The following is a 72,089-nucleotide window of genomic DNA, read 5'->3' as shown; positions in this document are numbered from 1 at the left end:
AGGGCCCTTATTTTTTACGGCACTTAAGGAGGGAGCACTAGTGACCTTGTTAGTGCCCCCCGTTCTGAGGTGAGCCGAGAGAGAGGGTGGGGCTAATCCCTGAGAGAGAGAGAGAGAGAGAGAGAGAGAGAGAGAGAGAGAGAGAGAGAGAGAGAGAGAGAGAGAGAGAGAGAGAGAGAGAGAGAGAGAGAGAGAGAGAGAGAGAGAGAGAGAGAGAGAGAGAGAGAGAGAGAGAAAGAGAGAGAGAGAGAGAGAGAGCGAAAGAGAGAGAGAGAGAGAGAGAGAGAGAGAGAGAGAGAGAGAGTTTTGATAAAGATTCAAGGTGGCAAAGCAAGACTAGGTAAAGTCAACCTCATTGCAATTCCAAGGGCTTCAAAGAGAGCAAATTCAAAGTGATTAGAAGGAACTCAAAGGAGGTCAAGAAGATCAATTCCAAGGTTTGGACAAGTGGAGTTGAAGTGAAGTAAAAGAGCCGGTCAAAGGAGGCAGCTCCAAGGTGGCCAAATGGAGAAAAAGAGAAGAGAGAAAAGTTAATAAAAAATAAAAAATGTTAAGCGCACTAGCGACCTTGCTAGTGCACCCCGCACACAAGCAAAGGGAGATCTTGAAGAGGAGAGAACAAGTGATTGCCCTTCCAAAGTTTCACAAAGAAGATGTCAGATGGTCCAATGAGGATGAAGATGCCCAAATTGAAAGGGGGCCCTCTATGTAAGTCGTTTTTAAAATCTTTTTTATGTTTTTTGTCCATGGATTTGGCTTGGTGTTTGCAGAGAGGCAAGAAGAGGATGAGTGTGTTTTTTTTTTAGGGGCTCCTTGTGCAAAGGTGTGTGCCTATAAATCCCATAAGGTGTGATTTTTCTTGCCAAACAAACGAGTGGGTGTGCCGTTTGTGGTAAGGGTGTTGCATATGTATTTCTATTAGTATGTTGAAACTTCCATAGCCATTTCTTGAGTGTGCCATTATCTCATGCAAGGTGTTAGTTTCATTTGCATGCACATGCTTGACAACATAAGGGCCAAACTATATGTTTGCAAGATTTCTTTTTGTAAAGTATTAACTTTCAAGGCTACTATCATACACCAAAATCCAATCACTTTCTTTAATGGCTTTCTAGTCTGAGTCTATGTCTCTTGTCTATTGATTTTCAACATCGGACCCTTTAATCGGGGCCAAGGCATGTACTAGTCGTACCAAAATGGGGTGTCTTGGATAGTCCTTTGGTAGCACTTTATAAGCCCCATCTTTATGTGTTACATATAAAATAAACTAGAATGTTACATATCATTGGTAATAAAAGTTCATGTAGAATCTAAAACTATAAAGTCCGACAAGTTTTGTTCTTTTTGCAAAAAATATACCCGTCCCCACTTTTTTTAAAGGGTTAAAGGGTACCAACGAAAAGTGTAAAAAGTGGTACCACCTATACATGCTTTCCCCTGTTGATCTTTTGCAAGATCAATGTCTCCAGGACTTCTTTCCAATTGTTGTATGCACAATGCAAGAAGGCCTTCTCTACTCAAGCCAGCACAAGTACTACTACTAGTAGGAGATGATACAAGAATGGTACTGCTAGGGGTAGAAGCAAATGTTCAAAACAAAAGTCTGAAGTGATCAATGCGTCAAGTGTGGCCACTTCATAGCCTAGTGCCCTGATGCTCCCAAGCTAAGGTTACTTGACTAGAAGGCACCTGAACCAATGCTAGATAGGGTGGTGACTAGATTCAAAGGTGTAGTTATTGAAGAGATTTTGAATGATAGTAGGAGAAAAGGGACATCACAACAAAGATCACTAGAAACTTGGGCAAAAGGCTATCAAAATAGACAATATGTTTTGAAGCTTGGACAATTCAAAAACTATCACCCCGGTCTTTAGAAGTCGAGAGGGATATGACAACATCTAGAGTAGGAGAGTCCATGATAATTATAGTGGAAATTTTGATCAATGAGGTACGAAAAATCAAAGAAGCCCTAAATGAAACTGGATCAAATGAACTTGGGGAGGGCCAATTAGAGAATTTGTCTCAATTTCAACGAGCCGCCAGCCAGGTTGCATTATGGAATTGTGCAGATACTAAGGATGGGTCTTCCATTTCATACAACATCTTTCACAATGACTAAGGTGATATGATAAATAGAAGAGAAAGACTAAAGTAAAAAAATAGAGTAGTGGACTTTGCAGCCATTTGAAATGACAAAGTTCCAGTAATTCAAATAGACTACAAGTTGAGGAAGCAATGTGAGCTCTTGTCTTGAGTAATCTTGGATAGAAGAGCTAGAGTGAGTATCCTTGGGGAGCATCTAAGGCAAAATCTAGGGATAACTAAAATGAAGCTCGCCCCATTTAGAGGGAGAATGCCTAACCATACCTAAGTGCACGTTGCTGGTCTCATTGAGAATATGAAAATCATAGTAGAAAAAGAGAAGCTTAAAACCATTTTTCTAGTACTTGATGTGCAAGGAGCCTACTGTATGCTATTAGGAATACCTTGGCTCATAATTGCTGGTGCTATTCATGATTGTGCAAACCAAATCTTGACCATTTAGGGCTCTAGCAAAAGAATTCAAATCAAAGCGAGTAATATCAAAAGAGAAGATCCAACATCAGATAAGCTTGATTTTGGACCATAAGAAGATACTAGTTCAGTGAATGTGACAATGACACCAAAAATTTAGAACGGTCTCCTAAAAAATGGTTATGCCACTCACATTTGAATTGAGAAATAAGCAGAGCTGATGGAAAAAAGGGAAAGGATGAGGGCCAAATTGGTTACTTTGAGATGATCAAAAGGTAGAGGAATGGAATTTTGGCTCAGAGGAAAATTCCAGACTCATCATGAATAATAAGCATCTGAAGCTAAAGATTAAAGAAAAGGCCAAGGTAGTGTTCCAAAAGTACAAGGATGTATTTACATGGGAACATACGGATCTGAAAGATGTAGACCTAGAGTTGTGCCAACATCGGTCCCCACTGAAGCCAGATGCTAGATCATCTAGGTTAAAAAGGCATAGAATGAATCCTAAGTATGTTAAAAAGATCAAGTGAGAAATAGAAAACCTTTTCAAATCAAGGTTCATCACATAGGTGGCAAGTAGTGACTGTTTGTTTCCTATAGTGGTAGTTCCTAAGAAGAATGGAAAAATGAGTGTGTGAAGTACAAAAAGTTGAATTCCAAGACCATCAAGGATTTTTTTCCACTACCATTCATCAATATGATCCTATACAAGATTGAAGACCATAAAATGTACAGATTTATGGATGGCTATAGTGGCTACAATGAGCTAGATATTACACAAAAGGATAGATCCAAAACTACATTTATCATTGAATGGGGAGCATTCAATCTGGTGATGCCATTTGGGCTTTGTAATTCTCCAATGACTTTTAAGAGGTGTATGATGGAAATTTTGAGTGAACTCTTGCTTAAGTTTATGGCCATCTTCATGAATGACGTTACTATCTTCTCCACCAAAGAGATGGACTTATTGCACAAAAATGAAATTGAAATGGCAAGTAATAAAATTAAGTGTATTTAGTAAGCAAGTGCACCGACCAATGTATCTGAAGTGAGTTCATTTTTGGGATACATATAATTCTACAGAAGGTTTGTTCATATTTTTTTAGCTTAGAAATTATATTTATATGAACTAACCAAGAAAGCAAAAAAGTTTATATGAATTGAATAATGCAAGCAAAGTTTCCAATTCTTGAAGGATACGATTAACAGGTTGCCAGTGTTTCACCAAGAAAATTGGGATTATAAATTTTTTTACATGGAAGCTCAAAAAAATGATATCCGTGTTAGCTTGCTGCTAACATTCCCCCCCTCCTTGCCTTTGTCGTCCCTTGACACAACTCTATGGTTTGAATTATTCTTTGGGTTGATGGCTGGGGAGGTGGTATTAAATCGAATTGAGTGCCTTTTGATATCTGATCTTTCTCTCTTTATCTGGCACTTGCAGGTACTACATGGTGACTTTGTTCTTCAGCTCGAGTACCGAGTAGCCTACAAAGCGTGATGTCAGGTTGCTGATCACTGGCCCAAATATTTGCATTTTCTAAGTGAAGAACCCTGTGTAGAATGCTTCCTCAAACGCCAACATATTGTGAGACGTTTAAAACATGCATCTAGCATAGAAGCCATAGAGGACTTGTTTGGAAGGTTTCCCACTAAGATCATAGAACAACCCTTTGTTACCCTTGAGGAATGACATCCACAGGGTTCGTGCCTGCTGTGGCTAATGGAGTACTTTGATGTGAGCAGCGTTCGACAGATTTTGTATAACATTGCACATGATAAATCTAGTAGACTTCTGAAGAAGGACGTGGCTCCCGTTAGGGTTTTCACCATGTACTCCTCCATCGGTGGTCCCTTGTTTAGAGCAAGCAATCTTGGGTAATTCAACCAAGTTGGCGGCTTATTTAGTAGTGCCTTGTGTGCTTGCCAAGTCCTTACTCGTGGTACATGATAGAAAGTTGGATCCTTTTGCAGGGTTGCAAGTGCTCTTGTGAACAAAATCAAGTACCTGGATTCTTGTTAAACCATCTCAGACTCCACTTCGGGTAGCATTGGTTTGTGCCCTCGACTTGCATCTCAGTGTAAAGCCTTTCTTTCACTTGTAGCAGCTCCACTTTAATCAGAGGATAGGGTAGGGATTGTTGGTTCCATTGCACATTGATTTGATTGGGAGTGAGTTGTGTAATGTTGATGGAGTCAAGAACCCTCAACTCCCAATTCATTGCTTCTTTCCAATGCTCATCTACCTCTTGTGTAATTTTTTCCTTCAAGTCATCTTCTTCAGCCGTTGAGAGATGGACCATTGGTACTGTGTCTACTTCAGTTATGTGTATTTTAAACTCTTCCATGCCACTTATCTCTTTGGGTGACTACGTCTCCATCTCAGTGAATGAAATAGAGGGGTTCTCTACATGGGGTTGCTCTGAAGTGCCTGAATCCTCTTGGGTTTCTGTCCATCCCTCTCTCAATAGTTGGTTGGCTCTTTTAAGTTCTTCTATTTCTTTCAGTAGCTCTTCTTCTCTTTGGACCCACATCAAAGCCACGTCTATGCACTGAGATTTCTCCAACTTAAGCTCTAGCTTGAGGTATTTATTTCTCTTCTCTAATGCCTTGTATACCTCATATGTGCCTCTGATTGAGGCCACTACAGGGTTTTCTCTGATTTACCGCAAGAAAATTGCTTGATCATTTATCCTTTTTCCGAGTACTGTAGGAAGGCATTGGCTACATCCAGCTGAACCTGAATTTTTTGAACTATTAGTGTCGTGGTTTTTGTGACTTCTGTCAGTTTTTCATCTTTTGTCCTGCATGCATCTAACAATTCTGTAAGCAAATCTCATACCTCCTCCATCTCTTTCTGTTGCTTATCTCTTGCAAGCTGATGTTGTCAGCTTCCGCTCACAACTCTTGCACTTGATTCTATACATCAGTGATGACGTTGAGTCGGTCGTCTACCTCCCCTTGGAGGCTTCAATCACCATATCTAACTCCTTGGCCCTTGTGCTAGGACTTAATGGTGTTGAGCGAAGTCATTCAGTCATGTCTTGCATTTGCTTAGCATATTCATTCATGTAAGGATCACTTTGTCGTTTGATTGCCAGTCTTCGTTTCATGCCAGGTGACTTGATGTTTTTGCCGCTTCTTGTGTGTCCTTTGGTGGCATCATTGAGGCTTGCTACTGCCCTTGTGTCTGGGGCTGATCTTCTAGTTTGTCATCATGATGCTTCATGGATTCCTCAGCCTTTACTTACTGTGTTGAGGTAGAGGGTGTTTCCTCGTCCTCCTGTTCTGTGGGTTGCTCAAACTTGTTGTCCTCTGCTGGTGAAGGACTGGCTGCCCTTTCTGATTCTTCGTCGTGTTCTTTTTGTTGATCTTCTGTAGACTTAGCTACCTATTTTGTAGTTTCAGCTGCCTCACTCTATTAAGGCTCTATCTCCTTCCTGGGTTTAGGTTCTTTGGCTTCATTTGTTGGTGAAGGTGGTGGACTCGGCATGGGGTGATCATGATCTGAAATGGGTGAAGAATAGCGAGGAGATACATCACCCTGATTGTATTGTGCTGCTCCTTGTGTGGGTGCTTCCTCTGCTTGCTTTTGTTGTTCTTCCACCTCCTTTTCTTTTCTTGCCACTCCATGGGCTTCCCTCATCTTCAATGTTTCTACCTCTTGATACATCTTTTCTAGGGATTTTGTGGGATCTTCAGCTTTCTTCCTGGTATGGTTCTTAGTTCTTGGTCCTTTAAGCTCAATGGGCACCCACTTTGTTGGGCCTTTACCTTGTGCTTGGCAATTGTGTTCATAAGAGTGCTTCTCTCTTTTAAATCTAGATTACTTTTGCTCATGTTCTTTCTTGTGTGATGCCACCACTTTTCTCTTCATTTCTTCAATTCTAGCTCTCCTTTCTTTGTTATCCGAGCTTTCATTGCTGCGCCGTTCGGGCAAGCTCTCAGTAGACTCTTCATCCGGCTTGTATGATCTCTTGGAAGATCATGTAGTTCGATGAGAAGGTTATGCTAAAATTATCCAAGTGTTCTAATCTGGGGCAGGTGGAAATTTGTTAGCCATGCCGATGGCATGGTAGGCAATCCTTGTTAAAACCTATGGTGCACCTAGATAGGTGATTTTCCCTTCTTTCTTTTTCTCTTTCAATGTGGACAAAACATATTGTGCCTGGTCAATTGGTTGCTTGGTGGTTAGTTTGAGAACTTGTGTAGAGGTTGTGGCAATCGCATTATTAGGTGTTGTATACATCGACGGCCTCTTAGCAAGAAAGTGAGAATGTTGATGGTATAGCCTTGTGGGCTCTTCCACCTACTTGTAGATGAGGTCGGCAAATGTTACAGTGATGGTTTCCTTGGAGAAAGTACCTGTCCTCTTTCTATCCCTTGCCCTCATCATCATTCCTTCTGTTGGCAGTTTGAGTGCCTCTACCACTATCTCCTTGGTAATCACCACTTTAACATTGTTCCCTTGTGGGTCCGAGGTCTGAGCGGTCCCATCTTCTTTGAACATGGACAAAAGCTCGTAAGACTTTTGGAAGTCCACCCCACACAGTTCCCTAAGACCAAACCTCATGTTGGCATCTTTGGTCTGGGGCTTTGCAGCGACATCATATACTTCTTTGGGTAGAGTTGCAGCTCTACCTAGTGTCCCACTTCACTCTTGAATCTACCGGTGAACACTGTGGTGTTATTCTCTTCTAGCTGATCTCTTGAAAGATAGGTTGCTTTGGCTATTTTGACTGACTCAGGGTCCAGTTGGTATGCTGGTATCTCTTGCAGCTTTTCTTTTTGGTTGAGCTTCTTCTTGGCCCTCTTTGTTGCCTGCATGGCTCCTGTTTAGTAAGTAGAGTGTCAAAGTTAGCAAATTTGATACATTTCTCTCTAAAAGGTCCTTCAGTCAAAAATATTGATAAATTTGGTCCAATTTGTTTCAAATCGATTTTTGAACATGCATAGATGCATGAAAACATGAAAGGAACAAAATTATCAAGTCCAAACAAAAAATTGCAACAAAAGTAAATAATCACGATTATTTACAATTGAGTAATTTTTTCAACTTTTTGCAAACTTGGCATTACAGGCTTGAAGTATATACCAAATAAATACTCTGAGTGAAATATGGGCTCATCTGGATCCATAGGATGAAAATGGTGCCAGATTTAGGCTTTAGGTCTCTGAAACAATAGGTGTAAAGAGATTTTGATATTTTGAGCTCCAAATTTGTTCAAACTTGGCTAGTGGGCTTAGCACATCATGTACTTTGGATGTATGATGGTAAAATTGTAAATTTCTACCATTTTGGCCAAAAAGTAAATAATCTCGATTATTAACTTTTCTACCAAAATTGACATTTTTTGGTACAAATTGGTTCTAAGCATTGTATATACCTTGTGTATGTGATATGAGGTGATTTGGATCAAAAAATGTGGGCTCATAACTGAGAGTTTGGCTTGCAAAGACTTCTTTGCGTTTTTTTGGCAATTTTCCAAGTTAAATGTGATCCTTTTGGCTCAAACTTGATTTTTGGCATATATTAGGTGTGTAAAAGTGATAGATGATGTGATGAGGCAACTTTCATGCAAAAGTAAATAATCACGATTATTTACACCAGTCACATTTTTCTTGCAAAACTCTAAAAGTTTGACCTAAACACATTGTATAGACCTAAAAAAAGTCCTCAATTGAATTTGGTAAAGTTTGTTCTTGCCGACATCACTTTGTGCTTTCTCTACTCTGAAATCTCTGATTTTTGTGACTACACTGCCTGTTGAGTTGGTTAGTCACTTTTAAGGATATGGACTTGTCCGCAACATAGTCCTGAAGCAACTCGTCCAATTTTGGCCCATTTGGAGTCAGTTTAACCCCGTATGCCAAATTTTAATCTTTCTAGCCTCCGAACCATTTTTTACTTTCCAAGGGCTTTGCTTGATTTATTTCACAAAACCAATCATATACATTGTGTATAGACCTTGTAGGTAAGCTGTCTGTGGAGTCAGAACCCAATTTTGGCATCTACCAAAAACCTAGGTTTTCTACTTGGGCCCCCCTCGACCTTTGCCAAATGGTCAATTGTTGCTATAGAAGTGTTCTAATATGTTGGGGCATGCTACAATTCAAATTTCATCCGATTTGGTTGAGTTGATAGGCTGCTATGGTCGATTTTGGTCGTAGGTCTTCGTGCACTGCTCGGATTCTAGGGTTTTTTCTAGGGGTTTAGACTAGCTAGTAGCCATACAAAATGAATCATTGATAAGTAAAAAACTTACCCCTCATGTCTTGTGTGAGACGGGGCTGAGAAGGACAACTGTAGACTCCAGAAAGTATGCACGAAGAAGTCGAAATGCTCTCTCTCCAAAGGCAACAAGTGGAAATGAGGTGATTTTAGCCTACCTTGGGTATCTATACTCGCACTTCCCGAACCAAATTTTCACAGATTCCCCTGTTAGTCCTACTAGGACGTGAAACTTAAGACTGAAAAATTTCCCCAATTGGATTCCTGTAGCTCATTCTGCAAGAATTCGGCAAGAGTAAGTCTGGCCGCCTAATTTAAGCTTCTCGCTTTCATCTTTCAATTTCATTGAAATTTTTTGTGCTTGTTTGTCTTGTCTTTCTAATTAGTACCATGTCTTGATTTTTTCCATCTGAGCTCTTGTGCTATTTATTATTAATTTTTGACCTATTTATTGAAAAAATCAAAGAAAATAACAAAATGCACTAAAATTGCAAAGTGAAAATCCAATAATTAAGAAAATCCATTGAAAAACACACCTTTATTACTTCTTGTTTGATCTATCCATTTTTTAATTTTCAATATCGAGAAAAATGACCAAAAACAATTAAAAAAAGGACTATTTTTGGTGATTTTATGATAGTATGTACACTATTTACACTCATTGGGGAGATATTATCAATTAAATTTCCCTTGCTGATGATAGATAAGGACATTTTTAGGTAACTTTGCAAAAAACCATGCGTTAACATTAAACTTTTTTCCTCCCTCTTCAAACATTGCCCTTAACTACTTAGTACTCTTCCACCCCTCCTAGATGGTGTACTCCAGGACGACTGCATGCATGGGTTGAAGAATTGTGTCTATGCATGGACTTCGTTGGCTCTGCCATGCTTTGAAGATCAATGTAGTTCAAACCATTATGCTGTGCAAGAGGTGGGTCTTAAGTGATTAACTCAAGGGTTGTTGATGTCGAGGCTTGATGTTGTTGTCTTCCAAAGAGAAAATCTTGCAGCTTCTGTGCTCTTTTCTTGATTGTACCATTAGGATTCTTTAGCATGATGATTTCTTGAGCTGTTGGTAGCACTTTTGACTATTGTCGATCTTTTACTTGCCATTGATGCCTTGGTTTGTCTTGGTCAGAATGGTGTGGTTGAGGTTTTTGAGACTTAAATCTCCATTGCTTGATTGGTTTTCCCGTTTGCGAAGAAGATAAGTGCTCTTTTTTCTTCCAAACCCATTTCATGTTAGGTTCCCTTCTCGGAAAGTCGTCTTTGTGTTTTGTCGCTAATGTTTTGGGCACCCAGATTTTGAATTGGTTTGCCCTTAAGTTGTGCTTTCGGTACCCAAATTTGTCTGACTCCTTGCATGCTTCTTGTAGCATTTGTTTGTCAAGAGGATGAAGAAGATTGATTACTTCGTGGTTTGGTTTGCTGATAGTTTCCTTTCCATTCCTCCTTGATTGGTGCAATTGGAACGATGATTTTCCCACCTTTAGCTGGTAGGCTGAGATGATTTGTATCCCAATCTGGTATTGCTTTGTATGTTCACATCTAGGGAATTCCAAGAATCATCGTCTCATTCATGTGTTCATCTGGTAAGCATACAAACTGATGAGGACATGAACATCCATGTACTATCACGTTCAAGTTGACTACTCCCAATGTTGGTGTTTGGTTCTTGTTGCATCCTTTTATTGTGGCTATTCTTGCTTTCAAAGACTGACTTGTTGCTTTCTTTTCCGTGGAATAACTGACTACATTTACTCGAGCTCTTGTATCAACCAAAGCATTTGTGCTATGATTGTTGAGTTGTACTTTGATGTGAAGGTCCATTCCATCTAGCCATTCATCATCTGTTGACACTATATCTTTTGGCAATTCCCATTGTCGCTCATCTACATCGAGTGTGTCGATGGGAATAGGTATTTGTTGAATCTTAAGAGCAACTCTCCTTTTGAGCACCCGAAAGCCGAGCTTCTTCCTGGGCCTCATCAATAACCTGTTCTCGTTTTATCTTCCTTTGCTTGGCTACATGCATTCTTTCTAGCAATTCTTTGGTTACCGGCAAATTGTACTTCTTTAAACGACATCCACTAATCCAATTAGCGATTGGTTCACCATCTAGGGTGGATAGCTTTAACTCCTCCACTTGTAGATACATCCTCAATGATAAATGCCTTGTTTCCCTTTTTCTTAAACTTGTGAATGTGTTGCTAAAGGGAATAGACTAAAACTAAGTCCCCTCTCTCAAAGATTTTTGTGATGAGATGGGAGACAAAAATCTATTTTTGTTTTCGCTTTTGTGCATAGATGTGAGCTACAGCAGTTAGCCTTTGCTCGTCTAGCTTCTATAAATCTTTAAGTATTTCTGACAATTCATGTCAAGTCCACTCAAGGTTATTTGCTACCCTTAGTGTCAGCAACATAAATTATATTGGTAGTATGGCATCAAGACCATAAACAAGGTTAAAGGGTGTAGCATCTAAAGCTATTTTGAATGCGTTCTCATATTTGTAGTAGAAAGATATTGTAGTTTTAGGATGGAGTGGTTTGGAGATTCTCGATGGATATGGAAGCTAGCAAAATGTGGTTGGAGATGTTGTGATTGTAGAAGATTAAAGAGCTCAAGTTGTGGAGCATGATAGTTTTTCCAGATCATCAATCGGATCTCTAGAGTGATGTAAGCTATGGCCAATTGAAGATTTGTGAAGGGCCGGGTACGTGTGAACTTGACTGCAGTGAAAGGCGTGCCACCAAGTTTTTTTTGGACCTCTCCAAATCTTGAGAAGATAGTGTGTGATGTATGGAGCCACGCAGAACTGACAGGTCACTCGACAATCAAAGATGTGGTTGCAAAGTTACGACGTGGTGAAATTTGGGACGGTTGCCTAAGGAGTGGTGGAATATGTTGTTTCATGTTTTTCATGGCCTTGGTTGGGAGGCTCTGAGTAGTCATCAAAAGGATATAAAGGTCAAGATTCTAGAGGCAACAACAAGAGATTCCAATTGGATGACATTGCGGTTTGTTCATCACGTTTGTGAGCGGCGTTGGGGACCAATAGAAAGATGGTGCAAAAAAGAGTTTTATAAAAAAATATTGAAGACATTTTGTGTAGTTCTAAGGGATGGGGCACCTAGAGGCTGCCACATGTCACCATAAGATCCCACTTGTGTTATGCAATAGATATGCCATGGGCTAACGGCATTATGGGTGCATGGATGCATTAGAAGGGAAATGTCGATGTTTGGCGATGACTAAGAACAATAATGCTAATGTGGCATCCCGGTAGGTGGGTAGTACCACACCCGTTATGGCCCCTATTTTTTATGTCATTTAGGGAAGGAGCACTAGTGACCTTGTGAGTGTCCCCCCCTGGTGAGGTGAGCCGAGAGAGAAGGTGCAGGAGCTAATCCCTGAGAGAGAAAGAGAGAGTGTTCTATGATAGAGAGTGTTCTGTGATAAAGATTCAAGGTAGCAAGGGAAGACCGAGTAAAGTCAACTCCATGGAAATTCCAAGGGCTTCAAAGAGAACAAATTCAATGTGATCAGAGGGAACTCAAAGGCGGTCAAGAAGATCAATTCCAAGGGTCGAACAAGTGGCATTCAAGTGAAGTAAAAGAGCCGATAAAATGATGTAGCTTCCAAGGTGGTCAAATGGAGAAAAAGAGGAGAAAGGAAAATTAATAAAAAATAAAAAATGTTAAGGGCACTAGAATTCTTGCTAGTGCACCCCCCACATAAGAAAAGGGAGATCTTGAAGAGGACAGAACAAGTGATTGCCCTTCGAAAGTTTCACAAAGAAGATGTCAAATGGCCCAATGAGGATGAAGATGCCCAAATTGAGAGGGGTCCTCTATGTAAGTAACTTTTTTAATCACTTTTTATGACTTTTGTCCATGAATTTTGGCTTGGTGTTTGTAGAGAGCCAAGTAGAGGATGAATGTGTTTCTTTTTCAGGGGCTCCTTGTGTAGAGGTGTGTGACCCTATAAATCCCATAAGGTGTGAGTTTTATATGGTTTTTTATTAGTATATTGAAGATTCCATAGCCACTACTTGAGTGGTGTGCTCCTTATCCCCCTTCTCTACGTCTTCTGTATTTGTGTGCGGTGCCAATGTTGATGCGTGTGAAATGAAAGTGGAAGAGTGGTTTTGTGTGCGGTAGCGTTTTGTGGTTTGAAACGAGTCATGATGAGTGTGGGAAGCGGATCTTTGCAAGCGTGTTTGTACATTGGTGTGTGTGTGTAGGAAGTGCGGGGCTTCCCCCCCCATCATTCTGTTTAAGACAAAGTATGGGAGTGCTAGCGCTCCCCCGATGCAAGAGAGTTAAGGTGAGAGGGAAAGGGGGAGATGAAACTGAGACTGATTCCCTTAAAAAACTACCAAATTGGGCATCCCAAGTAGGCCAATGAGGGAAGAGGTTGCTACATATGTCTTGGTACCTCTATAAAAGGGTATTTTTAGACATTTGGGGGGGGCTTCTTTGGCAGAGTGCATGCATTACTCATTCTTGGAACTTAAATAAGACACTTTTTTCACATTACATCCAACATGGGTAATGTTGAGAAGTTGTGTGGGAAGGTGCAAAAACTTTAACTTCAAGAGTTGGTGATGAGAATAAAAAACACTTTGTGAAAATGTATTTATGGAAAGTCACCAACCGTCTTCCCAAAGATGTTTTAACCTCTAAGAGCATTTGTGAGAAAACAATCACAAAACTCTTTCCTATTGTTCTTGGAATCTGCTTGTTTTGGGAGGCGAGTTGGTCATGAAATGATCAATAATTCACATCCAATTTTTCTTAAAAAGAGAAATTAAAAACACTAAACTTTTATCCATGAAACATTGAGGCGGTCCGGGGCGGGCAACAAGAAGAGCAACCTCTAGACACCCTTCAAGGCTCCCGTGCTGCTCAATGGGGCTGGGGCACAACACCACACAAACCAAACCAACAAACCCACAACCAAATCCCAACTACACAAGGGGCACCACCTAGTTTAAGAGCTAACTAGGACGCAAAAGAGGAGAATCCTTAGAGCAACCCACAAACAAGCAAGGAATTTACACTAACCCTAACACCAATGGAACACTCTCACACACTAAAACACGAGAGAGAGAGAGAGAGAGAGAGAGAGAGAGAGAGAGAGAGATGGTGCTCGGGCTGCTTTGAAGTGTATCGTTAATGATCAAGAAAACATAAATATATATATATAAGAAAGGGAGAGAAGGGGGAAGAGGGTGCTTGTTGCACTAATGCCTTCTTACAAATCTGTCATGACCAATCAAAGTGAGATTAGTATTTGTTCAACGTAGCGTGAGTAAATTACACCACAACACATCACAAGAAAAAAGCCACCCCAATCACTGTCTTAAGGCCAGGGGAGTCCTCTCCACCCTGTCGCCCTCTTACCGCATGTGGGATTTATGGCTAAAATTAATAACAATACCCGGAGACAAGCTATCAAGAACTTAAATAAAACACCAAGACACTTACACATCATTATTGTCCATGACTTCACGTTGGAAGGGAGACAAGGTATCCATGCTTAGTCCAAATTCACCCTCCTTGATTCAGCAAATGTTGGGCTTACTCTAGTAGGAGAAATGATAGATTTCCTACTCTCAATTTAATGATCCCTCTCTCTTACAATGGCATAGAGTTCCCTTGCTAATCACCCCTAATACAACACATACATATGCCTAATGCCAATGAGATTCCACTTAAGAGCTCCTTCTCAAGAGGTTGAGCTTGGCTTCTCAAGCTAATATAGCATAGTGCTCTTTCTTCTCCCCTCTTTTTGTGCTAGCTACACCCTCCTTTTATAGCAATTTTGAAGGCTAGGGTTACTCCTCTAACCATGGTTGGGTTAGATTTTCAGCAATTTATCTAATTTCTTTTGCTTGGAATTATCAAGAAGTTGGTGGGGAAAGAGGGAGGAGAGAAATGGAGGTGATAGGACTTTTCATAGTGGGTTAGTGTTAGTAGAGTTAGTATTAATTTACAAATGGAATTGGATATTTACAATGGGAGTATCCATGTAGGATGCAAATAAGGAAGAAAAACTCTTAAGAGGTAAGAAAAGGTGGATTTCTTACAAGGTTGATGCTCCAAATGTCTTGAGTAGGGCCAATTTTGACGCTTGTTGACGGTCCACTAGCTTTGACGGTACATTTTTTCTCCACTCTTGACCTTCCTTGAGAGACAAGGTAATTGAAGCTGAGTAATCAACCACCATGATGCTGTCTTTTAAGAGAAGAGGCTGAATTTTGTGGTTTTTTTTAATAGATATGGGTAATTTGGAGGAGGAAAAATGAGACTAGGTGGTCAATTTTGGAATGGAATTGTGTGTGGGAGATATGAGTTCACCATGGTTTCTCTTATTCTTCAAGGTTGAGGAGAAGGTGAGTAGGGTGCAGAGAGGAGTGGTGAGAGAGGTGGGGATGATGAGTGGAGAAGTGTGTGTGAAAGAGGAAAATGATAAAGTGGAAGAGAGAGTGTGGCTACATAGCATGGGAAAACTCGGGTCCACTAATAAAATCATAGCTCACAGCTCGTAGCTCAAACAAATATTAAAAAATTTGAGGCAAAAGTTCAGCCCACGAGCTACAACTTTTGTTTGTATCACCTTTTCAAATTCGGAGAGCAAGTGAACTTTAAACATTCAGCAAAACCGACTGTTTTTTTCCACTGCACAAGGTTCTTGTGGGGTCCTTCTTTGGATGATTCTTTTGAATACCTCCAAGAGTGAGCCCTCCATAGTGCATGTATGCATGCCACCTACCCTTGACCTTATTTTGTAGGTCTATATTTGAAGATATTATTGAGATCATGATATAATTGAATAGTACAACTAAGAAAATCAAATATTGAGGGGTCTAAAAAATATGTACATGTCAAATATAAATAATATAAGTGAAAAAAATCAAGTGGACATCCACATGCAGACTTGGCCAAACATACCCTGCAAGCAAAATCTTCTTCACAGTTAATTCTTGGGAAAAATGACCACCACATGCCTCTTCATGCAAACCTTTTAGAATGGCTGGAATTTCCGCGATAGTTGGTACTCTTCTGCATACTTTATCCTTCCCTCTTTGATAGAGGGAGCCTTCTAGGAAGAGATACATGCTTGCCTTCTTCATGAGTCTCCTCTTCTGAGCTTTTGTGAAGTCTGGTGGAAACTCACCCTCCAAAATGTAGCCAATAATGGGAGCCAATGACTCCAATCCCTGGTATCTCGGTTGCTTGACTGCTGCTGCCACCATGATGACCTGCACTTTTCTCTCAACACATGTAACTGCTTGTTGTGCAAGTAAATCGGCATCTTCATTTTGTTTCCTCGGAATATGATATAGTTGCACTTCTTCAAAATGATTAAACATCCTACGAATGGCATGAACTTTTGTCCTTAAGCTTTCATTCTTGCATGCCCAAATGCCTAAAATCTGTTTAACAATGAGAAGTGCATCTCCCTTTACCATGAGACATTTTATCCCTTGGCCAATGCACATCTTCAAACCATGAAGTAGTGTGTCGTATTCTGCTACATTGTTGCTAGTTGAACCTGGTAGATTGACCTTCTCTTTCATGACCACCTCTCCACTTGGGTTGAGCAACACTAGCCCTCCCCCTGCTTTCCCTGTGGCTCGTCGAAAAGCTCCATCAAAGAACAAGGTAAAAGCATTGGGAATACTTTTTGGTGGTGGCAATGGTAGGTTCTTTACTTGAGGCACCTTAATTTCCTTCTCATGTACTCTATAAGTGAGAATCCCTGCCAATTGTGCACGCACACTATCTTCTACCTTGAAAGAGTATTGAAACTCTTGCAACTCCATAATCCACTTTGAGATCCTAGTACTAAGATTCATTTGAGATGACACCCAAGGGAACAAATTCTCTGCGGTGAGGATTACAAAAGGTTTTGGGAGCAAGTAGGATCTAAACTTCCTTATCGCAAACATGAGAGGAAGCATCATGAGTTCTGCCTCCGTGTAGCCTCTCTCTAAAGCATTCATGACCCTACTAGCAAAGTAGATGGGCCGCATCCTTGTACTGTGGGGATCTTGTTGTAGCAACACATCACCAATTGTTTCCCTTCCAACACTAGAGCTAACAAAGAATGTGTACTCCCAACAAGGAGGCATGAGTGTTGGTAGCTCTGACAAAATGACTTTAATGTTACAAAAATACTCTTCAAGCTCATCAGACCATGCAAATTCTACTTGTTATGTCAACTTTTGCAAAGGATGAAGCAACTCCGAGGCTAAGTGAATGAAGCGTGACATATACTTCACCTTCTGAATGAAAGAGATGACCTCCTTAAGACTCTTCGGTGATGGGAGCTCAATAAGAGCCTTTGCCTTTGAAGGATCCACCTCAATGCCTTTATAGGAAACCTTGTGACCGAGCAAGATCACTTCATCCTCACCTATGTGGCACTTGTCGGGGTTGAGTTGACCTCCCATGTCGTAGAGCTTCTTTAAACCTTCTTCCACCCTTTGTAGATGCAATGATTTTGAGCTATAAATGCAGAAATCATCAATGAACACCCTAATTGACTTTCCAAAGAATACTTGAAACACCATGTTCATGAAACGTTGGAATGTTGCAGGAGCATTTGTCAGACCAAATGGCATGACTCTAAAAGCATAACAACCCCAAGGAGTGATAAAGGTTGTTTTCAATTGATCTTCCAATGCGATACCTATTTGAAAGTAACCTGAGTAACCATCGCACATAGTGTACTTCTCATGACCAGATACCTCATTTAGTATCTCATCCTGGAATGGGAGGGGAAAGTGATCTGTTTTTGTTGCCTCATTGAGGAGACGGTAATCCACACACACTCTCCACTTGCCATTTTTCTTAGGAGTGACAACAACAGGAGAGACCCACTCTGAATTCTCCAGTGGATAAATGAAACCTTTTGCTAGAAGATTTCTTACCTCCTTGAGTAGAGCCTGTTCCTTTATAACTCCTAGACTTCGTAGCTTCTGAGCTTTAGGTGTGGCCTCAGGCTTTAACTCAATCTTGTGTTGAACAACATCTACCCCACGCACGTCACTGTAGTCTTTAGCAAAAATCCTAGGAAACTTCCTTAGCACACATTTGAACTCCTCTCTTTCATCCTTTGTAAGTGTTCTTGATAGCATACCTTCAAGCATCCCTTCATCTTGAACACCTTCGTTCTCTTGAGGACCTACCTCCTCCAAGCCTTGACAAGAGGTCTCTTGGTTGCTTGGCTTAAACCTTACCCCCATGAATTCGATGGAAGACTCCTCTTCAGTAATGCTGCCGCTACTTTCTTCTTCTGAAGTGCTATCGGTCCAACCTTCTTCCGTCTCACTTTGAGATGATTCTTCATGGAGCTCCTCTCGGCGTTGCTCCTTCATGTCAAAGACAACCTTCTTATGATTGTCATTCCTGCAAATTAATTTCCCACTCTCCAAATCCTGCAAAGCTCGCATTTTCATTAGCCATGGTCTTCCTAGGATAAATGGATAACCACTTCCCTTGGTCGACATAACATAAAAATCCACCGCTTTCTTAATGCCAAAGGCCTCTACAAAGACATTTTTACAAATGCCTACACACCTAGCCTTGCTATTGTTTGCCATCTTGACTTTGATTTCAGGTGTCCCATGGATGTGCATGCCTAGTCTTTGCATGAGTCCCTCTGTCATGATGCAAATTTGTGCACCCCCATCCACTAGACCTTTCCTAACCAATCTTCCTTTGATGTAACAGTCTAGCACCGGTGTAATGTCCTCATTCATTTCAGCTTGTGCAATTTTTACAACAGGCACACTCTCTTTTACCTTTCTCCTAGTGCTAACTGCCCTTGTTAAATCCCTCCTAACTTGTGGACATAATGCAAGAAATTGAGGCCATGAAATATCAGGACCCTTACCTCTCATGTCTTCCAACAAGTTGTACGGAGCCATACCATGTCCAAGAGGGAAGTCTTGGAGGTTGATACGACGTTGAGTCCTCTTGGTTTCCTTGGTCTCCTTTGCCTTTTTGCCTTGTCCATGGTCACTCTGTGATGTGACTCCTTCTTTCTCTTTACCTTTCCCTCGGCCACGCTTAATGCCATTGGCTTCCATGTCAACCTCATTTGAATTTGTCACCTCTACCACATGCACATTTGGATCTGGCAAAGGTGGAACTCCTTTTACCCCTTGTGGAGGTGGTCTTGGTCCATTTGGCCTTTGTAGAAGCCTTGGTTGTTGACCAGATCCTTCTCCTGCATTCATCACTGGGTAATTCAAGTTAGGTCTCCCTGGCTCTCCACGACGCCAAGGACAATTATACATCCCATGTCCAGACTCTCCGCAATTCCAACATTGCAAGACTCTCCTAGTTCGTGGCTCTCTCTCTTCTGACTTCTTTGCTTGTCCCTTTGGACCTATAGCTTGTGCAAGGTGAATTGACAGGCTGCTTAAAGATTCATTTAACTTCTCAATCACTTCCGCCGTTACCTCAGGAATCTCCTTAGATGTTGATGCTTGTGACTTACCTTTGGGTCTAAGACCTTCTATTGGAACCTCTCCCCTTAAGCACTTGAGTTTCCTATACTTCTCAGCAGCCCTAGTTTCAGCTGCATCAAAAGTAGCAGGTGCACCCGCCTCAACTTTTACCTTAAGGTCAGGAAAGAGTCCGGCTATGAACCTCTCCTTCTTTAAAAATTCTGCACCATCACCAGGGTTAGCAACATTTCGTATCCATAGAGCCCAAAAACGTAGAAACTCTTGCTTGTACAAGTAGTAGTCATCTAAGTCTTTTTGCTTATGAGAAACAATGTCTTGCCATAGTTTTTGAGTGTTTTGGGGATCAAAGAAGTATCTCTTAAAACGATTCAAAACTTCTGTGTAATTCCCCTTAACTTCCTCAGGCAAAGAGTCAAACCAAGTACTAGCATCTTTCCTAAGGACCACCTCAAACATTTCTACACGTTCTTGATCAGTTACTATCCTCTTGATACGGCAAGACATCTTGAAATTCTCTAGAAATAATTCTGCATCCTCTCCAGGCTCTCCAAAGAAAAGAGGATATCCAGACATTTGGCGTTGGCTCTCCATTGAATTGATTTGAAAGTGACGCGTTTTTGTTTTTTCTTTCTTTAAACGATTTACACAATAATATTTTCTAAATTGCAATCTATTCTACAACAAAATAAAAATATTCACATCAAATGACCTATGATAATCAATAAGAGGTAGAATGACAGGGTTTGGTGATGCGAGAATTTCTCCTACTCTTTGGGCACCAAACATGAATACCATACGTTGTTGAAAATGGATTTTCCTACTAATTACAATGTTTACTCTAATGTGTGGAGTGAAATGAAAGGGAAAAACCTGTATTCCTGGGCCATTATCCATGGTCTATTTATGACTTAATTCTTAAAACAAAACAAAAATATAGACGTCCAAACTAAGGTCGTACCTAATGAGAGGCAAAATAAAAGGATTTACTGATGCGTTTATCTCTACCAACCTAAGAGGACCTAAAATTCTACGAATTACTCGCTGAAATTGCAACTTAGTACTAACAATTATGTGTACATTTTGCCTTGCAATGGGAATGAAGGGATCATACAAATTCTCGTAATTCATGCAAACTACTTGACTATGCTAAAAGTTGATCCTACACAAAAACATACACGAGTTGTTTTCCTCCGTGGGGGCACCAATTTGAGGCGGTCCGGGGCGGGCAACAAGAAGAGCAACCTCTAGACACCCTTCAAGGCTCCCGTGCTGCTCAATGGGGCTGGGGCACAACACAACACAAACCAAAACAACAAACCCACAGCCAAATCCCAACTACACAAGGGCACCACCTAGTTTAAGAGTGAACTAGGACGCAAAAGAGGAAATCATTAGAGCAAACCACAAACAAGCAAGGAATTTACACTAACCCTAACACCAATGGAACACTCTCACACACTAAAACACGAGAGAGAGAGAGAGAGAGAGAGAGAGAGAGAGAGAGAGAGATGTGCTCGGGCTGCTTTGAAGTGTATCGTTAATGATCAAGCAAACATAAATATATATATGTAAGAAAGAGAGAGAAGGGGGAAGGGGGTGCTTGTTGCACTAATGCCTTCTTACAAATCTGTCATGACCAATCAAAGTGAGATTAGTATTTGTTCAACGTAGCGTGAGTAAATTACACCACAACACATCACAAGAAAAAAGCCACCCCAATGACTGTCTTAAGGCCAGGGGAGTCCTCTCCACCCTGTCGCCCTCTTACAGCATGTGGGATTTATGGCTAAATTGATAACAATACCCGGAGACAAGCTATCAAGAACTTAAATAAAACACCAAGACACTTACACATCATTATTGTCCATGACTTGACGTTGGAAGGGAGACAAGGTATCCATGCTTAGTCCAAATTCACCCTCCTTGATTCAGCAAATGTTGGGCTTACTCTAGTAGGAGAAATGATAGATTTCCTACTCTCAATTTAATGATCCCTCTCTCTTACAATGGCATAGAGTTCCCTTGCTAATCACCCCTAATACAACACATACATATGCCTAATGCCAATGAGATTCCACTTAAGAGCTCCTTCTCAAGAGGTTGAGCTTGGCTTCTCAAGCTAATATAGCATAGTGCTCTTTCTTCTCCCTCTTTTTGTGCTAGCTACACCCTCCTTTTATAGCAATTTTGAAGGCTAGGGTTACTCCTCTAACCATGGTTGGGTTAGATTTTCAGCAATTTATCTAATTTCTTTTGCTTGGAATTATCAAGAAGTTGGTGGGCAAAGAGAGAGGAGAGAAATGGAGGTGATAGGACTTTTCATAGTGGGTTAGTGTTAGTAGAGTTAGTATTAATTTACAAATGGAATTGGATATTTACAATGGGAGTATCCATGTAGGATGCAAATAAGGAAGAAAAACTCTTAAGAGGTAAGAAAAGGTGGATTTCTTACAAGGTTGATGCTCCAAATGTCTTGAGTAGGGCCAATTTTGACGCTTGTTGACGGTCCACTAGCTTTGACGGTACATTTTTTCTCCACTCTTGACCTTCCTTGAGAGACAAGGTAATTGAAGCTGAGTAATCAACCACCATGATGCTGTCTTTTAAGAGAAGAGACTGAATTTTGTGGTTTTTTTTTTATAGATATGGGTAATTTGGAGGAGGAAAAATGAGACTAGGTGGTCAATTTTGGAATGGAATTGTGTGTGGGAGATATGAGTTCACCATGGTTTCTCTTATTCTTCAAGGTTGAGGAGAAGGTGAGTAGGGTGCAGAGAGGAGTGGTGAGAGAGGTGGGGATGATGAGTGGAGAAGTGTGTGTGAAAGAGGAAAATGATAAAGTGGAAGAGAGAGCGTGGCTGCATAGCATGGGAAAACTCGGGTCCACTAATAAAATCATAGCTCACAGCTCGTAGCTCAAACAAATATTAAAAATTTGAGGCAAAAGTTCAGCCCACGAGCTACAACTTTTGTTTGTATCACCTTTTCAAATTCGGAGAGCAAGTGAACTTTAAACATTCAGCAAAACCGACCGTTTTTTTCCACTGCACAAGGTCCTTGTGGGGTCCTTCTTTGGATGATTCTTTTGAATACCTCCAAGAGTGAGCCCTCCATAGTGCATGTATGCATGCCACCTACGTTGACCTTATTTTGTAGGTCTATAATTGAAGATATTGTTGAGATCATGATATAAGTGAATAGTACAACTAAGAAAATCAAATATTGAGGGGTCTAAAAAATATGTACATGTCAAATATAAATAATATAAGTGGAAAAAATATAAAGGGGTCAAAAGAAATCTCTCTCATTATGAGGCTACCATAAAAAGATAAATATTTTTGGTGTTCTAATTTTTTAGAAGAAAAACAAAATAGATGTAGGAAGGGAAAAATCACAATAGTGAAAAAATATACACATAAATAAAACTAGTTTTTTTGGATTTTTGTTGGGGTGGAGTTACACCAAATATAAGAGAAGCTTACATGAAAATATTTCTATATGGAATAAAGAGTATGAAAAATGGTAAGAAAAATTGTGGTAATGGTGAGCCAATGTACAGAGCATAAATAACACACACCTAGGTAAAAATATTTAAATAAATACCAAAATAGTTATGAAAAAATCTTTTATTTAGGCCCTATATACAAAGAAATATTTACATACGCATGGGCCATAATATACTTATATTTTTTATATTTTTTAGTTTTTTTGGCTCAACTAGCCCAATGCCTAGCTAATTGAGGGTTTTTTATTTCAGTAAGGAGATATGGGAAAAGTCCCCTAACTCACACGCACCTATATATAGTGAAAGGGTGAGGGTAACCACAGTGTTTGAGTGATTTGATAGGGTGAGATAACTCACTATGGCAATTACAGAGAGCCGAAAAACGGCTATCATTAGCCCTCCCCCAGGATGATGGTATATTCATCTACCATCATAGAGAATCTTTTCCAACGAGAGTGCTTCAGAGTCTCTGACAAGATCTTCATTGTTTGACCCCTTGGAATTTTGGTTTGTGTTACACTCATGCTTCATGGAACAATACTTACATGAGATAGTTGCCTTTTGCTCTGGTAGATCCTTTGGTAGAAGGCGACTCAAATAGGGCTTCAAGCGATATCCATTTGCCTTCCTGGAGTGCTCTTTACCATTCAAGTCCATAAGTTGATAGTAACTAGAATTGAAAGCCTTCTTGACTATGTATGGCCCTTGCCATCTAGTTTCAAACTTGGCATCAAAACGATTGTCAAGTCGATTGTCATACCTTAGCACAAGATCTCCTTCATTGATGCCTTTGTCCTTCAGTTTCTTTTCAAGCTTCTCCTTTGTCTGTGTGGCTTTCCTCTTATAGCACTTGTATGCTGCTTCTCTTTTCCACTCAAGCTCAGCTAAGGTAAGAAGTCGATCCATCCATGCTTCTTGATCATCTTGTGCTGATTTTCCATGAAGTCGCATTGTTGGAATGTTTAGCTCAATTGGCTGTAAAGCCTCTTGACCATAGACCAAGTGAAATTGTGTGAACTCCGTGGCTTCCCTATATGTGGTTCGATATGCCCACAAGGCACCATCCAAGAAGTCATCCCACAACTTTGTCTTGTTTTTCACCATCTTTCTAATGATGCCTGCAATGACACCATTAGCTTTTTCTACCAAACCATTTGATTGGGATAGTAGGGTGTATTGTGATGATGTAGAATGTGAAGTTCTTCACAGACTTCTGTGAGCAATCCCTTTCTAAACCCTGGACCATTATCAGAAACAATCTCCAAAGGTGTGCCAAATCTACAACAAATGTGAGCGTAGACGAATTTGCTCACTGTCCTCTCATTTACCTTTGCCACACTTTGTGCTTCCACCCACCTAGTCATATAGTCTACAGTCACTAGAATGTAGAGTTTACCATTTTTTGTCCTAGGCAGAGGACCCATAGCAAGCACGATTTGCCTGGACCATAAATCAATCTTCTATTCCCATTTACCTGACAATTGTGACAAACTTTTACACCAATGTTGGACATCCACATGCAGACCTGGCCAAACATACCCCGCAAGCAAAATATTCTTCACAGTTAATTCTTGGGAAAAATGACCACCACATGCCTCTTCATGCAAACCTTTTAGAATGGCTGGAATTTCTGCGATAGTTGGTACTCTTCTGCATACTTTATCCTTCCCTCTTTGATAGAGCGAGCCTTCTAGGAAGAGATACATGCTTGCCTTCTTCATGAGTCTCCTCTTCTGAGCTTTTGTGAAGTCTGGTGGAAACTCACCCTCCAAAATGTAGCCAATAATGGGAGCCAATGACTCCAATCCCTGGTATCTCGGTTGCTTGACAGCTGCTTCCACCATGATGACCTGCACTTTTCTCTCAACCACATGTAACTGCTTGTTGTGCAAGTAAATTGGCATCTTCATTTTGTTTCCTCGGAATATGATATAGTTGCACTTCTTCAAAATGATTAAACATCCTACGAATGGCATGAACTTTTTTCCTTAAGCTTTCATTCTTGCATGCCCAAATGCCTAAAATCTGTTTAACAATGAGAAGTGCATCTCCCTTTACCATGAGACGTTTTATCCCTTGGCCAATGCACATCTTCAAACCATGAAGTAGTGTGTCGTATTCTGCTACATTGTTGCTAGTTGAACCTGGTAGATTGACCTTCTCTTTCATGACCACCTCTCCACTTGGGTTGAGCAACACTAGCCCTCCCCTGCTTTCCCTGTGGCTCGTCGAAAAGCTCCATCAAAGAACAAGGTAAAAGCATTGGGAATACTTTTTGGTGGTGGCAATGGTAGGGTCTTTACTTGAGGCACCTTAATTTCCTTCTCATGTACTCTATAAGTGAGAATCCCTGCCAATTGTGCACGCACACTATCTTCTACCTTGAAAGAGTATTGAAACTCTTGCAACTCCATAATCCACTTTGAGATCCTAGTACTAAGATTCATTTGAGATGACACCCAAGGGAACAAATTCTCTGCGGTGACGATTACAAAAGGTTTTGGGAGCAAGTAGGATCTAAACTTCCTTATCGCAAACATGAGAGGAAGCATCATGAGTTCTGCCTCCGTGTAGCCTCTCTCTAAAGCATTCATGACCCTACTAGCAAAGTAGATGGGCCGCATCCTTGTACTGTGGGGATCTTGTTGTAGCAACACATCACCAATTGTTTCCCTTCCAACACTAGAGCTAACAAAGAATGTGTACTCCCAACAAGGAGGCATGAGTGTTGGTAGCTCTGACAAAATGACTTTAATGTTACAAAAATACTCTTCAAGCTCATCAGACCATGCAAATTCTACTTGTTATGTCAACTTTTGCAAAGCATGAAGCAACTCCGAGGCTAAGTGAATGAAGCGTGACATATACTTCACCTTTTGAATGAAAGAGATGACCTCCTTAAGACTCTTCGGTGATGGGAGCTCAATAAGAGCCTTTGCCTTTGAAGGATCCACCTCAATGCCTTTATAGGAAACCTTGTGACCGAGCAAGATCACTTCATCCTCACCTATGTGGCACTTGTCGGGGTTGAGTTGACCTCCCATGTCGTAGAGCTTCTTTAAACTTCTTCTACCCTTTGTAGATGCAATGATTTTGAGCTATAAATGCAGAAATCATCAATGAACACCCTAATTGACTTTCCAAAGAATACTTGAAACACCATGTTCATGAAACGTTGGAATGTTGCAGGAGCATTTGTCAGACCAAATGGCATGACTCTAAAAGCATAACAACCCCAAGGAGTGATAAAGGTTGTTTTCAATTGATCTTCCAATGCGATACCTATTTGAAAGTAACCTGAGTAACCATCGCACATAGTGTACTTCTCATGACCAGATACCTCATTTAGTATCTCATCCTGGAATGGGAGGGAAAAGTGATCTCTTTTTGTTGCCTCATTGAGGAGACGGTAATCCACACACACTCTCCACTTGCCATTTTTCTTAGGAGTGACAACAACAGGAGAGACCCACTCTAAATTCTCCACTGGATAAATGAAACCTTTTGCTAGAAGCTTTCTTACCTCCTTGAGTAGAGCCTGTTCCTTTATAACTCCTAGACTTCGTAGCTTCTGAGCTTTAGGTGTGGCCTCAGGCTTTAACTCAATCTTGTGTTGAACAACATCTACCCCACGCACGTCACTGTAGTCTTTAGCAAAAATCCTAGGAAACTTCCTTAGCACACATTTGAACTCCTCTCTTTCATCCTTTGTAAGTGTTCTTGATAGCATACCTTCAAGCATCCCTTCATCTTGAACACCTTCGTTCTCTTGAGGACCTACCTCTCCAAGCCTTGACAAGAGGTCTCTTGGTTGCTTGGCTTAAACCTTACCCCATGAATTCGATGGAAGACTCCTCTTCAGTAATGCTGCCGCTACTTTCTTCTTCTGAAGTGCTATCGGTCCAACCTTCTTCCGTCTCACTTTGAGATGATTCTTCATGGAGCTCCTCTTGGCGTTGCTCCTTCATGTCAAAGACAACCTTCTTATGATTGTCATTCCTGCAAATTAATTTCCCACTCTCCAAATCCTGCAAAGCTCGCATTTTCATTAGCCATGGTCTTCCTAGGATAAATGGATAACCACTTCCCTTGGTCGACATAACATAAAAATCCACCGCTTTCTTAATGCCAAAGGCCTCTACAAAGACATTTTTACAAATGCCTACACACCTAGCCTTGCTATTGTTTGCCATCTTGACTTTGATTTCAGGTGTCTCATGGATGTGCATGCCTAGTCTTTGCATGAGTCCCTCTGTCATGATGCAAATTTGTGCACCCCCATCCACTAGACCTTTCCTAACCAATCTTCCTTTGATGTAACAGTCTAGCACCGGTTGTAATGTCCTCATTCATTTCAGCTTGTGCAATTTTTACAACAGGCACACTCTCTTTTACCTTTCTCCTAGTGCTAACTGCCCTTGTTAAATCCCTCCTAACTTGTGGACATAATGCAAGAAATTGAGGCCATGAAATATCAGGACCCTTACCTCTCATGTCTTCCAACAAGTTGTACGGAGCCATACCATGTCCAAGAGGGAAGTCTTGGAGGTTGATACGACGTCGAGTCCTCTTGGTTTCCTTGGTCTCCTTTGCCTTTTTGCCTTGTCCATGGTCACTCTGTGATGTGACTCCTTCTTTCTCTTTACCTTTCCCTCGGCCACGCTTAATGCCATTGGCTTCCATGTCAACCTCATTTGAATTTGTCACCTCTACCACATGCACATTTGGATCTGGCAAAGGTGGAACTCCTTCTACCCCTTGTGGAGGTGGTCTTGGTCCATTTGGCCTTTGTAGAAGCCTTGGTTGTTGACCAGCTCCTTCTCCTGCATTCATCACTGGGTAATTCATCCTTTTCTCCCTGGCTCTCCACGGCGCCAAGGACAATTATACATCCCATGTCCAGACTCTCCGCAATTCCAACATTGCAAGACTCTCCTAGTTCGTGGCTCTCTCTCTTCTGACTTCTTTGCTTGTCCCTTTGGACCTATAGCTTGTGCAAGGTGAATTGACAGGCTGCTTAAAGATTCATTTAACTTCTCAATCACTTCCGCCGTTACCTCAGGAAGCTCCTTAGATGTTGATGCTTGTGACTTACCTTTGGGTCTAAGACCTTCTATTGGAACCTCTCCCCTTAAGCACTTGAGTTTCCTATACTTCTCAGCAGCCCTAGTTTCAGCTGCATCAAAAGTAGCAGGTGCACCCGCCTCAACTTTTACCTTAAGGTCAGGAAAGAGTCCGGCTATGAACCTCTCCTTCTTTAAAAATTATGCACCATCACCAGGGTTAGCAACATTTCGTATCCATAGAGCCCAAAAACGTAGAAACTCTTGCTTGTACAAGAAGTAGTCATCTAAGTCTTTTTGCTTATGAGAAACAATGTCTTGCCATAGTTTTTGAGTGTTTTGGGGATCAAAAAGTATCTCTTAAAACGATTCAAAACTTCTGTGTAATTCCCCTTAACTTCCTCAGGCAAAGAGTCAAACCAAGTACTAGCATCTTTCCTAAGGACCACCTCAAACATTTCTACACGTTCTTGATCAGTTACTATCCTCTTGATACGGCAAGACATCTTGAAATTATCTAGAAATAATTCTGCATCCTCTCCAGGCTCTCCAAAGAAAAGAGGATATCCAGACATTTGGCGTTGGCTCTCCATTGAATTGATTTGAAAGTGACGCGTTTTTGTTTTTTCTTTCTTTAAAAGATTTACACAATAATATTTTCTAAATTGCAATCTATTCTACAACAAAATAAAAATATTCACATCAAATGACCTATGATAATCAATAAGAGGTAGAATGACAGGGTTTGGTGATGCGAGAATTTCTCCTACTCTTTGGGCACCAAACATGAATACCATACGTTGTTGAAAATGGATTTTCCTACTAATTACAATGTTTACTCTAATGTGTGGAGTGAAATGAAAGGGAAAAACCTGTATTCCTGGGCCATTATCCATGGTCTATTTATGACCTAATTCTTAAAACAAAGCAAAAATATAGACGTCCAAACTAAGGTCGTACCTAATGAGAGGCAAAATAAAAGGATTTACTGATGCGTTTATCTCTACCAACCTAAGAGGACCTAAAATTCTACGAATTACTCGCTGAAATTGCAACTTAGTACTAACAATTATGTGTACATTTTGCCTTGCAATGGGAATGAAGGGATCATACAAATTCTCGTGATTCATGCAAACTACTTGACTATGCTAAAAGTTGATCCTACACAAAAACATACACGAGTTGTTTTCCTCCGTGGGGGCACCAATTTGAGGCGGTCCGGGGCGGGCAACAAGAAGAGCAACCTCTAGACACCCTTCAAGGATCCCGTGCTGCTCAATGGGGCTCGGGCACAACACAACACAAACCAAAACAACAAACCCACAGCCAAATCCCAACTACACAACGGGCACCACCTAGTTTAAGAGTGAACTAGGACGCAAAAGAGGAGAATCATTAGAGCAACCCACAAACAAGCAAGGAATTTACACTAACCCTAACACCAATGGAACACTCTCACACACTAAAACACGAGAGAGAGAGAGAGAGAGAGAGAGAGAGAGAGAGAGAGAGAGAGAGAGAGAGAGAGAGAGAGAGAGAGAGAGAGAGAGAGAGAGAGAGATGGTGCTCGGGCTGCTTTGAAGTGTATCTTAATGATCAAGCAAACATAAATATATATATGTAAGAAAGAGAGAGAAGGGGGTGGTTGTTGCACTAATGCCTTCTTACAAATCTGTCATGACCAATCAAAGTGAGATTAGTATTTGTTCAACGTAGCCAGAGTAAATTACACCACAACACATCACAAGAAAAAAGCCACCCCAATCACTGTCTTAAGGCCAGGGGAGTCCTCTCCACCCTGTCGCCCTCTTACAGCATGTGGGATTTATGGCTAAATTGATAACAATACCCGGAGACAAGCTATCAAGAACTTAAATAAAACACCAAGACACTTACACATCATTATTGTCCATGACTTCACGTTGGAAGGGAGACAAGGTATCCATGCTTAGTCCAAATTCACCCTCCTTGATTCAGCAAATGGTGGGCTTACTCTAGTAGGAGAAATGATAGATTTCCTACTCTCAATTTAATGATCCCTCTCTCTTACAATGGCATAGAGTTCCCTTGCTAATCACCCCTAATACAACACATACATATGCCTAATGCCAATGAGATTCCACTTAAGAGCTCCTTCTCAAGAGGTTGAGCTTGGCTTCTCAAGCTAATATAGCATAGTGCTCTTTCTTCTCCCCTCTTTTTGTGCTAGCTACACCCTCCTTTTATAGCAATTTTGAAGGCTAGGGTTACTCCTCTAACCATGGTTGGGTTAGATTTTCAGCAATTTATCTAATTTCTTTTGCTTGGAATTATCAAGAAGTTGGTGGGCAAAGAGAGAGGAGAGAAATGGAGGTGATAGGACTTTTCATAGTGGGTTAGTGTTAGTATTAATTTACAAATGGAATTGGATATTTACAATGGGAGTATCCATGTAGGATACAAATAAGGAAGAAAAACGCTTAAGAGGTAAGAAAAGGTGGATTTCTTACAAGGTTGATGCTCCAAATGTCTTGAGTAGGGCCAATTTTGACGCTTGTTGACGGTCCACTAGCTTTGACGGTACATTTTTTCTCCACTCTTGACCTTCCTTGAGAGACAAGGTAATTGAAGCTGAGTAATCAACCACCATGATGCTGTCTTTTAAGAGAAGAGGCTGAATTTTGTGGTTTTTTTTTTATAGATATGGGTAATTTGGAGGAGGAAAAATGAGACTAGGTGGTCAATTTTGGAATGGAATTGTGTGTGGGAGATATGAGTTCACCATGGTTTCTCTTATTCTTCAAGGTTGAGGAGAAGGTGAGTAGGGTGCAGAGAGGAGTGGTGAGAGAGGTGGGGACGATGAGTGGAGAAGTGTGTGTGAAAGAGGAAAATGATAAAGTGGAAGAGAGAGTGTGGCTGCATAGCATGGGAAAACTGGGGTCCACTAATAAAATCATAGCTCACAGCTCGTAGCTCAAACAAATATTAAAAAATTTGAGGCAAAAGTTCAGCCCACGAGCTACAACTTTTGTTTGTATCACCTTTTCAAATTCGGAGAGCAAGTGAACTTTAAACATTCAGCAAAACCGACCGTTTTTTTCCACTGCACAAGGTCCTTGTGGGGTCCTTCTTTGGATGATTCTTTTGAATACCTCCAAGAGTGAGCCCTCCATAGTGCATGTATGCATGCCACCTACCGTTGACCTTATTTTGTAGGTCTATAATTGAAGATATTGTTGAGATCATGATATAAGTGAATAGTACAACTAAGAAAATCAAATATTGAGGGGTCTAAAAAATATGTACATGTCAAATATAAATAATATAAGTGGAAAAAATATAAAGGGGTCAAAAGAAATCTCTCTCATTATGAGGCTACCATAAAAAGATAAATATTTTTTGTGTTCTAATTTTTTAGAAGAAAAACAAAATAGATGTAGGAAGGGAAAAATCACAATAGTGAAAAAATATACACATAAATAAAACTAGTTTTTTTGGATTTTTGTTGGAGTGGAGTTACACCAAATATAAGAGAATCTTACATGAAAATATTTCTATATGCAATAAAGAGTATGAAAAATGGTAAGAAAAATTGTGGTAATGGTGAGCCAATGTACAGAGCATAAATAACACACACCTACGTAAAAATATTTAAATAAATACCAAAATAGTTATGAAAAAATCTTTTATTTAGGCCCTATATACAAAGAAATATTTACATACGCATGGGCCATAATATACTTTTTTTTTATATTTTTTAGTTTTTTGGCTCAACTAGCCCAATGCCTAGCTAATTGAGGGTTTTTTTTTTCAGTAAGGAGATATGGGAAAAGTCTCCTAGCTCACACGCACCTATATACAGTGAAAGGGTGAGGGTAACCACAGTGTTTGAGTGATTTGATAGGGCGAGATAACTCACTATGGCAATTACAGTGAGCCGAAAAACGGCTATCAACATCAATGCTCACAAAAGCACAAATCCTAGTCATAACTCAAACCTCTTTCGTGGAATCATGTAACCTCACCCCCAATCGCATAGTCGTAACTTCAAACAGTTGAAAGGAATACATCAGCTTCAACCTTCACAAACACCATTTGTAGAGTTTTCAAAGATTTAAGATCTTTCATATTGAAGCTCACTCACGATTATGATGAAGGGAAGCTCTAATTCACTCCCTCACAAGCTCAGATGTAAGATAGCAGCGAGAGGGATTGCACTACACATAGATTGAGCAACCGTGAAGGGAATTGCACAAAAGGGAAAAATTGATGTTTTTTGAAAAACTAAAAAGAAGCCCTCTTATTCTTCCACACTTCAATATGAGCTGATGTGTCAATTATTGGGTCCTTTTGCCACCTTGGACCAAAACTAGGTCATTTTCAACTATTTTTTAATCCAAACGGAGTCAAACAAATTCCTAAATTTGTGGGATCACTTATACAAAAATGAAGATCACATTTATGCATCATTTTTCATCAATATTCTACTTTAGGTCACTTTCCATGAAATTTTAGGATGACATCCGCTAGTTGCTATTTTCGGTAGTCTTTACCTGCTTCAATCCTTGTAGGCATAACACGCAAGGCTCCACATCTAAGGCCATGACTCCGCTAATAGGTATGTACATGATGGTGACTCTAGTAGCTACTTCATCATATAGCACAATATGTACATAATTACTTTTTTTTTCATGCATCAAAGGTGTCAAACGTGAGGTGAATGTTTTTATTTTACACTATGAATATGCCACATCATGATATCCACCCCATTGAGCTTGCACATCCTCCATTATATGCCCGAATAGTATTTGTTATGCATTAAAACTCATGGTCATACACTACATCTTCACTTTCATCCTCAATTTCCATATAGTTGGATCCATCATCCTCTTCACTTGGTTTTGTGTCACAGCATCCCCTTTTTGTTTGAGCCATTTAACCCTTTTTCCTGCAATGGGAAGTTTCATTTCTGTGCCATCTTGAGGGGGGGGGGGGGGGGGGGGGGGGGGGGTGTTGTCTATATCACGTGCATTCAAGGACTATTTCTAAAACTCCTTATCAATGAGTTTTTTAGAAATAAAATACACCCTTTTCCTTACTCAATCTATAAATGTTTTTTTCCAAATCCATTTTATAGTACCCTTTCGTATATAAAAAAGTGAGATTTGTTTTTTTAATAACCCCTTTTTCTTCACTCATGTGATAGTCACAAAATTATTAAGTGACCCCCCCCTGAGAGTGTGTCATCGTCTCACGCAAGGTGTAAGTTTCATTTGCATGCACATGCTTGACATCATAAGGGTCAAACCATATGTTTGCAAGATTTATTATTGTAGAGTGCTAACTTTCAAGGCTACTATCATGCAACAACATACAATCACTTTCTTTAATGGATTTAGGGGATTTAACATTTGCGAGTTTTTCATTTCAAGTTTTTTTGACAATTTAAGCAATCTTTAGAGTTTTTTTAACCAAATATGTGTCATAGCATAAAGTATCTATTTAATGTAATTTTCAATCGTCATAAGACTCCATATATGTGTGGTTGACGTAGAGAGAAAGTATAAATTCTAGAGAAATAGTATTTATGCGAGTTACCATTGGAAGAAGAGATCATAAATCCTTGAGAGAGAGAGAGAGAGTGACTTCTCTTCTAGAGAGAGAAAGTAAAATCATAGAGTTGTATATCACTATGCAGAGAAAGAGAGAGAGAGAGAGAGAGAGAGAGCGAGAGACTTAGAGGGCATAACGACGGAAAAAATGTAAATAAATAAAATCACCATTTCACATCTCATGCCATTAGAGTCAAATATGCTCGCAACGCATGTGATCAGAGTCAAATAATCCACAGCATATAAACAAGCGATAAAGTAAAAAATCATGCAAAGTAGAGACAAAACTAATTTCAGAGTTAAATATAATCCACAGCATATATAAATGTGATGAAGTCAAAAATAATGCCAGATAGAGACAATACTATTTTTCCCAAGCAATTGCTTTTTGAAACAACGTAAGTTTGAGGATGTAAGTACATTCACAAAACTACCACTGGATAAGATCAGAATTAGAGTATAAAAAAGGATAGTCGCCATAAATGTAATGGTCACTCTAAAAGGCAAGTAATTTGCTCCCAAATAGCTTGCAAGATGCTTCATATCTTTTGCTTGAAATTTGAAATCCTTTGCTGCATAAACAATGTTTTCTCAAGATAAATAATCACAAGTATAATAAACCAAAATAAATACAGAAAAACACTTTCATATCATAGATCAATATTCTAGTTGAGTGAAAGAAGCATACCAAACCAGTTGTAATTAAATGGAGGGAGAAATCCTCCTTGGTTGTCCAAGAATAAAAGCGATGTCCATTGGTGAGAGGGTTGACTGATGAATAATCATGTGCTCCTTAGGTTCAAGTCCGAGCACTTTTGTGTACACATAGTAGATATGTTTGCATGCCAAAAAGGATTTGTTGGTATTCTCTCGCTTCTGAAAATCCGGACACGTGCATGTTGGACTCTGTTTTATATGAATCTCATAACTATTTTCAGTGAGAACTCGGAAAATTATATGCTCTTGAGACCTTTTCACTTCATCCAAAAATATAATTTTCATACTATTACATGCTTCCAATTTCTTCATGGCCTCTTTAGAGATTCCATGCCTTCACTTTTTCTTCCTCGAGCTGCCACCACCTTCTTTGCAGTCGCCAGCAAGAGGTTGTGCATTTACCATTGAATTCTCTGTCTGAAATCCACTCTGATGCAGCGCGGCAAGTTCCTGTGTGGAGATATCTGTCCCTCTTGCTACTATCCAAACATTTGGAGCAGGAGGTAAATCTTTGACTTGTCTTTTGATTGATTGGGTATGCAAAATATCATGATTACAAAACCATAACCATTGCTTGATTGTTTTACCCTTGAACATTCTTTCGGACCATATACATGGAGCAACAAGACCAATTGAGCGACTATGCAAGATATTGTCACAATTTTTTCTCCCTACTGTTCCAAAAAATTTTCTTTGACTTTGAATGGGCATTCTCTTGAGGGCCCACTGAGTGCGTGGCACATCACTCTCAAACACATTGTTTCTTTGAGATGACAAAGGTGTGGTTGTTTCTTTTTGAGATCCAATATCATCATCACTGTCACTAATTTGCAGTGGAATGTTAGAAATACCTGGTCTTTGGGTATCAAATTTGATATTTTTTGGTCGACCGCGATGGTTTCGTTGCTTAGATTCCATGACATATTCCAGCCGATGGGAGCTACTTGTTCCTGTTCTGCCCCTCTTTTTGCATTGTATTGTTTCTTTGTCTCCATGCAAAACTGGTTGCACATACATGGGAGTCCCTGCAACAGCCTCGTGTAATAGATGGCCCACGTTGGTTGGAGTTGGAGTTTGCTGAGATTCAACTCGAGAAAGAAAGGTCTCCATTGTGGGACCCGTTTCTATATAACTCCCAGTAGTATATCCCAAATGCTTTGCACATTGAATATATGAGTTTATAACATCTGTTACACATGCATCATACAAGGATATTTTTCTCTTTCCACCTTCACCTGCTAACCAACTAGCATGTACACTTTCTGATAAATTAACATTGGGAATTTGTGCCCGCTCCCACGGACTTAAACCACCCTATGAAATGCAAAAAAACATGAATTAAATTTTATAAATTTCATGTATGAAAAGAAATTTTTCTAAAAATATAGATTGTCATAAAGGTACTTACATCTGTTCCAATTGCTCCCCAGTGTGAAATTCGTTGCTCCCACCATTTAAACCATCTGCTCACTCTTGTGATGCTCTCTGTAGATAGATGTTGTCTCCACCACTTTTGAATTGAAAGTGCCTTTTGAGATGCAAGCACAATGGTCTTACAAGCTCTCCATTCCTCACACATATCAATGTGTTGATTTGTTAGATGTTGAGGTATCCACTTTTTAGAATATATGTGGAGACTCTGCTCCCAGTGAAATAGGCATGATCGTTCACGTCCCTCCATGATATTATCTGGCCCGCCATTGAAGACTGTTTGAATAGGATTCCAATTTGCACCAGCTTCATCAGACATAAAACCAACAAAGTCAGCTGCACCATGTCCGTACTTTTCCATTGTTGAATTAAGGCTCTCCCAAAAAATAACTTGAGTCTTTGCATCCTCCTCTTTAGTCTCACATATAGCAATTATTTGTAGTGATCGTATGCTGCAAGATATTCAACATAAACATTTTCACACATCTTCTTTTATTTAATGATAAAAAAATACGAGATATTTAAATACTTAAATATTACCTTGGATCATAAACTGAGCATGACATCGTTGCCCATCCATCTATTCTATGGGTAAAATCAAAATGTACCCACACATTTCTCAAGTCACCAATTTCAGTTCTTTTCATCCGATTTACTAGATCAATCCCAGAACCTGGTCCTTTAGTGGACATTTTAAATAAGAAGCACTTGTCATCCTCTTCACCCTGTCCAGGAAATCTACTCCCATGAAAAAAAGGAAACATGCACTTTTTTTGAAGCAATAAAATATTATCATATCCATCCCCAATAACAACACCTTGACTCTTCCTCTCCTTTGAAACAATTGAAGATAACCTACACGATGCATCACAAGAAGGCTAAATTTATAATAGTTAAAAAATTAACAAATTCAAGGAACCAAATTGAGTTTTCTTACCCTTTGGTTTGAACCAGTGGCATCATTTCTTCCAAAAAATCATTGAATTGTACATCGGATGTAGCTTCAGCTTCCTCACCAATCAAGGAGTGAAGAACAAGTTGTTGAGCCACCAACATTTGAATTTTTCTTGGGCCACCCTTTTCTATTTTTAGTACTGCACCTACCAGTTTCCGCACTCTTGAAATAGCAGCCCTAGAGGTTTTTGCCTTAACATTATGACAATGTTTACCAACATGTATTGCTAGTCACGACATTGGACCATCTCTAGGCAAAACATAATAGATTTTGCAGGGACAATCAGCAACACAAGTAACAACCTTCTGACAATAATGACAATTTATTGTTGTATTCTCTTCCATTGCAAGGTAGTCCTTTTTCACCTGTCTGTTCAAATATCCATGAAAATCTCTACTATTGAATTCTTGTTCCTTAATATAATGAGGACACGTTGAATAATTGCACTGCATGAATCCCAAACAGTGGCTTAGACGAATTGTGTATGCTATTGCCATGGTTGTCACAGATGGGCGAGTCCACAAGTGACCATCAAAGCGTTGTTCCATCCCTGTCATTCGTTTTGTTTTATCCTGAGTCGCAGGTAAATCAAAACACAAATTTCCATCATAATGTTGTGGAAGTTCAGCAACTTGCAAAGGAGCTCCACATAATGTTAACAGATCATTTAACTTTTTTGCCCCTGGATTTTGTTGAATCCAAATGAAGATTGACTGAGTTTTAAGCTGTCCTATATCGTCACCACTACTTTCAAGATGCACAATGCTTAAAACATCTTCAGATATCTCTTTGTCATTTCCTTTCTCATTGTCAGATACCTGTATAAATGTGTCTGAATGAAGCATCTCAAACAAGCTCAAAAAAGAACCATCTATTAAGAAATGCTCATGACCTTCTATATCCCACTGTGGTTGCAGCAAGACTTTTGTTAGACCACAATCACTTTCAATAAGAGCAGATAGTGACTGAAAATGGTAAGATGGAGGCAGTAAACTGTGCAAATAGTAAACACTAAGCAACAATGAGTTTCCCTTCAACTGAATGTCGTGGTTGACTATCTGACCACCAACCTTCCAAGTTATTGTTACTTTCATGTTGGACATATTCTCTCAAGCAACAGATTACAGGGTGGAGATGCGAGAAAACTGTGGTGGATTAAGTGAAGGTGGTGAAGGTTAATGAAAGTTAAAGATAAAGTGAAGGTTAATGAAACTGGTGAAAGTTAATGAAAGATGTGAAGGTTAATGAAAGTGAAAGATTGGTAGATAGACGAAAAGACAGTTGCATAAGATCTTGTGACGGCTCAAAGAATAATGAAAATCATAATTGAAGAAGTGCATTTAATATATGACGGTTGTGAATGTATGTGCAGTGGAATATGTCATCAAATTGAGGGGCCATTTAATTTCTAAATGGTGGTTCAAGGACTGCATTTAATGCAGTCTAATAGTGTCTCCATCTTTTGTGTGTGTGTGTGTGTGTGTGTGTGTATATATATATATATATATGATTGTGTGAGTGTGTGTATAAAAAACATAACATTCTATATGACAGGTTTTGTATAAAAAATGTAGCAATTTTTTTAGTTAAGTTATATATATGATTCCATCTTGCCATTTTATATATATGTGTGTGTGTTTTTGGTAGTGTGTGTATATAATTATTTTAGTTAAGTTATATACATTACTGTGCGTGTGTATAAATGATTTTGTGAGTGTGTGTAAACAACGTAGCATTTTTTTAAGTTGAGTGTATGTGCACATAGTTTAAGTTAAGATATTTAACGTAGCATTTTTAAAAATTGAGTGTATGTGCACATAGTTTAAGTTAAGATATTTTTAAGTTGAGTGTATGTGCACATAAGACATTTAACTGTGCACATAGTTTTTCCATTTTGTGTGTGTGTGTGTGTGTGTGTGTATGAAACATAGTATTTTTTTAGTAAAACTATATATATGAATCCATTTTGTGTATATCTTTGTGTGTGTATATACATATATATATATATAAATGAATGTGTGTGTGTGTGAGTGTTTATACCACAATATCATTTTTGTAATATATGGTGTGTGTGAAAAAAGTAGTAGTTGAGATGAAAGTGGAGTGAAGTTTAAATGGAGTTTTAATTGAGATTGAAGTGGAGTGAAGTGAAAGTGAAGTTTTTCTGTGAAGAAGGAGATGAAAGTGGAGTTTTGCTGTGAAGAAGGAGTAAGAGAAGACAAGGTACTGTGTGTGTGTGTGTGTGTGTGTGTAGATTTTCTACTCACGTGTGTGTGTGTGTGTGCGCTTACCTGTGCACGCTCGCCCGATTCACCGGAGGAGGTCCAATGGAGCTCCTATTGGAGATCCCCCATGCCTTGAAAGGCATGGTGAGAAGGCAGCACGCGCGCTGCCCTCTCACCATGCCTTTCAAGGCATGGGGGAGCTCCAATGGAGCTCCCCCATGCCTTAAAAGGCATGGTGAGAGGACAGCGTGTGCGCTGCTTTCTCACCATGCCTTTCAAGGCATGGAGGAGCTCCGATGGAGCTTCCATTGGACCTCCTCCGGTGGATCGGGCGAGCGTGCGTAGGTAAGCACAGACACACACACACACTCACATACACACAGTGATACACACTTGCATACACACACATCAAAACACTTGCACACATAGCACAAACACACACACACTCATGTATACGCACACACATTACACTTTCATACACACACATACATACATACATACACCCACATATATAAACACTTGCATTCATAACATCAACACACTTACATACATACACATATAAACACTTGCATTCACAACATCAACACACTTGTATACATAGCACAAACACACACACATATAAACACTTGCATTCACACACATCAACACACTTGCATACACACATATTAAACACACTTAGAGTAACAATTACAATGATGTAAGAACAGGTCGTTGTAGAGAAGAGGTATACAAATGTCAAAGTGGATTTGTATTTTTCCTTGCCATGAGCAAGTTGAGAATGGTTTTATTTTTTTAATTTGCATTTTACGTCGTTATGCTACCGAAATTTAGAATTTTATATTTGTATTGTCAAGCATATATACACATACACATATATAAACAATTTTATTCACAACATCAACACACTTGCATACACACACATATTACACTTACATTCACACACACATAATCATGCACACATGCACTTGCATACACACACATACATACATACATACACCCACATATATAAACACGTGCATTCACAACATCAACACACTTGCATACATACACACATACACATATATAAATGTTGAGATGTCGAGCTCTACACCTTGAGCTGGCATCCACTACGGGTCTTGGCCGCTTACGGTATTTACTCACTGGCGCGTTAGGTGACCGACACGGAGGATCTCTGCCAGTGATTCTACAGCTGGACTACACTTATAGTGTCAGCCTAGTACGCTTCTAGCGAGTTCACACTTAGTGACCGCATGTACATATGTGCTACTTTTCAGCTTTAGCACTTAGTCATTTTGTACTCTCTTTTCTGTGAAGAAGAAGAAGAAGCTTTCCATCTCTGTGTGCTTTGTGCTTGTCTTGTGTAGCTCTCTTGCATCCTCATTCTTTACATGGTATCAGAGCCTAGTGCAGGCAAGAGAGCAAGAGCATCACAATCCCTTTGTTCGCAATCCACGACCAGATGTCGAAGGCGCCTCGCGCAGCGAAAATTTTTTTAGGGGTTTTTCACACAAGTTTCCGAACAGGTCTCCAAAGTGCAGTATACAGAGATTTACTGTACAAGTACAGTGGTTGTATGTACGCTTGATTGTGGACACTCGTTGAGTGTAGAAAGCGTTACAGGAACCATGATAGCAAGTTCAACAGATTTGCAGGTTTTTGCAGATTGCAGCTATTTTGTCTTAGTGCTTCAAGATGTCTGACGGTTTCAGTCATATTGTTACTGAGAAGCTTGAGAAAAATAACTACCCTGCATGGAAGTTCAGAATAACAAATTTCCTAAAAGGAAAAGGTTATTGGGACTATGTAGAAGGAGACAATGAAAAGGAACCAGAGATTCCCGAGGCAAATGCTACAGCAGAACAAAGGAAAGCTTTGAGGGACTGGCAACAAGGCCAGAGCAAAGTGATGTATTGGCTTCCTATGAGCATCACAGATGGCATGATGGGCTATCTACAGGATGCTGAAACCCCCGCCATTGCATGGAAAAACTTAGGCAGAGTGTTCGAGGTGAACACCAAGGCCAGGAAGCTTCAACTAAAGTCGGAGCTAAATCAGGTTAAGAGGAACAACCTCTCCATCAATGATTATGCTTTGAAGATCAAGAGTATCATTGAGGCTCTTGGATCTATTAAAGTCTCAGTGGAAGACGATGACATTGTCCGTGCATGCTTGGATGGTCTAGGAGATGAGTATGTACATTTTAGGTCTTCCATGAATACAAGAGACGACATCCCCGTGTTCCAAGATTTGATTTCTATGCTTATTCTTGAGGAGAAGAACCTTGACACATCTTCTTCTCATGGCAGAAATAATTCTGAACAGGCCTTCTATTCTAACTCCAACAGAGGTAGAGGTAGAGGTCGTGGTCGAGGCCCAAGGGGTTGCAGGGGCCAATTTCTGGAAGGTCAATCAAATCAAAACAATACAAGTGGCAGGGGAAACCAGTCTCAAGGCAGGGGGAGTCAAAGAGGTCGTGGTGCAGGATCAAGCAGGCAGCAACATACTCCAGATAGTAGAGAATGTTGGACTTGTGGTGAAAGAGGTCACATGTCACGTGACTGTCTAAAGGGAAAAGCAAGTAGAAAGAGAGAACAGGGCAACTATGCATCTACTAGCAGAGATGCAGATGACAGCAAAAACGAGCGCATGTTTGTTATGCAACATGTAATGAATACAATGACTGCAGAGAATTCCACCCAAGATGATGTTTGGTATGTGGATTCAGGTGCCTCTAATCACATGACGTCTCGTGGAGAGTGGTTTAGAGATATGCGCAAACCAGATGTGTCAGGCTATGTGCAGACAGGAGATGACACAGCTCACCCCATTGCTCATGTAGGGGACATACCTCTAAATACGAAGAGTGGGAAATCAAAGTACTTAGCAGATGTACTTCATGTCCCAAACATTACAAAGAATCTTGTTTCTGTTGGACAAATGGTTGAGCAGGGTTTGCAGGTTCGCTTCAATCCAAATGGCTGTTATGTAGAAGATTTCCAGAATGGCTGTAAGCTGATCACAGAGGGCAAATGTGTGGGCAGAATGTTTACGCTCAATGTAGACATGCCTGAGGTAAAAGCTGCATTATTTGCACAGGGCACAGGTGTTGTGGCTGATGTTGACATTTGGCACAAACGCATTGGCCATGTCAATGAGCAGAGATTGCGCAGCATGCAATCAAAACAGATTGTAAAAGGTTTGCCCAAATTCAAGGTGGATGGTATGCATAAAGTGTGTGCAGCATGCCAGTTTGGAAAACAGTCAAAGGGCTCATTTCCACATGAACGCAATGTATGTAAAAAGCCACTTGAGGTGGTGCACACAGATGTTTGAAGTCCAACCGATACTGCAAGTATACATGGTTGCAGGTATTATGTCTCTTTCATTGATGACCATACAAGGAAAGTATGGGTCTACTTCATGCGTAACAAAAGTGAAGTGTTTGGTCACTTTCAAGACTTCAAAGTCATGATTGAGAAGGAGACAGATATGCAAATCAAGACATTGAGGTCAGATGGAGGGGGAGAGTACTTCTCCAATGATTTTTTAGATTTTTTGCGAATGCATGGTATACACAGGCAGTTTACATGCAGATATACTGCACAGCAGAATGGGGTCGCAGAAAGGAAAAACAGGCACATTGCAGAGGTTGCACGTGCATTGATGAATGAGAAGAACATGCCTCATCATTTCTGGGCTGAAGCTGTAAATACAGCTGTGTACATTATGAACAGGACACCTACAGCTGCGGTGCATGATGTAACACCTGAGGAAAAGTTTACAGGTACAAAGCCTGATTTGGCACACTTGAAAGTGTTTGGCTGCATAGCTTACGTGCATGTACCATATGAGTTGCGTAGGAAATTGGATCCTAAAGCAGAGAAATGTATTCTTGTGGGATATTCCCTTGAACAAAAGGGGTACAGGTGCTACAATCCTACTACACGAGAATTACGAGTGAGCAGAGATGTAGTCTTTGATGAGATGAGCAGCTGGTACAGTAATGCACATGGCACTATTGGGGCTGATGTAAAAGATGATGTGGTTGTACAAAATGTGAGGCCACAGTCACAAGTTTTGAGTGGACCACAAGAGTCCTCTTCTCGTGGCTCTGTTGAGAAACCATGGAATGGTAGACTACGTACGCAGGTTACTCCACCAACAGGTACAGGGAATGTATCACGAAAAGGAAGGAAAAGGTTGATGAACCTCCCTTTATGGTTGATGCATCATCAGGTTTTTCACATGTAGACATGGATTCAGATGGTTCTGAAAAAAGTCTTGATGAGGAATTTGGAATTCCGGCTGTCAGGACACCTGGTGTAAGGAAAGTACAAGAAGATGCTAGAGGGCAAAGGAGTGACCCAGGACCGCGCAGATCTAATAGAGTCAGAAATCCAGTTCAGAAATTGACTTATGATGGGTATCTAGCGCATCACCAAGCCTACATGGCTAAGGTGATACACGATGTGGAGCCCACATGTTTTGAGGATGCAGTTGGAAATGTGCATTGGGATGATGCAATGAATGAAGAGATGGCTGCATTGGAAGCAAATGACACATGGGAGTTGGTGCCATTGCCAAGTGGCAAGAAAGCTATTGGCTGTAAATGGGTGTATAAAACCAAGCATAAGGCTGATGGTAACATTGAGCGTCACAAGGCAAGGCTGGTCGCAAAGGGTTATGCACAGACGTATGGCATAGACTATGAGGAGACCTTTGCTCCAGTGGCAAAGATGATGACAGTGAGAGCTGTCATAGCAGTGGCTGCATCTAGAGGATGGATTATGCATCAAATGGATGTAAAGAATGCCTTCTTGAATGGTGAGTTGCAAGAGGAAGTGTATATGGATCAGCCACCTGGTTATGTCGATCCAGGTTACCCAGATTATGTATGCAGACTTCTCAAAGCTTTGTATGGTTTGAAGCAGGGCTCTAGAGCATGGTATGAGAGGATTGCCAAGTATCTTGTCAGTATTGGTTTTAGGAGAGCTCATGCTGATCATTCACTCTATGTACGTGAGAGTGATGTGGGGATTGTGGTCATTACCATATATGTAGATGACCTTATTATTGTTGGTGACAATGCTATGGAGATTGACCATGTGAAGGGTCTTCTCAAACAGGAGTTTGAAATGAAAGATTTAGGCGAGTTGCGCTACTTTCTTGGCATTGAAGTGATCAGGACTCCAGAGGGTGTATGCCTATCACAGAGACAGTATGCTTTGGACATGTTGTCAAAGTATGGTATGGCTGATTGTAAGCCAATTTCTATTCCCTTGGATGTGAATGCAAAGTTGAGTGCAGAGAAGGGTGATGTTGTTGAGGATGTCAACATGTACAGGAAGATTGTGGGTAGTCTAATCTACTTGACTATCACGAGGCCAGACTTGAGCTACACAGTAGGCTTGGAGAGTCAGTTCATGCAACTTCCGAGGAAGCCACATTTGGATGGAGTACGACGCACACTTAGGTATGTGCAAGGTACTCTTGACTACGCATTGTTCTATGCAGCAGATGCACCATTAGCATTGTATAGGTATACAGATGCAGATTGGGCAGGTAGCATTGTTGATAGGAGATCTACAAGTGGCTTCATGTTCTCTTTTGGGAGTGCTGCTGTTACTTGGAGCAGCAAAAAGCAGCCTACGGTTGCTTTATCAAGCACAGAGGCCGAGTACAAAGGTGCAGCAGTTGCAGCGTGCGAGGTAGCTTGGCTACGCACATTACTTGAGGACTTGGGAGTGCAGGTGGACCAGCAAATTTTCATCCATTGTGACAACCTCAGCAGCATGCAGTTGGCTAGGAACCCAGTGTTCCATGCCAGGACCAAACACATAGAGGTCCATTACCACTACGTTCGAGAGCGAGTGTTGGCGGGCGACATCGACTTGGTCTACGTCAGCACAGAGGAGCAGATAGCGGATATCTTTACCAAGGCCCTCGGAGCTGAGAAGCTTCGACGTTTCCGGACTATGCTTGGACTCTGCGACATGCAGAGCTCGAGGGGGAGTGTTGAGATGTCGAGCTCTACACCTTGAGCTGGCATCCACTACGGGTCTTGGCCGCTTACGGCATTTACTCACTGGCGTGTTAGGTGACCGACACGGAGGATCTCTGCCAGTGATTCTACAGCTGGACTACACTTATAGTGCCAGCCTAGTACGCTTCTAGCGAGTTCACACTTAGTGACCGCATGTACATATGTGCTACTTTTCAGCTTTAGCACTTAGTCATTTTGTACTCTCTTTTCTGTGAAGAAGAAGAAGAAGCTTTCCATCTCTGTGTGCTTTGTGCTTGTCTTGTGTAGCTCTCTTGCATCCTCATTCTTTACAATAAACACTTGCATTCACAACATCAACACAGCTGCATACATAGCACAAACACACACACAATCATGCATACAGACACACATATTACACTTACATTCACACACACAATCATGCATACATCCACACACACACACATATAAACACTTGCATTCACACACTTTAACACACTTACAGTAACAATTACAATGATGTAAGAACAGGTCGTTGTAGAGAAGAGGTATACAAATGTCAAAGTGGATTTGTATTTTTCCTTGCCATGAGCAAGTTGAGAATGATTTTTTTTTAATTTGCATTTTACGTCGTTATGCTGCCGAAATTTAGAATTTTATATTTGTATTGTCATTGCTAAGAAGATTTTTGTTGTTTGTGGTTAATAGATTATGGCTCGTACACCATCTAAACGTGGCAGGATAGGTATCTCTCAATGTAAGTTCAAATACATTAAGCTATTTGTTTTCTTTTCTTTTGTCTCATCATACTCACTAAACTATTTGTGTTCTTATTGTCTTTTGCTTGTAGGAGTACGATAAACATTAAGGTCTGGCACTACAGGGCATAGGGCCAATGCACGATCTTCCATTGCTTCTTCCAATGTCCATCGAAAGGAGGATATTTTGGGTGATGTGCATGAAGAAGAGGATATATTGAGTGATGTGCATGAAGAAGAGGTGTTCATAGATATTCATGCTACACAAGGTGAATTGGTGGCTCACAGCGTGTCTGAAGCAAAAACAATTGTTGCTAAACCTCCCGATCATCCAACAGTATTCGGAAAGGATGTTCATGGTCGAATATTGGAGGAGATTGTAGAGGGTTTTATTGTAAAGAGAGGTGGGGAACCTCCTCGAATTCCTCTTTGCAGATTGATGGAAAATGAAGCCATCAGAGCGGTGGGTCCAGGCACTGAGGGCTTGGTGAAAAGGTTTGAGATGTCTGGATACAGTGTGCTTGGAGCTCCATTTCTTGTGTCATTTAAGAAGCCAGGCCATGATCAACATTATGTTTCTGACTTAGACAAGGATGAATGGGGGCCTATTTGGCGAGAAATAAGCGATGATTTTGATAATTCCCTTCACCTTGAGTGGGAAGACTTAAGGGGAAAAAAAATTATCGTTTGGGATGGTAATCACCGTTTGAAAACTTGGATGCACTTAATAAAAACACGTAAGTGATTTCTTTTTTGTTTAATGTAAAGTTGACTTGTATTACTCTATGCTTTCTAATTTTCTTTTTTGTTGTTGTAGAATTTTCAATGATAAAGTGGAGACATTGTTCTGTGAAATGTCAATTTATCTTTGTTGATAGAAGTGCAGAGAGGGACCTTATGCTAGCTTTGCGCTCTCAAAATGAGTAAGCACATTTGTTGTTTTGAACGTTATTGCTATTACTTTATCGATGTCATTCTACTGCCATTTAATTTAAGATATTGTGGTTTAGGATTGGTAGAACCACTGTGAGCACAAATTTTGGGCAGGAGATCTTCTTGTTCCAAAAACTGGCTGTGGCAAGCAAAGATTATTTAATGAAAGACTGTCCCCAAGATTGGATTCGATGGATAGAGGTAGAGCTTGCTTGTGAGAAGAAGGCATCTAAAGGGAGTTGGTACAACGCTCCTGCTCTTTTATTAGCAATGCTCATATGGAAGGTATATTTTTTTGCCTTAAAGTACTCCTTTTATGTAATTTCTAAAGCTTGACATTATTTTGTAAAATCTTACTTTTTTTTTTCATTTTCTCTACAAAAGGAAGACTTTGACTTGTCTCTTATCAAAGAGATGCAAGAGATCAATGATCCCTCGATTTCACTGCCAGAAAAGGAAATGGTTGCGCGAGGAAGAGTAGAAAAAATATTCAAAGAAAGAGCTTATAAGGTAAACACTTTCTCTTCTTCCCGTTTATGTTTGAATTTCTACAAAATTGTAAGTTGACATGTCATTTGAATTTGATATATTTGATTGAAAAATTGATTTGATTTGATCTCGTGCTAATGTAACATAGATGTTGGCCATTGCCAACCCCGCCAATGGCCAAGGGTTCTTCTCTTTATTATTTAACTTCAATTGGATAAGAGAAAAGGATCAAGTGGGCCTTACAAGAGACAAAGTTCACTCTTTGGCAACTTTTAAAATATCACCAGAGAGGTAATAATTTTTGGATAAAAAATACACATGAAATCATCAAATGAATCAATGCATTTATGGTTTGTTTATTGTTTTCTCTATAGGAAAAAGGAAATATTGCACTCTTTGATGCATTGCCGTGTAGATGATGTTACTTCTGAGCGTTATATTAGTGCAATGAAATTTAGAATGTACTTGTGTAAAGAGTGGTATTGGGGAAGTATCTTGAAACAATGCTTGAGGATCAAAGGGAAAATGATTGAAGAAATGCCGGAGGGCTTTGAAGCATGGTTTCATCACCAATTGAGGGACCACATTGATAAAGCTTTGGAGTAAGCTCAACACAAAAGAGTCGGATGAAAAAATTCCAGAGCTTATGGAATCTTCAAGGAGAGTATTATTCAGGTAATACAATTGATATCTTTATGGTTGTTATTCTATTTATTACTTAGAGTTTGTATAATAAATAAGTCACTTAGGAAAGGAGCTCAAATAAAGTTAACTACATTTTATGTAGATGGCTAATTCAGCTTTACGATCAAACTTTGTTAGAGAAGTTGCCCATTGCTGTTGAAAGTTGGAGGGACCTCTCTTGTGAGGAGTGTATGTATCCACTATGGATGAGAGATTATGGTTTGATTGCTTGGGAAATTGAGTATTGCCCTTGGTGGCTAGATTACACTCAAGGCACCTACCCACGTGATGAAGGGAACTTATATAAAGGTTATTTTTGGCATTTATAAAAACTAAAAAATTGTTAAAGTGCTCATACTATTTAGATTATGTTTGTGAGAAATATATTTTTGTTTGCTTTAGAGCACGTTCTTGAAAGAAATGAAAATGGTATTGAGGAGATTGGCTCAACTTCCAAGAAAGCCACCTCTTCGAAAAGAGTAAACAATAGTACAATCTCCTCTATAAAGAAACGATTGGATTTTGTTAGATCCAAGAAGCCCAAGAAGTCTCCCAAAAAGAACGAAAAAGGTGCTCAAGGCTCCACAGGTAAACTTGCTTGTATAGATATCTAGCTGTCACTTTCTTTCTACTCAACAATTCTTGATGAAATATTTTATTTTCTGATTATGCAGTGCCTTCCATAGATTGTGATGTGAACGTTATTGGGAACATGCTAGATGTTTACAAAATTTCTCTCGATGATGAGAAATGGTAAACACATGTGAAAAGAAAGACTAACTATGTGTGGTGTGTGTTGTGAATGTTTGAAATACATTTATTTGATCGTATGCAGGATCTTGGATTTTCTTCATTCAGCCCATGTTGATGGGGAAAAGAGCAATGAAGTGGCCTCTCTTTTGTTTGCGGATTTTCCAACAAACTTTAAAGTTGAAAATTTTTCAGAGAACGAGGTATGCATCCTTCAAAACCACAATGGACAGTCTATGATAGTTTTGGAACTTTAATTAAATTAACAATGCGTATTATGAAGGTCCCTCCATGGAATCAATTCTCTCGAAAATTAAGTAAGAAAGTGGCCATAATAGCTTCAAAGTATGTGGCAGACAATGGGTGGTACATCACCCTAAGCTCCACTGATCACTTTGGCATTGTGTCTAGCCATGCCATCGAGATGTGATTCAAAATGATGCACACCATCTTTATTTTCATCCCCGATGGTTATGTGCGAAAGACCATTGAGATTGAGAGAGTAAGTAAATTTATTTGTTGATTGAAAAGCATGCTTGTAGTTTTCTTCAATTAGATCACATTCTAATTGTAATTTGTAGGTGGAAACACTATTGCTAGGATTGTTTTATCGTAAGGGTCAACGTCCTATCTATGATCGACAAGATGGAGAGAGCGTGGACAACAACTCTTTCGATGCCAAGTCTGGAATACTGGTGGAGCGCGCCGACGGAGAGTACATTGGAGGACACGCTCTTAGAGGTGCCGCCGAGCGTAGCCTTGACTTCTTTCGGTAAGAATATATGCTTCCGACTATGTGTTATTGGACTATGTTACATAAAGTAAAAATACGCATATTTTTTGCTTTTTTTAGCTGGCTTGTGCGGACATTTACTTCGGAGCACACCTACATTGTTGATATGTTTTCTGGATGTGGTGGCTTGGGCAATGTTTGCGTTGAGTTGTCTAGACACTGTCTCTGCATAGATAGTGATCCAGAGGTCTTCCATCAACATCTTTCACGCTTCAAGGCTCCATGTGTACGTGCTATTTCAGCAGTTGATGCAGATAGCGATGAGGAGACTGATTGGCAACAATATGAGCCCGGATCACATTGCCCTTGATTGAAATCAACATTGGTATTATCTATCATTTTTTCTAGTTTGTGATTTTTATGGAACAACGTGTGACCATGGTGTTTGGGTGCCACTTTTTTGGTATTACTGAAGACATGTTGTTGGTGTTGATCGTCCTTATCAATTCAGCCATGATTTCATATTTATTATACTAGATAGAAGTTTGTTGAGAGCTTTGGATTTACCAAAGTAATATACCAACATATGCTTTTTTGCTTATGTAATTTCTTCTTCCCGTGAACATTCGCTACTGCATGGAAGCAAGTATGGAATGTGAATTTTTTTAGTTTGAATTTTCATACCGTTATGCTGCCAAAATTTTGATTGCTTATGAATATAATCGTGCTTTTTGTTCATGTTTGAAAACATAATCATGATTTCACGTATACAGAAAATTTAGTCAAGCTTCACGGAAGCAAGTATGGAATGGGAAATTTTTTTGTTTGTATTTTCGCGCCGTTATGCTGTCGAAATTTTGATTGCTTGTGAATATAATCATGCTTTTTGTTCATGTTTAGAAACATAATCATGGTTTCATGTATACACAAAAGTTAGGCAAGCTTCACGGAAGCAAGTATAGAATAGGAAAGCTTAACAAAAGTTAGGCAAGCTTTCACAGAAGCAAGTATGCAATGGTTTTATTTTCATTTTTCACGTTGTTATGTGTCAAAATTTCATTTGCTTGTCAGTATTTATTTACACTGTCGGTCTAAGAATATATATAGTTTTATATATAATATTTATATTATATATATAATATCTTTTTATTTATTTATTTATATGTGTGTGTTTATGTACGTAAGGAGATCTTCAACTCGGTAAAGTGTTTTTAAGTACTTGTTTATACAATATATATAGTTATTTATATGTGTGTGTTTATGTACGTATGCAGTTCTTCAACTCAGTAAAGTGTTCTTAATTACTATTTTATATGCAAGAGTCTATGCGTGTATCATTACTTTGAGGTCTTCGCCCAAACAAGTACAACCATCAATATTTTTTAGATTCCTAGTTTCAAATTGGCTTATTAGGCATTCATCCGTGTTTGCAACAACACCTACATGGACAGGAAAGTATATTCTACTAAAAGTAGGGTAAATACTAAAGACATGCTCATCTTTTTCTTGCATTATATAAAAAACTCACATAGATTTTCTTTACATTTGGCTTTCAAACAGCTTGTAGTTACATTTGACGGTTCAGTTTAGCTACAAGATATCAACAATACCCTAAATTATGATAGATCTTGAAGATGTGTTAGTAGACCAGGCCGATTAAAAGTATCACAGTTACTTCAATAATAATAAGTCAGATAGAGACATATGAATTATTCTCGCCAAGGCACTGAAGAGTGGAACACCATCATATAGTTAAAATAAGCATCATATAATTAAAATAAGTTGTTTACATGATTAGGTAGGGAATCAAACCTGCACACACACACACACAGTACAACTTGCATCACACTAGTACAATTTATCATGTGCTAGTGCATATTTATTTAACTATATTATTTAGTGCATAATTATTTAAATCTTGCCTCAATCTTCAACCACATTAGATCCAGAGATGTCGACCAGGTTGATTGTGCATTTGCAGACAAGTAAATGGTCAATCTCCGCCTGTAAAGCGGCCCTTCGAGAGCTATCTATGTACCCCCATGTCTCCCACTTGCCCAGAGCTTCTCGTATTGTCTCAAAGCCATCATTGAGTTCCTGGTCTCCGGTGTTGCGAGCGCGATTAAGGTGGTTGAACATCCGGATCGCCTTGTTTGTGTCACACTCTCTCTGTGTAAACGTCTTCTTTTCTTCAAGGGGTGCGTTGGGGGGGAGTTTGTGAAGCTCTTCATGGATTTTTGCAACTACCTCATTACCAGTAGTTGCATATCCTATAGGAATTGTATAAGTACAGGGAAAATGAAAAAATCTCTCTTGATTAGCACCTCCGATTCACTTGTGCAGCATATGGTGCTTGCCTTGTAACATTTATATAGGTTAAAGCACCATGCTCTCAAAAAGCATTGACAGTGATGGAAGAGTGGCATGTGTTAGTGACATGAGGGGTCCCACGCAGCATATGCTAACTGCTAAATTGGAGCGTGCAATAATATATGCATGATTTGTCAATATGAATATTATAATCGTCTACTACTCCACCACTAACTTTTAAAGTGGGGTGTGCAATAAAATATGCATGATTTGTCACTACGATTATTATTCCCCTATAAGATTTATAAGCATCTAAAAGTGCAATGAGTAGACAACACTAACTGCCTCTCTAAGGGCTCGGGAAACACTATGATTATTATTCTTCTATGAATACTATACGCATATAATAGTGCAATGAGTAACCACCACTAACTGCCTCTCTAAGGGCTCGGAAAACATTATTTGTGGACCCGGCTTTGGAACCTTTTCACACGCATATGAACAGGCAAACTCTCTCTCTCTCTCTCTCTCTCTCTCTCTCTCTCTCTCTCTCTCTCTCTCTCTCTCACACACACACACACACACACACACACACACACACACACGTGAGTAGAAAACGTGCACACGACCTACTTCTTCACAACAAAACTCCACTTTCATCTCAATTAAAATGTGGGATATTTATAAAATATATAAATTAAACCAACACATAAAAAATTCTATACCAAGATACTAAATGAAATAATTTGAACCGGCTTGAGAACCTTCTTGCCCAAACTTGAGCCGGACTTTTTTCATTTTGAACCTATCTTTCCTCTCTCCCACTCTCTCTCTCTCTCTCTCTCTTACACACACACACACACATGTGAGTAGAAAACGTGCACACAACCTCCTTCTTCACAACAAAACTCCACTTTCATCTCAATTAAAATGTAGGATATTTATAAAATATATACATTAAACCAACACATAAACAATTCTATACCAAGTTACTAAATGAAATAATTTGAACCGGCTTGAGAACCTTCTTGCCCAAACTTTAGCCGGACTTTTTTCATTTTGAACCTATCTTTCCTCTCTCCCCCTCATCTCCCACTCTCAGGCTCTCTCTCTCTCTCTCTCTCTCTCTCTCTCTCTCTCTCTCTCTCTCTCTCTCTCTCGCTCTCGTTGTCGGTACTCTCACACCCCGATCCTATCTCTATTTCACAAGTATGTTTTTCTCTCTCCGTCTAATCCTTCTTCTATCTCCTTCCCTCGGTACTTATTTAACATACCACAACGCCACCTTAGAGAGCATACATATGAGTGGAATCCATGCTTCTATAAACTCGAAAAATCATCACCTGTAGCAAAAAAAACACGAATTGATTTAACTCAAATAAAATTAACCCATGGATTTATAGTCTCTTGTCAATTGATTTTCAACATTGGACCCTTTAGTCGGGACCAAAGCATGTATTGGTGGTACCAAATAGGGGTGTCTTGGATAGTCCTTTGGTAGCACTTTAAAAGCCCCATATTTATGTGTTACATGTAAAATAAACTAGCATGTTATATATCATGGTAATATCTGTTCATGTAGAATCTAAAATTATAAAGTCTGACAAGTTTTGAATTTTTTTGCAAAACATCTACCGGTCCCAACTTTTTTTTAAAGGGTACTACCAAAACGTGCAAGAAGTGGTACCACCTATACATGCTTTCACCTATTGAGCTTTTGCAAGATCAATGTCTCTAAGACTTCTTTCCAATTGTCCTATTCACAATGCAAGAAGGTCTTCTATACTCAAGCTAGCACAACTACTGCTACTAGTAGGAGAAAATACAAGAATGGTACCACCAGAGGCATAAGGAAATGTTCAAAACAAAATTCTGAAGTGTTATCAATGCATCAAATGTGGCCACTTCATAGCCTAGTTCCCAGATGCTCGCAAGCTAGGGGTACCTTACTAGAAGGCACTAGAACCAATGCCAGACAAGGTGGTGACTAGAAGCAAAGTTGTAGTTATTGAAGAGATTTTGAATGATAGTAGGAGCAAAGGGAGATCCCAAAAAAGATCATTAATAACTTAGGCAAAACGATGTTAGAGTAGACAATATGTTCTGAGCTTGGACAATCCAAAAACTATCACCCCAGTCTTTATAAGTCTAGAGGGATGTGACAATACCTAGGCTAGGAGAGTCCATGATAGTTGTAATGGAAAGTTTGATCAATGAGGTACAAAAAGTCACAGAAGCCTTGATTGAAGCTGGATCAACTGCACTTAGGGAGGGCCAATTAGAGGATTTATCTCAGGTTCAACCAGCCACCAACCAAGAAGCATAATGGAATTGTGCAGATACTGAGGATAGGTCTTGCATTTCATACAAAAAATCTCATAATGACTAAGATGATATTTATATCAAAGTCTGTAAAAGAATACAAAAGCTAACAATTGAACTAGACGATATCACACTGACATTACCAAAAACTTCAAAGTTGATCAAACAAAAGAGAAAGACTAAAGTAAAAAATAGAGCAGCGAACTTCGGCTCCATTTGGAATGACAAAGTTCGAGTAATTTAGATAGACTACAAGCTGAGGAAGCAATGGGAGCTGTTGTCTCGAGTAATCTTGGACAAAAGAGCTAGAACGAATACTCTCAAGGAGCATCTAAAGCAGAAGGTGGGGATAACTAAAATGAAGTTTAGCCCCATTTAGATGGAGAATGCCTGACCATACATTAGTCAAAGTTGTTGGGCTCATTGAGAATATGCAAATCATAGTAGGAAAAGAGAAGCTTAAAACCAATTTTTTAGTCGATGTGCAAGGAGCCTATCATATGCTATTAGGAAGACCTTCGTTCATAATTTCTGGTGCTATTCATGATTATGTAAACCAAACCTTGACCATTTAGGTCTCTAGAAAAAGAAATCAGATCAAAACAAGTAATATCAAAAGCTGGAAGAAGGCTCTAAGAAATGACAAATTATGTAAGAAGTATGGAACAAATAAAATTGAAAGAATTCTTGCTTCTGTAATTATTTTCCCTCTAACAAATATTGATATGAGTGTCGTGCTAATGGATAAAGAACAATATAAAAATCCAAATTATTAGTATCCAAAGAAGTTTAATGAGTTGAACTCTAGTGAGCAAATAATTTAGATAGATGGAAGTTTGGAAAAAGATCTAGCATAAGATAAGTTTGATTTCAGACCATAAGAAGAAACTAGTTCAGTAAATGTGACAATGAAACTAAAAATTTAGACCGGTCTTGTAAAAACCGGTTTCAATGGTTATGCCACTCGCATTTAAACTGAGTAAGAAGCAGAGTTTATGGCCAAAAGGAAAGAACGAGGGCCAAATCTGTTACTCCGAGATGATCAAAAGGTAGAGGAATGAAATTTTAGCTCAGAGGAAAATCCTAGACTTATCATGATCAATAAGCATCTCAAGCTAAAGATTACAGAAAAGGCCAAGGTAGTATAAGGATGTATTTACATGGGAGCTTACGGGTCTGAAAGGTGTAGACCTAGAGTTGTGCGAACATTGGATACCATTGAAGCAAGATGCCTGACCATCTAGGTTAAAAAGGTATAGAATGAACCCTAAGTATGCTAAAAAGGTCAAGGAAGAAATTGACAACCTTCTCAAATCAATGTTCATCACAGAGGTGGAAAGTAGTGACTGGTTGTTTCCTATAGTGGTAGTTCCTAAGAAGAATGGAAAATCGAGAGAGTGTGTGCATGAACTACCAAAAGTTGAGTTCTAGGACCATCACGGATTGTTTTCCACTACCATTCATTGATATGATGCTATACAAGATTCAAGACCATAAAATGTATGGATATATGGATGGCTATAGTGGCTACAATAAGCTAGATATTGCACAAGAGGATAAATCAAAAACTACATCTATCATTGAATGGGGAACATTCAATCCGGTGATGCCATTTGGGCTTTCTAATGCTCCAATGACTTTTAAGAGGTGTATGATGGAAATTTTCAGTGAATTCTTGCATAAGTTTCTAGGCATCTTCGTGGATGACGTTACTGTCTTCTCCACCAAAAAAATGCACTTATTGTCCAAAAATGGAATTGATATGGCAAATAATAAAATTAAGTGCATTTAGTAAGCAAGCACATCAACCAATGTATCTGAACTGAGTTCATTTTTGGGATACATAAACTTTTACACAAGGTTTGTTCATACTTTTGTAGCTAAGTCATTACCTTTATATGAACTCAGTAAAGAAAGGAAAAAAGTTTATATGATATGGATAATGCAAGCAAAGTTTCCAGTTCTTGAAGGATGTGATTAGTAGGTTGCCAATCCTTCACCAATCAAATTAAGATATATTTTTCCATGTATATGTAGATGATTCTAGCATGGTGATGAGAGATATACTAGCCCAACTTAATGGAAAGATGGACTATTTAGTCTAATTTTCTAGTTGCAGGTCAAGTACAGCTGAACAGGGGTAATTGACTAGTGAAATAGAAGCATTGAGAATAGTATCCAACACTACCAAGTTCATAACCTATCTACCCTTGAGGCATCCACCAAGAAACATGTAAGATAGCACTTGCAAACAAAATAATGGATTTCTCACTAGGAACATTTACAAAAAAATGTACTTCCATAAAGGGCTTTTTAATTGAGAAAGTGAAAATTTTCATACATAAGGGCTAGTTAACAAAAATGCATACATAAGGGGTATATACTTGGGGGGGTCACATAAGAATTTTGTGACTATCACATGAGTGCAATACAAGGGGTTTAATTTAAATATTATTTTTTATCACATTCACACATACAAAAGGGTATCATAAAACAAAATTGGGAAAATAGTTTACAGATTAAATAGGAAAAGAGTGTGTCTTATTTGTCAAAAACTCATAGATAAGGAGTTCTAAAAATAGTCCTTGAACGCACACGATATACACCATTTATACATTGTGACCCCTCGGAGGGTACATATAATACTTGAAAATGTATAGGCAAGGGATTATTCAAATACCTCTTCTTTGCACGTGCTATATGCAATTTTTACATAGTGGACTCCCTAGGTATCTATCGGGAAAACTATTTCATTTCTATGTCGATCATGAGGCGTTGTTGTTTCTAATCATCAGAGATTATACAAGGAAGGTTAATCATATGCATGAAGTTTCTAATGGATTTTGAATGGAATATTTTCCACAAGGTAGGGAAAAGACATTGTGGATTTGATTTCCTTTGAGAAGTACAAAAGGTTGTTCCAAACATCATTGAGAGATGACCCGTAGATGTTGATTTATTTTAGAGTGCAACTGAAGAAGGATCCAAAATGGTACGATGCAAATGATTTTTGTGAGCTAGGAACATATATAGATAACCAATCTGAGAACAAGAAGAAGGCACTAATCATCAAAAGTTTGAAATTTATCATCATGCTAGACCACTTTACATACTAGGCATTGATGGTGTGCTTTGCACATGTGTTCCAATGAGAGGATAAGTGCAAGTGATCATGGAATCTCATAATGGAGATGCTAGAGGACATGTTATATCTAATATCATGTATAAGTAGATCTTCTAGGTGTGGCAGTATGGTGGAAAACCAAGATCTAGTTGGGTCCACCTTTCAAAAATACCTATAGCATGTGCGTTCAAGAGGAATTTTTAAAACCCCTCTACCCATACACTTCATTATAAATCAAAAGTCCCCTCTTCCTTCATAAAGCTGTAATTGTTTTTCAATTTTCTAATTTTAAAACCCTCTTGCACACGTAATTCTATAACTCTTTGGTATACAAAAAAACCCCTTGGGTGAGCCCATTTACTACACTTACATATTTTGAGGTGGAACTCCAAAGATAATGATACATGATGTCAAAGACTTCTATTAAATATGTGATATACCAGAGAATGGTAAGGCCAATGGTAGTTGACATGAAACCATTGATTAGAGTATATCCATTGTGAATTTTCATGTAATGGGTTCAAGAAGGGTGATGAGGTACGGCTTTATCAGTCTTAATTGTGACCAAAGAAACCAAACTTAAAGATAGCCTGGTCAAGGCCGTCTGAAGTAGGTTTGATGTTATCTAGTGGTACAATAAGGTTCAAATATCTTTCAAGATTATTGTTTCTAAGAGTATACAATGGGCCAAGATCAAGCTATACTATGCCAAGGCAGCACAAATTCCAATAGAACCAATACCAAAAGTACAACTTGAAATGAACCATTGGATTTGTTTCTTCGTATCTGACAAGTAGAGGAAATTATAGAACCAATGCAGAGTCAATCCCAGACTAGTGATTAACAACCTTCGTATTGTGTTCACACGGTTTAGAACCAATGGGACAACCTAGTTGGCCAAGTGTGATTGTATCTGGCATATTTCATTCATATTGTGTGAGCTATTTGTGATTGCATCTGGCATATTTCATCCATATTGTGTGAGCTATTTGCCCCATTGGTGTTGGCTAGGCGGGTTGTGTAAGCCGAATGCTGCCCCATAGTGTGTGTGTGTGTGTGTGTATTATCCCAAGGGTGTGTGTTGAGTGATCATAGAGGCATTGTGTGTGTTTCCATCCCGCTCACAAGGATATTGAGCAATGTCACAATTATCAATAAGTTGTATGCTTTGTTAAGGTTTATTCTTCTCGCGTTTGCATATCAACATGAGCACCTATTAGCTATGAGCACTCAGAATGCATTGTGTCTCATCTTTTCAATGAACTTATAAAAATAAAGGATTTAGTTTAAGGAATATTGCATGTGATCTTCCAAAGTTTCGAATATGCTATTAGCATACAAACTTGGGGAGACTTGGAAACCTATCTCCATCATGTTTTCTTAGCCAGCTGATGAATATTATTTTCTAGGCATGGGCCACGGAGCAAGCCTAGACGAGATAAACCAAGTAAAGACAATACTCACACCCCCAACCAAAGCCCACCAAAAAGTAACTCTGTCTGGAGATGTGCTGCTGAAATCTGATGCCAAGGAAGTTGCAATGTAGTCTCAGTGTCAGATTCTATCAATGATTATCCACAAACAAAGTTATCACTTCACTATTCATCAAAAGAGAGATAGAATTTTAACATCGTTGTTATTTCAAAAGAGACAAAGAAAGATGAGAAGAGTACCAGCACTGTGAAATATTATTGTGAAATTTGAATATTGAAAATATTGTTTTTACAACAACTTAACAAAAACTTATCTTTGGCTTCAAGAAAACTCGTCGACATAGCTTCATAGGCTCCAAACTTTGAATGATGGAGCCTTTGGCTTACACCCTATAGGGCAGCACGACTACCAATTTGGCTTACACCCAATAGGGCCAGCACAACACTCATCATATCCAGTAGCATAAAAATTTGGCTCTCTCTCTCACTAGAGCCTTGTCTCTCTCTATCTGCAACATCCAAAGAAAATGCCCACATTCTCTCTGTCTCTCACTCCCCTTACATCGAATATTTCTCTGTCTCTTCCTCCATTCGATAGCAACTACTGAGATCTCTTGCTCTCTCTCTTTTCTAGGTTTTAATGAGAAGAAGAAGAAGAAGAAGAAGAGTACTTTAACATCATAGGAAACTATCCCAAGAGGAACTCTATCTCTCTCCTTCTCTTTCTTGCATTCTTGGTAGTCCTCGCATGCCATCCAAAAACACTACAGAGAGGAGGTTCTCTCTCTCTCTCTCTCTCTCTCTCTCTCTCTCTCTCTCTCTCTCTCTCTCTCTCTCTCTCTCTCTCTCTCTCTCTCTCTCTCTCACACACACACACACACACACACACACACACACACACACACACACACACACACACACACACACAGTAGAACATCGCGGCTCGCCCGCCTATGGGGGTACCCCCTTAATGGTGTCAGGCTTTTTTTTTGGATGAGCATAAAGTCATTAGGTCATGCCAAAAATCTTGCCAACTAGCCTCATGTATATATGTGTACATAGCCGTACACATTTTGGAAGTGACCATGTAAAACTCCATGTACAAAGGTGTGATTTTTCCAAGATTGAATGCTGATGTTTTGGTTTGTTCGAGTTCCCAAAACATGTTTTTTAATAGAAAAATTCAGCCGTTCTTTCTAGCTCGTAAATTGGACTTGTATATCATGAGTTATGAGCATCCAAAGTAAGCGGTCTCAACTTAGAAAGTGATTGCATGTGCATGCGACGAAGGCAACTGGTCCAACTTGATGATTGAAATTTTAGATGCTAAGAGTTAAGAGTTCCAGAAGTAGTTGAGATGATGGGCTTTGAGCCGTGTGTTATGGTGCGTCATTCGGTGACCGGAGCAGTAAATTACGCTTGGAGGAAAATGTCCGAGAACTTCTCTAGCTTTGGGAAGAATTTGGAAAATTGTTGGGCACAAGGAGTTTGGGAGGCTTGGGGAGGAGGTTTCCATGTGGAAGGGGGAATATCCCACGTGGGAAGGGAAAGGAGGAAAGTGGGGGGTATATAGTCTAAAGGGGGAGTGCCCTTTAGGTGTATCAATTCGTGCAAGGCTTGGTTTGATGGGCTCGCAGGCTCCTTGGTGAGAGAGTGTGTCTTTTCTAGCTATCCATAGTGCCTGGCTAGGTGCTTTTTCCACTTATGGTCCATTGGAAACATGCACCCACCCCATTTTCTTGGTGAAAGGGTCGCCAACACCTCATTTGATGCCCAAAAAAGGCCCAAAATGAGCCAATGAAAAGATGCCTACCAAGAAAGCCTTGTTGATTGAGAAGAGAGAGAATTTATTGGGGATAAAAGATAAGGAATTCCCCCATTATAAGAGCTTCAACACCTGCACAACTTCCAGAGAGCTCGTTTTTTAGCAAGAAAGAGTACACCCCAAGTTTCGAGTGGCCGTAACTCTTTCATCCTTCATCTATTTTTTGCCTATGGATACTCTACGGACATCTCCACAAGATGAGCTTTGTCATGATTTCCTTTGTTTCTTCTGTTTTTGAGTGGGTTCAATGTTTGAAATGTTTTTCATAAATCTCTATAGGTGTTTATCACATATATTTTTGGCGGTGTAATAGTTCTTCCTTCTGACGCACGGTGTGATTTGTACAAGGCTATAGGGGAACTCCTTTTTGTTCCCATTTGTATGTTAACATTGTTTTGGTGCTCCCATAGAGGATCAAGTGCTCCTATCCTCCAACTCTTGTGAAATATGTCTATTCTATAGGCAGAGAATGTAAAGAGGATGTGGGTCCTTATGGAAAACCACCTATGTATGTGCAAATTGTGAACAACACTTGAGGCGGTCGTGTAATTGGATCGTAGACTTTGGAGGTTTGTGAGGTTTTGTGAGGCCATGCACTTGGGGCCGGGTTACCCAGTGTGAAGTGGATTAGGTAGTGGAGTGATTCATCGACATTCCTTGAGCTTTTGACATCGCATGTACGTGTTTTTGTGGCAATCAAACATGGCGGACGAGTTGAATCCATAGTTTCATGGATTGCCTAATGAGAATGAAAAGACTTTTATTGAAAAATTGGAAGTTAATTGCTTATTGTAGAATATACTAGACCAAGCTATATTGTCATGCTGATACAATACAATTTACAGGACGTGGCAAAATTTTTGTTACAAAATCATGAAGAGCTGGTGCAGGCACAAACTCCAAGGGTGGTTTTGGACTACAATCCTGTGAAGAAAGTGTTTCTAGCACAATACAGGTTTATTGGATTACCTAATGAAATTTCGAGGTACACCCAAAAGGTTAATCAAAGTGTTGATAATTTCATCATGCAGTTTACCCGTTTATGGGAAAAATGGGCCCAAGATTTGGGAAATGAAATCCCTCCATCCTTGTGAAAGAAGAACTGTTCTATGTCAAACTTAAAAGAAAGTTTGAAGCTCAAAGATGAGTTGAAAAGGGCCACTACTTTCAAAGAAGCAGTCAATATTGGCAGAGAAAAATAATGGAAGGCTCGAAGACTCAATAAGTATGGGAAAGTGGTCCCTATGCAAAGTAATGGTGGACAAAATGAGAGAAATCAAGCAAAGGCTGGAGCCCACCAACCTATGCTAATACTCAACAGTTACAGTGAAATATGCAAGGCGTGATGACCATGATGCGAGAATTGTGACTCAACGTTCTTGGAGGTGGTGGTCGTGGACGTGGACGTGGTAGAGGAATGACTCGGGCATGTGAAGCTCACCTTAATTATAATGCGGTTCGTGTACAAGTCATCTTTGAGATGCAGAGGAGGCTCATCCGTACCTATTATAATTGTGGTGATATTGGTCAGATCAGTACTTATTGTTCAAAGCTAGCAAGGATGGGAGGTGATATGTTTCCACTTCCCCAGTAGATTCCTATTAGGGCTAATGATTATGCATTGGATATACGAGGAGATCAAAGTATTGAACAGGAAAATCAAACCTCAACCTCTGGTGGTCATGTGGGTATTATGCGGGTTTAAAACAAAGAAGTAGATATGTTTCCCATAGGAAAAAGATAGAGGGAAGGCTATGCCACACTACGCCCTAGCAGAAATAAAGGGAAAGAGAAAGAGGGTGAAGATGCAGAAACCAAGAGGAAGAGAAGACCTCGTAGATGGTTTGAAGTAGTAGATTTACCTTTGGGTGAAGGCCAAACAACTTACAATTTAAAGGAAGACCGGAGTTGGAGGAAAGTAGATTGTACTTTTGGACAACTGATGAATATGGTGCCCAAAATCAAGAGATAGTGGAAGCCATTAGCGAATCTAGAGAAAGAGTTGAAGCATGGACAAGTTTGAGTGTTGGCTGTGGGAGAGTTACCTGACATTTTTCCTGTGGTGAATGCTTGGCACAAAGGTGTGGGCATGGGAGAGGCCTACATTGATTGAGGTACTCAAATTTGTGTGATCACACAGTCATGTGTTGAGAGCCTTGGTCTCATTACATGCGCAAGCTTTGGTTTTCAAATTCAACTAGCAAGCCATGCTAAAGTGAAGTGTTTGGTACTCATTAAGAATTTGGAAGTTGAAGTCTTCAACATGAAGGTTATAGTAAACTTTCATGTTATGTCAGCTGGCCTAGGAGCGTTTCCTCTTATTTTGGGATGACCTTAGTTGAGAGATGTTCGTGATGTGCAAGATTATCTGTGTGTATGGCCGAAAGAGTGAAAAGAGGGTGTTTGATATGACTACCAAGTAACCTTTGGCACAAGAAGATGTGAGTGAGAATGATGAATCCAAAGCTACCAGTGAAGCCAATTCTCAAGATTTAGAAAGTAGTTCTATTTCTAGTTCTAGTGATGAGGGTGAATTGTCATTCTTGTTGCTGGGCAAAGAGAAGAGGGACGTGGGTGAAATGTTGAAAGTGTTAGGGAATATAAATGCTTCAAGTCATTTAGAGTAACTTGAAGAGTTGATGTAGCCTAAACAAGAATTTCCAATGAAGAAAGAGTTGATTGAGAATATGTTGAGTACCGATCTGACGCAAGGAGAAATAAGGGAGTACTTAACAATGTTGGATAGGTTTCCAAATCTTTTCATCACTTCATATCAAGAAATAAGGGCTTTTCTTGGAGATCCTGTGAAGATTGAACTAGTTGAAGGGGCAAAGCCACTAAGGCAAAACCTAAGAAGGCGGGGTAAGGAACAAATATATTCTTTAAAAGAAGAAGTGGATAATATTTTGGATGCATGGTTCATTGGGCCAGTAGATAATGTTGAATGAGTGAGCCCTGTAGTGCTCACTCCAAAGAAAGATGGGCGTTGGAGAGTTTGTGTATGTAGTGACCAAAAAAGATCCCTACCACCTACCTTTCAGTTATCAAATTTGGATGTCGTGGCTGTCTTTGACAGGTACAGTGTTTGTGATGGTTATCTAGGGTATTTTTAGCTTATCCTTGCCACTGAAGATCGGAAAGACTACTTTTATCACGCCTTGGGGTTGTTGCTGCTTTTGTTGCCTTCCTTTTGGGTTGACAAATGGGCCTGGAGCTTTTGAAAGAAAAGTATATTGGGTCCTTATCCCATTTCTTGGGAAGTTTTTCAAAGGATTAATAGATGAGGGGGTCAGTTGAACCCTAAGAAGTGTAACTTGGTGCAACCAAGGGTGAAGATTCTTGAACATGTGATTTTAGAAAATAGGATAGAAGCAAATCTAGAGAAAGTGGAAGCTTTGTTATTACTTTCATCTCCAAAGAATACTAAACAATTGGCCACGTTCATAAAAAGGTTCAGTATCTGTCTTGTTTCATACCTTTGGCATCACAATTATTGTATCCATTGCAGCAAGTAGTTAAGAATGATCACTTGGAGTGGACACGTGAGTGTGAAGATGTTTTTGACAGAGTCAAAGACGATTTGAGTACACTACCCATTATGCAAGCTTTTGACTGGGAAAAGGAGTTTTATGTTAACCCATCAGTGGGAGACGATGCCATTGGGGCCATGTTGTTGCAAAGGGGGAAGGAATCTCAGTATATGAAGCCTTTTCATTATGCTAGCAAAGAAGAGACTCCTCATGAAAGAGATAACTCTGAAAGTGAATTGGTGATGATGAGTATGGTTTATGTTTGGAGAGGATTCACACATTACTTGTTGCTAAAGTAGTTAACTTTTCTCACACGCTATCCATTGCTTCCTCAATTGTTCAATAATTCAAATATATAAAAAATAGGGATGAAATGGGTTATTGAACTCCAGGAGTTTCAGTTCACCTTTTTAGTAGAAGAGAGTATTCAAGATACCCTAGCAGATTTACTCAATTATAAATACACTTCCTTTTTGGTTAAGGAAGCTGCGTTCGGAGGCATTGTTATTTATGATGCACAAGGAAAACTTGTAAGGAAGCAAGGGCTAAAAATTGATGCAAAACATAACAATGAAGCAGAGTACATGTCTCCTGAAGGTGGTTTGCACATCGATTTACAGTTGGGAATTACACGCTTATAGATCAAAGGAGATGCCTTGTTGGTCGTGAAGCAAGTATTGCAAGTATGGAAGAATAAGAATCGTAAACTGAAGAATTTATGCTTCAAGGTGAAATCGTTGCTCAAAAAGTTTGAAGCATGGAGTTTGCAACACATTGAGAGGTCTCAAAATGAAGAAGCTCATGTGTTGCCCAAGAAATGATCACTTGTGTGTTTGTGTTGAAGGAAAATTCTCCTTTATATCATGAGAGGGAAGTATTATCAAATCGGATGGATTTTCTGTTGACAGGTGTTCTACCTGAAGATCTCTCATGCTCCTAACAGTATACTTTTCAAGAAAACTAGAAAGTAGAAAAAAGGAATGCTTACATTTTGACGACAGTGGATTATTTGTCGTGATGGTAGGTAGAAGCTAAAGCTGTCTAACAGATTACCAGTAACGAAATGGGAAAGTTTGTATATCAGCATGTATGCTGTATATTTGGTGTGCCATTATAATTACTTTCTGATAGAGGACTGGAATTTTGAGGAGAGCTGTTTGATTTCCTATCCAAAAAGCTTACTATACAACACAGGTACAATTCTCCTTATTATCCCCATTGCAATGCTCTCAATGAGAGGTTCAATGGAGAGTTAGTATAGGTCTTGACAAAGATGACCCAAAAACATGGGAAGACATGGGATTCAGAGTTTCCTTGTGCATAATGGTCCTATATAACAACTATCAAAACTAGCACAGGGTTTTCTCCTTACCACTTGGTTTATGGCAAGGAAGCTTTATTGCCAATTGAAGTGGAGATTCCTTCACTCAAATTATCATCAATGGGAAACAAAGAGCAAACAAATACTTGGCAAAAAATGTTGTTCGATTTATAGTGCTTGCAATTGGATAGAGTTTTAGATTTGAGCTACTATGAGGAAGTGCAACTAAGGCTCAACTAAAATCTAATGAATGCATACAGGATAAGGGAATTGAGAAGGGATATCTGCTATTGCGATACAATAGTAAATTGGACAGTACCTTTCAGAAAAAGATTTAAATCAGATGGGAAGGACCTTTTATTGTTGTGAACAAATTTAATAATATCACATATCAGTTGGCAGATTTGAGTGGTGCACAACATAAATATCCTGTTAATGGTTATAGATTGAAGAAATACCTGGCAGGTTTGATGACCAGTGTGACAAATGAGATGCTATCAATGGAGGAAGACAGTGTAAAAATATTTGAGAACGTGAATGAGGTTTCTAGGAATGAGGCGCAACAATTGTTCACCCTAGAAGCCTCTGCTTGTCATGAATGATCAAGCAGGCTAGGGGAGATAGCAAGCTATGTTAGACATTTTGTGGATGAGCATAAATTCATTAGGTCATGCCAAAAAGCTTGCCCACTAGCGTCATGTATATATGTGTACATAGCCCTTCAAGTCTTGGAAGTGACCATGTAAAAAAGGTGTGATTTTTTCAAGATTGAATGCTGATGTTTTAGGTCATTCAAGTCCTCAAAACATGGTTTTTAATTAATATTTCCAGCCGTTCTTTATAGCTCATGAATCGGACTTGTACATCATGAGTTATGAGCATCCAAAGTGGGCAGTCTTAACTTAGAAAGTGATTGCAGGTGCATATGACAAAAGAAATTGAGCCAACTTCAAGATTGGAGTTGGAAATTTTGAGATTTAAGAGTTTTAGAAGTGGTCAAGATGATGGGCTTTGAGCCACCTGTTATGGTGTGTCATTCGATGACTAGAACAACAAGTTATGCTTGAAGGAAAGTGTCCAAGAAGTTCTCTAGATTTTGGGAGAATTTGGAAAATTGTTGGGCACAAGGAGTTTGGGAGCCTTGGGGAGTAGGTTTCCATTTGGAAGGGGGATTATCCCACATGGGAAGGGAAAAGGGGAAAGTTAGGGGTATATAGCCTAAACGAGGAGTTCCCTTTAGGTGTATCACTTGGTGCAAGTCTTGGTTTGATGTGCTCATGGGATCCACGGGGAGATAGGATGCCTTTTCTAGCTATCCATACTGCCTGGCATGCACTTGGTCCACTTTTGGTCCATTGGCCAGCTGCCTCCACCCCATTTCCTTGGTCAAAGGGTCACCGACACCTCATTTGATGCCCAAAAAAGGCAAAAAATGAGCCAATTAAAATATGCCTATCAAGAAAGCATTGTCAAGTGAGAAGAGAGAGAATTTTTTTGGGATAAACGATGAGGAATCCCCAAATTTTAATAGCTGCAACACCCACACAACTTCTAGAGAGCTCATTTTTTAGCAAGAAAGTGTACACCCCCGGTTTTGAGCAGCCATAACTCTTTCATCCTTTATCTGCTTTTTGCCTATGGATACTCTATGGATATCTCCACAAGAAAAGATTTGTCATGACGTCCTCTATTTCTCCTAATTTTGAGTGTGTTCCATGCTTGAACGTTTTTTCATAAATCTCTACAGGTTTTTATCACATGTGTTTTCAGTGGTGTAATAGTTATTCCTTCTGATGGTATGTTTTGTGCAAGCCTATAGAGGCACTCATTTTTCTTCCCATTTTCACACTAACAACAAGTTTCAGTTAGATTGAACATTTCTCATATTTTGCTTGATTCTCTCTCCGTATCTCAGTCCTCCTGCTCTCTCTCTCTCTCTCTCATCAACTGCACAGGGAAGAGGAGTTGCCCTCTCTCTACATCATGCTACACTAGAGGTCATCTCACTAACGACCCTCCTCACGCTTTTGCAGAGAGATAATTATCTCTCTTAAACTCAATTCCTACAGAGGGAGATTCTCGCTCTCTCCTCGATAATGCAGAAGGTAGTCCACAGAGTCTCGTTCTCTCTCTCTCTCTCTCTCTCTCTCTCTCTCTCTCTCTCTCTCTCTCTCTCTCTCTCTCTCTCTCTCTCTCTCTCTCTCTCTCTCTCTCTCTCTCTCTCTCTCTCTCTCTCTCTTCTTTCTCTATTTGCTCATGGGAACCACCCTCTTAGACGGTTCTCTTGAGCGCCTTGCAATCTCTCTCTCTCTTTTGCTTGCTCACTACAGGTTGTATGGCCTACAAAATGATGCCTTCTTTTCATGCTTTCTTGCTTTCTCACTCGCTCATTGCCTCTCCTCTTATGCTCTATGCATAGACCTCCGACCCCTATTTTGTCTTGCTTGGATCTTGTTGCAGAACCACCATGTCCTCTCTCCTTGGTACTCTCATCATTTTAGAGATTTATTTTTTCTCCACAGCTCGTGTAAAGGTTTATACATCTCATATTTTTTTTACAAAGGCCCACTAATGAGACTCCCGTTCACACACCATTCAACTACGGCTTGCCACGCTTGGTCCCACCTCAAAACGGCCGCCATCAACACCCGATGCAGCTCAGCTACTTGGTGCCCCCCTTCAATCAACACACACCTTATTGAGTCATCTTCTTGTCAATGTTTTTTGATGAAAAAATAATAATCATGAATATCAAAAGCGTGGGTTCACACCCCCCCTTTCGGCCCCTCACTCCCATGAGATAGAAAAGTCCTTTTCAAAAGGGTGAGTCTCTCTCACTATTTTTTTATAGCATCTCCCCAATTAAGGGTGTCTCCTCATCATTGTGGTCTTGCCTTGCCCCATCAGGTTTTAGAGGAAGAAAACATTGCATAAATGAACACTTAAAAGCAACTTCCATGGCTAATGTCCACACACAAAGAGAATATTGGCCATAGAAAATGACACTGTGAGCAACATGGAACCCTTCATTGATATCTTGTGACTCCTTTAGGACTTGCTTCCCAACCCTTCTTTCTTGCAATTTTAATATTCATCTTGCCACTTTGGCACCCCCTTGATGCAATATATTTTTTGTATCTTTAAGTACTTCCTAACTTGTCAAAAAGAGCTCCCCAAGGCATATCAAGTGAGAGTATCGTCATGGAATAGCATATTATAATACCTTTTTTGTTTAAGTGCAAATTTTCATGCTATAGTAGTTACTCATCTAGGCCAAAAAAACTCTGACAGTGGCGTCATCCGCTGAGAACTGGCCTGTTAGTGTGAACCCATAATTTTTTGTTAGAACGGTGCTTTATTCATTGGGATTTTCTTTCTCCATTTTACCATATTTATATTAATTTATCTCTTCCCTTTTTCTTGCCATAACCTTCATGGATGGGAAACAATGTCACTCTCAACTACATGTCGTATCCAATGTGATATAGGCAAAGTGTTCTCTTTACAAGAAGGTGGATCAGGTGCCGTTGGGGAACTCTCCACAGAATTCAAACAAGACTCTCTTTGGTAGCATTAAACTTCCAAGGTAACCCTCCATTGGACTGGTAGGGCGGTAGCTTCAAAGGCCTCCCCCACAACCCGAGCTTGTGCGTATACATCCTCACAAGTTTCTGGATCTAAAAAAATCACACGGAGTTGGATATCTCTCAAAATACCCTTAAGAAAAGTTTCCAAACATTAGGAAAAATATGAATCCCAAAACGGCCTTGTAAGGATCCTTAATTATGAGAGATTAAGGTTGAAAATGTGTATGGTTTAGGAGACAAGGCCATTGAATGAGTGTATTCTCATAGGCTTTTTTTTAGGTTGTCATAGGCTTTTTGTAGGTTGAAATATGCTAAGGAGGGAGGATAGGTACATTCTTTCTCTTTTCAAAAGAGTGGTGATCCTTATGACAATAACTACCCTTCCCCCCTTTCTTTTGTTACATCATCAAGGGCGTCCATAACCTCAGCTCAAAGAAACACTTTTTTTCAAAAAAAATTAAAAAAACTCACTCAAAACTTCTCCCCAACCTATATATATACTCAAAAATCAGTTTTCTCTCTCAAAATCTCACAGCTAGACCTACAAAATATGAACTTTCCACCTTTTTTTATTTCCCTCCAAAATCACTCCTCTCTCTCTCGCTCCTCTCTGTCTCTTCTCTCTCCTACTTTACAGCACACACTCTACCTTCTTCCCTCTCTCACTCCTCTCCCTTCCTCTTCTCTCTCCTAATTTTCAGCACACACACTTCCTCCTTTGCTCTCTTGTTGTAGGTCCACTCCATAGCTTTGTTGCAACTCTCCCCCCCATGGCTATCCACTCCATAGCTTCCTCCTTCCCTCTCTTTGCTGCAAGTCCACTCCATAGCTTTGCTGCAACTCTCTCCCCCATGCTTCTCTACTCCATGGACCTACTCTCCACTCCGTAGCTCTCCTGCAACACTCCAATACATAGCTCTCATCTCCACTCTGTAGCTCTCCTGAAGCTCTCCATCCGATAGCTCTTTACTTTGTGCCTCTACTGCAGCTCTCCACTCTTTCTTGAGGCCAACTTTATTCCGGGCCTTGCCATGGAGCTAGGTGACATTATAAACCTCCCATCCACATCAATATTTTCAAGTTCGGAAACGGTTCCTCTACATGTTCGACTGCCAAAGCCTTTCCCACCCTCAAAGCATCATTACTTGCAAACTGCACAACAACACGGTGCTGCAGGTCACACCAATGTGGACCTTTGGGTGCATGATTGTCTCTACCCTAATAATCCAGCCATCAATGTGTACCCAATATTCAATAGCCTTGCTTCATTCTTATAATATGTAGGTAGAGGGGATAAAGGTCTTCTTGGATACTGTTAGTGATTGTCCACTATTGGAGCTGATAGTGCACAATGGTCTTTGCATCAATGTCAAATTCTTTCCCATACCACTAGTGGATTGCCCAATAGGATCTTTCCTGCAAAGGAGGAAGTGGAAAATCTTAAATTACTGGTGGAGGAGAAGGATGCTAAGATTGTGAAGCTTGAAGATAAGATCCCACATCTTAAAAATAGGCCCTTAGGTGCAAGGGAGCGTAAGAAGAGCTTCAATTCCATAAAGACTTTAGCCCCCGAAGATGGTGCTAGAAAAAGAAGGGTTACAGCTACAAGGTACATGTTGCTATGCTCCAATCTTTGTTTCTGTGGTAATGTTTTTTTCCATTCTTGTAAGAATTTTGTAATAATGTTTTTGTTCATTCTTGTAGGAATTTTATCCAAGAGCTGTGTGGTGGCCACAGCCAGGACGATCGCATCCATTTGCTAAGTTTGTTCCTCCAGAAATCGGATGTCGTAGCCCTTTTACAAGCACCAAATACAGAACATTTAAACAATGCTATCACAAAGCAGGTGATGCGAAAGTTTTCAAATCTAGTGAGCGATGTTGATATACAGAAGGCTTGTGATGAAGTTGGAATTAGTACTAAGGGATACATTGCCTTATATGGTCTCCTAAAGGATTCTAAAGGAAAAGAGGAATTACTGAGAATGTTTTTCCTATACCACTTAAGATCAATCTTGATAAGAAGGCCTTGAACAAAGACGTGTACATAGAGAAGATAATTCCTTCATCCATCTTTACCAAGAAATCCAAAGGAGTTAAGATATGTACCAATGCAAGCATAGGTGCAGACAGGGTGGACAAGCGATTCCTTATTCAATGTCAAATAATATTTTTGTTGATTTGAGAAGGCTTCAAATGGCAATGATACATTTTTATGGTGTACCACCTAATGGTGAGGCTAAAATAATGCACTCTTTTTTCTTCAATTATGGTTTTCATTATGTTATTTTGGACATTTTTCAATGCTAGGCTCAAAGTTTTTGTCTGTGCTCAAGCTAGACGAGTGTCTGATTGTGAAGAAAAGAAGATTAGAAAGGATCAGTATTACTCTCATAAATGAGGCATTATTTTATGCAAAACGTACAGGTATGAACAAGGATTGTGCACCATCTTTTAGTGTGCAGTTGGAGAAAGAAATTTGGTGGCTTGGTGCTATTGAGGTTCCCAAGGAGACCATGGAGTGATTGCTTGGATTTTTGAATGCATTCCATGGATAACAGATGTCATTAAGAAATACCTAGCTGGGGAAAAACTCCAAGTAGATGGCATAGGGGAGTTTGAAGTTGACTCGCACTTAGGTGGCGATTTGGAAAAAATCAAGTGCATTTTAGGGTGCAAACAAGGGCCAGGAGCTGTTTATCCTTGTCCATTTTTCATTAAGTACTATAAGGGGAATGCATGCAAGGTCACAATGGTTGATGGAACAGAGGAAGATGACAATTCATCACAAATTATACGTGTGTGGGAGCATTCTGTTCTACGATGTCCTATGTTGGAGAAGCCCAACCATGCCACAAAAGATAATTAACTTCCCTCTCAAAAAAGTGTATTTTTGCACACTTCATGCTTTTATGCACATCTTTGATCGTTATTAAAGCTTCATAAAGATTATGCCTTTACAATGAAACCTGTGGAGAGATCATTTGATGCTATCTCAAAAGTTGAAGGGCTCTTAAATTCAATAGGTTTTCATGGGACCAACACCTCCATTGTTGCACATAAGAACAATGCAAACACTCAAGAAGTGGCCCAACCAGTGTCCATGAGTGGACTAAAGACAAGGCATTTTTTGAAGAGGGTTTGGTCCAAGGAAAGGGGTGCTACTGCCATAACATTAACATCTGAAGGTGGATGGGAGTTGTGGAAGGATCTCTGCAAGTATATAACGGACAATGATAGCAATGCAAGTGTTGTGCTTAGCTGACAACATGTTTGGGCGGTATTCGCCAAGATGATGATGATACTACGACTTGCAAGCACAACCAATGAGCAACGACAAGAATTCCAAAATTTAGTGGTGGAGTTCACAAAGGTAGTCATCATTGCATGGGGTGAATTGAAAATTACACACTAAATGGTGAGTGCTTGCTATTTTGACTTGGTATGTACTCTACTTTAGTTTTAGAGGAGCACATCCTCTATGCCCATGGTGCATACTTTATGAACATGTATAGTTCATTGGATCTTTGGAGCATGCAAGGTATGGAGAAGTCACACTTGTGCC

Source organism: Adiantum capillus-veneris, chromosome 14 (genome assembly GCF_014529385.1).
Source record: "Adiantum capillus-veneris isolate H3 chromosome 14, ASM1452938v2, whole genome shotgun sequence".
Lineage (NCBI taxonomy): Eukaryota > Viridiplantae > Streptophyta > Polypodiopsida > Polypodiales > Pteridaceae > Adiantum > Adiantum capillus-veneris.
Note: the sequence above shows the minus strand (reverse complement) of the source record.